Here is a 72,089-nt window from a genome sequence, read left to right on the forward strand (position 1 = left end):
GTGTACAGTTATGTGTATATATATTTTTTTATATATGTATTGGTTTACTAATTGATTTGAGGTCATTTTCTGTAGTGTTAGTATTTAAGGAACTGGGTGTGTATTGTAAGTGTTTCTGAGGAAGTTCACGTATTAAATTTGTGAATGAAAGCGCTAAAACACTTGGCTTCTTTTTGGTCCTTTGGTTGCTTACCAGTTTTCAGGTTATTTAGCTATATATATAGGTTCATAGGTTCATAGGTAGGTACTAGGCTATCAGCCCTAGGGCCTATATAATCCTAGCCAAAAAGGAACCCTGGCTTTCGCCACCCAGAAAATTATCTTCCTGTGCCCCTGTCGAGCAGAGCCACAGAAGTGATCCCCGGGGAGAATTTCCTATCTCTCATCCAACCATCAAAATTTTTCTTGGAGAGTGCTAATGAGGAGCCTTGTTTGCTATAGATAGGTAGTTTGTTCCAGAGTATGGGAAGTATCTGGGACAAGAATCTATCCCTCCAGCATGTTCTGTTTATTGTGGTGACAAGGTTTAGGTCCCTAGAGCGTGTAGCTTGGAGGAATTGGGATTTCTTTAAGTGGAGCATGTCCAACAGCTCTGGGTTTGACATAGCTTTGTATGTTGGGCAGAGATCACCTCTGAGTAAGTGATATGCAACTGAGTAAAGCTGGAGTTTTTTGAGATGGTCTGCGTAGGGCATCTGTTTGAGGCCGGTAATCCTCTTTGTGAGGTATTTCTGCGGCCTTTCTAGTTGTTGTAGATGTCTTGTGAGGTACATACCAAAAGGGGCATTGTACTCTATAATGGGTCTAATGAGTGACGAGTAGAGGGGAACAATGACCTCTTTTTTCCTGGATGAGAAACCTTTAGTGATGAGGTGTGCAACGTAGAAGGATTTCCTGACTACTGTGGCAATGTGATTATCAAAGGAGAGACTACTGTTCTAAGGTCTCATCACATTTTCAGTGTTAAGTAGACTACCATGTATGTGGTAGTTCATGGGTACAGATTTTTTATCAAAAGGGATGACAATGCACTTTTTAGCATTGAGCTTGAGGCTATGGCTTTGACACCAGGCATCTGTCTCAGTGAGGCCCTTTTGTAGGATGTCCACATCGTTAGGAGTTTCAATTAGTTTGCAGTCATCTGCGAACTTCAATAGCCACAGACCTTCTGTGTTAGCCTGTACTTCTGCGAAGTAGATACCAAACAGGAGAGGACCCAGGACTGAACCCCGTGGTACTCCACTTGTCACTGGTCTGAAGTTGGATTTGGAGTCTGCTACTTTCACAGTGTGGGTTCTGTCAGTGAGCCAGTTGGCAACCCATCTTGTGACATAGGGATTTATACCTAGTTTATCTATAATTCCAGAGTGGGGGATGGTGTCAAAAGCCTTGGCGAGATCTAGATAGGCTGTGTGAACCACCATACCCTCATCTACGGCTTTGGTGACCGCTTCAAAGAAGTCTATCAGGTTTAGGAGACATGATCTGCCTTTTACAAACCCGAACTGGGTGGGGTCCAGAGTTTGGAGATTACCAATGTCATTGTTTTTAAGTTCCATGATTATACATTCCATAGCCTTGCAGACCAGGCTTGTCAGGCTAATGGGGCAGTAGTTTCCAGGGTCCGTGGTGGCTCTCCCTATGTGGAGTGGGATAAACGTCGCTGTGTGCCATACAGTGGGCACAAAGCCTGAGGTGAGGCTATGATTGAACAAGGTACTTAGGTGTGGTGCCAGTTCGTTCTGTAGTTCATGTAGAATGCAACCTGGGATGTTGTCAGGATTCATGGATGCTGTGTTCTTGGCTTTGGAGAGTGTGGGTTTTACCTGTGCAGCCGTGATTACAGGAACTTTGCATTCTTCCGGTATAAAGATGGGCCCTTTAGGGGGTGAGAAGTGGGTAAAGTTAGCAATGAACCTATCTGCCAGGATGTTGGCAATATCAGTTGGCTCTGTATATTTAGTGCCATTGTGCTGTAACTCAGAGCAGATCTGAGTGTTGCCATTGAGATTCTTGACATAGCTATATAATGCTTTGTGGTTGTCTTTAGAATCAGTGGTGATTTTGTTTTCATAACTAGCTTTGGAGGATTTTATGAGGGATCTCAGCTTTTTACTGAGGCTGACCAGGGAGTTCTTCCAATCATGGGATTTTACTCTTTTTTGCAACAATTTCTTTCTTCTGTTGTAGAGTTTGTTTATGGCAGGGGACCACCAGATTGGCTTCCTTTTTTTGGAGCATAGCATATTTGTTCTGATAGGGATAGCACGATCCATGCACTTGTGTAAGTGCTTATAAAGTGCATTTGTGTAGGATTCAGCAGTCGTACCTCTATTGTCCATCTGCATGGGTGTCGTGAAGTTTGCCATTTCTGTCTTAAGCGTATAGTTGGCCTTGGAGAATTTTTTTATGGTGGTTTCCCTAATGGGGGGTGGGGGGGTGGGGATGGGATGTGGATGTCTAGGGTGATTAGGCTTGTGGTCAGATCTGACCAACAAGGAATTGACCACTGGTGTGTGCCCGCCACCTATTTTTGTTTAAAAGAAGAAAATAACACAAAAAGTACACATTTTAAATGAAAATAGGTGGGAGGGTTCGCCCTCCCCACCCCACATCCCACCTACCTATATATATCAACTCCAGGGTCGCACGACATTGGGGAGGGGGACAAATCCCAGTTTTATGCCTTGAATACTGGTTTTCAATCAAACAAACTGTCGACCAAATGTCGATCAAATTGTCTGTCGATCAAATGTAGTAGACCCATATATATATATATATATATATATATATATATATATATATATATATATATATATATCAAGAGAGAGAGAGAAAGAGCGAGACAGAGAGATATGGTGTCTAAGTATGTATGCATATTAACAGAGACTCACAAAAAGATCCATTTATAGGCAGATACACTTACATTGAGATATATATATATATATATATATATATATATATATATATATATATATAGTGTGTGTGTGAGTGTGTGTGTGTGTGTGTGTGTGTGTGTGTGTTGTATACATGGAGAGAGACAGAGAGTGAGACACATGGAGAATACAAGGCTGCAGAGGGGAAATCTTTTGGAAGGTTTCAAATTTGCCTTTAATAATACAGTGTGAAATTATAACAAATTATTATCATTTTATGCTAGTTATACTGCGGTGGTGGTGCTGCAGTAGTGTTGTCACCTCACAGTTAGACGTTGCCCGTTCGATTCTCAGTTAGAGCGTCTTCTGTGTGGTGACATGCGTGAATGGGCATTCCTTTGTTGAAGGTTGTGCGTTAGGCCCGGCAAGCCAGCACGTAAAAATCTACTGCCAATCTTTAGCGGACCGGAGTTCTGCTGTGGTGACCCCTAACAGGGAAAAGACAAAAGACACAACATTATTATTTTATGCTAGTTGTTAGTGTTCTAGAAATAAGTACTTCAGTTATTTTTTTTCTGCTGTCAATGTGATTCTCTGATTATGTCTGAACTGTGAAATCATTCTTGCAACAATAAATTGTCATATTGACATATTCTGATAAATACTGTAAATCTGTATTAAATGTATAGTGCTTCCTAGTGCATCTTAAGATAACCATTTTTAATAAATTTGTGGGGAATTCTTCCCTGGCCCCTTGCTGAAAAGGAGTTTGCTCAGTCAGACTTTTACAGCCAACAAATGCAAATAAATAAATAAGTGAATAAAGGTCTTACAGTGCTACCTCACCAAGTTCATCCGTTTAAATTATGTTAATAAAAGTAAAGAGTAGTAAGATGGTAGAAGGTGCTACTTCCACATTTGGTGTCAGGTACCACCCATCCATCGCACCTGCATTACGTGCTCACCAGCATGGTGATAAAAGGTGTTATCTCCATTTGTGGCATAAGATGCCACCTGTCCATCACAACTGTGTTACTCATTCATCAGTATGGTGGTAAGAGGTGCTACCTCCACATCTAGTGTCAGGTGGCACCTGTCTGTCATATCTGTGCTACCCATACATCAGTGTGGTGGTAGGAGGTGCTACCTCCATATTTGGTGTCACGTGCCACCTGTCTGTCACACCTGTGCTCCTCATTCATCAGCATGGTTGTAGGAGGTGATACCGCCACATTTGCTATCAGGTGCCCTCTGTCCAACTCACCTGTGTTACCCATACATCAGTGTGGTGGTAGGGGGTGCTACCTTCACACTGATGTATGGGTAACACATACATCAGTGTGGTGGTAGGAGCTCCTACCTTCACATTTGGTGTCAGGTGCCACCTGTCTGTCATACATTCATTAGCATGGTTGTAGGAGGTGTTACCCTCCAAATTTGGTGTCAGGTGCAACCTGTCCCTCACACCTGTGTTACCCATACATCAGCATGGTGTTAGGAGGTGCTACCTCCACATTTGGTGTCAGGTGCCACCTGTCTGCCATACCTGTGTTACCCATTCATCACCATGGTGGTAGGAGGTGCTACCCTCTACATTTGGTGTCTGGTGCCACCTGTCCATCACACCTGTGTTACCCATACATCAGCATGGTGGTAGGAGGTGCTACCTCCGCATATGGTGTCAGGTGCCACCTGTCTGTCATACCTGTGCTACCCATATATCAGTGTGGTGGTGGCAAGTGCTACTTCCACCTTTGAAGCCAGATACCAAAGTATGGAGTATGGTTATAGGACTCTTGCAGTGCTCTGCAAATGCTGTTTGTCATTTGCTTAATGGATAAAGCCAAAAGCTGACACTTACTATATTTACAATGCATGATATTTGTGTTATATTTGTTATGGTGGCTCATTCCCATATTAAATCACATTAATTCCTGTAAAGAGAAGTGGAAGGGAGTCTTTCCACTTTCTAAAAAATAAGCCGTACAGAAGAGAGAGAGAGAGGAAGAATATCTAAGCTGAAAATATGTGGACAAAAAAGTACTTTCTGTATTTAATCATGGGATGGAGTGGATAGCAAACACCTCATAAAAAAAAATCTAAGTTCACAAAAATCATGACTAGCAATTGATATTATTTGTTTTTTGCTTTTCTTCTCGAACTTTAGCTGCCAGGGCTGTAATCAGGGTTTTATCTCTTTATGTCACTAACACAAGCTAACATTGGGCATGGTAATGTATGTTATTGCTGAAATGAAGTGATCATATTAAAGAAAGCATAGCCTGTCCCAGATATGTGAAAGCATATTTTATTGCAGAAAGTACATTAGAATGCCAGTCCATGTGTAAATAATTATTTTACAGGCTTATTCTAGGCATGGGCAGGCAGAAACCATCATGAAAATGATGGAAATAATGGTGAAGCTTTAAGCCATTTCAAAATCTACAACTGCAACAAACAAAAGTCAGAAATAATAATAGTTTACAATGGTAAGAACAAGTAAATCCCTTTACTTCTGAATTAATAGTTTAAAATAGCATTGTTCTGAGCTTGACAATAAAAAGGAAGATGAGACAGTCACACAATGTAACACGTTAGCAGCTGCCAGATCTCTTAGTTGTTTTTTCCTTTGACAGAATATTGATGCCAGATTATATTGTAGTAAAAAGCAATAAATTTCCCACACTTAATATGATACCAATAAACATGGATAATTAACCAGCATTCTTAATAGGATGCCAATTAATGATGATAATTAAATGCATACTTAGTAGGAAAGTAAATTGGATTTTAAAATTGTATATATTTTCTGCGGATAATATTCTTGTACTCAGCTTAGACAAAACCAAAACAGCAGTTCCAACAGGACTTTACGTCTGTATGGATCTGACTAACTGAAATGTACCTAGTTATAAATTAAAACCAAAGGCCACCTAGCCCTATCCACCTCTTTCAATAGCAACTAAACAAAGGTACTGCATAATAACATTTGATCAAAACTTAGCTTTCTGCATACATGTGCATAATATTACAGATTAGCTCTCTACCAACTAAGACTAGCTAACAAATCCTCAAACTTACTCCAGATGCAGCCAAAAAGCCCTTGCATTACAGCTGATAATTGCAGAGTTGAATACAGCCTAACCTTACTTACATTTAGCTTTGCTGAGAATGTGCACATGCTTGCTTCATGCAAATGTAAATAAGATTTTCCAAACTAATATTCCTAGTTGGCCAAGCGTATGTTGAAAAAAGCCATTGGCTTATCAATAATTGTCAGAACAGCACTGCTACACAATGGTTTATGTACAAACTGCTAATTTGTTCTTATTGTGTACTACTTGTAACCAAATTCCATGTCAGAGTGCTTAACTATTCCATTCACTCATCTGCAGACAATGCAATGCCTCTGGTGAGGTCTCACCTCTCTAAAGTAAATGGAGAAACCTATTTTTCAAAGCTTGGATCTCTCTGCCACATAGTATCAGAAATCTGATAAAATATGAAGCTTCGAAGAAGAATTTGACTTAACTTCAAACTATTGAACAAAAAGGTCTTGCTTTGATAATGTATAGAAATCCAGCTTATGGCAGCAAGTACAAAGTAACACATGCCTCAGTACTGCTTAGCATAGCAGTATGGCAGCAAGTACAAAGTAGCACATGCCTCAGTACTGCTTAGCATAGCAGTATGGCAGCAAGTACAAAGTAGCACATGCCTCAGTACTGCTTAGCACAGCAGTATGGCAGCAAGTACAAAGTAGCACATGCCTCAGTACTGCTTAGCACAGCAGTATGGCAGCAAGTACAAAGTAACACATGCCTCAGTACTGCTTAGCATAGCAGTATGGCAGCAAGTACAAAGTAGTACATGCCTCAGTACTGCTTAGCACAGCAGTATGGCAGCAAGTACAAAGTAACACATGCCTCAGTACTGCTTAGCACAGCAGTATGGCAACAAGTACAAAGTAGCACATGCCTCAGTACTGCTTAGCACAGCAGTATGGCAGCAAGTACAAAGTAACACATGCCTCAGTACTGCTTAGCACAGCAGTATGGCAGCAAGTACAAAGTAGCACATGCCTCAGTACTGCTTAGCACAGCAGTTGAAAACATACCTCTCAACCTCTCAGAGCAAGAAATCTGGACAGAGACCCAAAATCAGGGACAATTTTAAATATTGCTCCTATAAACTTAGAACGTTGATAAAATAACAGGTTTTGCATTAGTATGCATTTTCTGAAGGATATGAAGTCTGAAGCTCAATGTCTGTCATTATCTTCTCACTTGAATCTTTAATGATTTGCACTAATTTGCCAGAAAAAAACACAATTTTATGAAAAATGGACCAAAAATATGAGGCAAAAATCTGGACATTCTGTGAAAATCTGTACAACTGAGAGGTATGGTTGAAAATGTTACCATCTCATCTTACTGTTAAGCATTACTACCCTAGTTTGTGTGCACATATGTTACTTCTAGTGCGAACTTACATAATGTAAACATCTTTGTGTAATGCATTCATTTTAGTAACTAGCATTTGTATTTTAATATTTGAACAAAATTTTAACTGCCTCTGTGGTGCAGGTTGTGGTTGAAGAAGATCAATTCAGTAACCCACCTTCCCAGTTAACAAAGCGAATAAATAAATAAATAATGTTAGCAGATTATACTGTATTGTTCCAGTAATAAGTATCCTGGTGAACTGTGAATAATACAACTGCATCTTTACAGTTACAAGAATCTTAATGACTATGAAAAATGTTGTTTTCAAATTTTGGCATATATTTATTTCCCAAAATTTGTACAATTTTTTCCATGTAATAATTTCCCAGTATCATAAGCTTGTATAGCTATATTATATATATCAATACAGAAAACTGTTCTTAGTGCATGGAATAAAAGTTCATATATCTTTTGTTTTCTTAAACACTGTTTCAAGTTCATGCTACCCATGGTCAGTTTATATTATTTCACAGCTTTTCTCTTTCATTAATGTATTTTTTTAAAATATGTTACTTCAAAGAGATTTCCTCCAGTTACATGTCAATGACCCGGTTTACATTATATGCAATAACTGCCTCCCTGGTACACATAGCTGTAATTGAACTAGAGCAGATTAAATATTATACCATGACCCCCCCAAAACGTGCACGCTGATTGGCCAGCGTGCACATTGTAAATCGAGTTATACTAATGGAAAAAGGTCCGGTCGCCCGGACTTTTTTCCATTAGTATAACTCAATTTTTGAAACACTGTCTCGCTATGTTAAATGGGTTTAACATAGCGAGACAGCTTTAAAATAAGCAACGGAGATCTCCGTTGCTTATTTTAAAGCTGTCTCGCTATGCTAAACCCATTTAACATAGCGAGACAGGTTTTAAAAAAAAAGCAATGGAGAAAGCAAGATCTCCGTTGCTTTTTTACTGTTCGCTATGTTAAATGGGTTTAACATGGCGAGACAGTTTAAAATAAGCAACGGACATCTCCGTTGCTTATTTTAAACTGTCTCGCTATGTTAAACCCATTTAACATAGCAAACAGTAAAAAAGCAACGGAGATCTTGCTTTCTCCGTTGCTTTTGCTCAACTCTGATGTAGCGCAGGTGCGCAGTACATCAGAACTGCCGCGGATGCCAGACATCTGCGGAAGGGCAGTAAACAGGCATTATACTATGCCATTATTTAAGAAAAGTAATAGTTTCTTTTCTTAAATAATGTCATGGTATAATAGCAATAACCCACTTCTGGGTGTGGGTAATGCTGTATTTACCCACGGTTGGCTTTGTTTGGTCCCTCGGGCTTCACCCTCAGGACCAAACCACGCCAACCGTGGGTAAATCCAGCATTACGCACACCCAGGCATGGGTTATTGCTATAATATATACCAAGTCAGGCAGAACATGAGCTTGTTTAGCTGGCCAACAACACGGAAAAGGTGAGCAACACATGACGTTAGAGCTGAATAACCTCTGCCTCAGTCATACACTCAGATCCCACAAGTCCTTCTGGATTTCATTACAATATAGTACACAAGGTTATCTGCATCAAATTGAGAAAGCTATATATTCATCTAATTAATTGGCAAACCTGATAAGGTTAATCATTGTCTCATCCTTTCCAAACTTGAACCTCCTTATTTTTGTACTAAGTGCAGTTTGAGCAGTTCTGTAACATGAAGATTGTTTATATACAGCACTTGCACTGCAAATGAAAATCACATAGGATTTTATATATATATATATATATATATATATATATATATATATATATATATATATATATATATATATATATATAAAATAGCTATAATGGAAGCTAGAGGCTGGAGTAATGTAAGATTAACACTCTCCTGGAATGTATGTTTGATCTTATTCCCTCCTTGCATGTTCATTTGATTTGATGGATTTTGACATTAGGATCAATACTGACCATTTGAGGGTACAACTTTTGCTTTGTTTTTAGTTCCTGATGTTATTATAGCTGTAATGCAAACTGATGATTGGCTACATGCCAATGAATATTAGGGCACATGTTATTTATGATTCTGCAATAAGCAATCGATAATCTAATATTATGTTTGCACTGTACATGAATGCATAGGTTGACAATGTCAAACTTCCATATTTCTAAAAAGAAAGTAATGAACATTATTTACAAGATGACAATATGAGTACTGGACATGCTCAGTAATGGAAGTACCATGCAGAGATTGATAAGACTAATGCTTCAGCTTACACTTTGTTGCATTGTCCTCCATGTTGTTCTCTGAGATGCACAAAATACAAAGAGGAGAAAGAGAAAAAGAAAAAGATACAGTATCAGAAGACACCACTTGTATGCGTAAAACAAATGCCTAGCATTGCAACAGTTTTTATAGGTTGGCATGCACAGTATAAAACTGGAAAATATAGTCTACACTTCTACTTATTTACAAACAGAGTAGTTTTATCTTATTTCATGGTACAGTAATTTTCTGAAGACAGCCAACTATAAACAGATGCTTCAAAGTTCAAATTACACTATAAAATACTTATCACTGCAACTTTTAGAAATCTTTTAATTTTCTACACGATTCTATCTGGAGATACACCTTTGAATTCATAAATGACATTTCTAAAATAATGTTTACTTCTTTCAAAAAAAGTGTAAGGCATTACTAAGATATGTATTTAGATCACTTTAAGACAGGCAGATGAAACTGAGCACTTTCAAAACTGTGAACTGGGATTAAACAAGAGTAACACTACTTCTAGACATGTTAAGCAAGTAAAGATATATTGTAAAAATTAAGGTGTCCTTTATACTGCACAATTACTGTAAATAGAATATAGAATGCAGTGCTGAAAGTTTGTACAAAAAGCAGTACTAAATTATTGGGGGGGGGGGAAGTGTTGTAGCATTCCCATCACAGATGACTCTTTACGTCTGCAATAAGCTCCTTGTCATGATCCCTGCATGTTAACTGACTTATGTAACAGTGTCAATAAAACACCTTGCTGTAGCCATCAAATTACTTTTAGTATGATTCATAACTGTTTCAGGTATTCTGATTTCCTGAAGACAATCATATAAACAAATAATCTGAAACCTCTTCCTGATTTCAGTGCATATATATAAATATAGACTATGTATATCTGAATGACAATTAGTATAGCCATAATAAACACTGAACATTAAACTTCAATAGAACTGCCAAGTAAGCTTATTTAGCTCTAGCAGTTGATTTAACGTCTGTTTTAAAGCAATTTAAAGAAAGCAAATTCCTCCTCATGAGATGTACCTCTACAGACACTTACGTTTATTTATTTATTCCATTGCAAAGAAATTTAAGTTTGCATACACTTTCACATATCATTTTCAACTATAAGGCCTTTGAAGTTCGGATTTTAGTTTCAGCTAAGTAGGCAGACATTTCCATGACATAGTATCCACAAAGTAAGGTTCTCCCAGATTATGCCACTATCTACAAAGTAAGATTCTCCCAGATTATACCATTATCCATAAAGTAAGGTTCTCCCCGACTATGCCACAATCCATAAAATAAGCTTCTCCTACATTATGCTATGATCCACAATGTAAGGTTCTCCCAGATTATGTCATGACCCACAAAATAAGGTTCTTCCAGATTATGCCACAATCCACAAAGTAAGGTTCTCCCAGATTATGCCACCTTTTCAAGTACATGATAATATACATCCTTACTACAGTTAGCAGTAAATAAAACAATTATTCTTGTGATTAAGGGGATCTTACCAGAGATCTGCACCCCATGACTTAGCTCAAAGTGGTTAACATTATACCGAGTACCCAAACCATTCAGTTGAATCTTTTTACTTTATACCATTCATTCAGCCTTGTACATTATATAATAATAATATATGTCACCAGGGAGCTGGTATAAATTCAGGACAGCTCCATCAGCATCTATTAGATATATCTTGTTTAGCCTCTCTAAATTAAAGAAGGTAAAGTGCAATGTCATCAATGCAAATTCTGTCATTTTTGGAGATGATGTGCAATAGACTAGAGATTTTAGGGGTGTATCTTGACCACACTAAGGTATCTCAGTGGAAGATACCTCTGTTACATACCTCCAAAATGATATGTGTCCCTCATTGTGATCTCATAATACCCTACAGCACACAGACAGGAATATGAAACCTCTGTCTCGCTACATAAAGCCTGTAGCTATATTTTCTTTAAACTGATGGGCTGACTTAGTTTCGGCAGTTCACTACATGCTGTAAATAGGAATCATTCTTTTACAGAGACAGTTAAGATTTTTTCCAGCCCATTCCACAATAGGAATGCTACGCTTCCCCTCCTCCCATATCTTTAATCAAATTTAATTTTATCATTTGTTAAGTGGGTACGAATGCTGGTTGATGAACCTCTTTCAAGCACAATCCAGGCCACAAAGGTAAGGGTAAATTTAGACTATGTATATTTGAATAACAATTGGTATAGCCAATTAACCAGCATGTTTCTTTTTTTTAGTTGTTTGTTACAATTTGTGCAAGACTTTTTCATACACTATTTGTATTTGCTACAAGAAGACACTGATTTGTAATTACACCTAGCTACTTTTCATACTTCTCCTGAATTACCATTCTAGGGAGAGTAGAAAACCTTTGGGATTGTTTACATATATAATTGTAGTAAATAAATGACATTTGAAAAAAACAAGAAAGCATTTGTGATGTTGTAAAGACAACTGGAAAGTTGCTGCAGAAGAGCAAAACATTTTGCCAGTTCCTTCTGTAATATCTTAGAACAGGAATTTATATCATTAATATTGCATCCTCTACATACAATGTTATTTTGACCAGAGGAATAAGTGACCCCTTTACAACATGCCAATAACCCTAATAGTAATCCGTGGTGGTACAGCGGTAGTGTTGTTGCCTCACAGCAAGAGGTTCTCCCTTTTGATTCTAGGCTGGAGTGTGGGGAGTGCCTTCTGTGTGGAGTCTGCATGTCCTCCCCACGATTGGATGGGCATTCAAAAGTCATGCGTAAATGGGCGTGCCTTCACTGAAGGTTGGACATCGAGCTGGCACCTCGGCGTTCGTGAAAATCTACTGCCAGTCATTAGCGGACCGGAGTTCTGCTGTGGCAACCCCTAGCTGGGAAAAGCCGAAAGACAAACAAACAAGGTAGCCTAGTTGCCTTAGGTGCAGACAGCTGTGGGTTCTACTCCTACAACTGCTGATATTACAAGGCCTCTTTTAAGGGGGTGTGGGTCCTTCCTTTTAATGATACATCTAGTAACTATGAACCCTTTGCTAGTTGTACAGCCATTCCTTATGTTGAGAGTTTGGTATAATGGTTAGGGTGTTTGCCTTAGAATCCTAAGATGCAGTGTTTGATTCTCACATGGGTTAATTAGCTAGACTTGAAAAAAATTCAAAGCAGAAATTCCTTAAGATTCCAAAAGCAGAATAAGTTAGTTCTTACATTTATTTAATTGAATTGCACTTCTTTACCATTATAATTGTGTTATGCAGCTAATTTACTAGATTTTGCACTGTTATAAAGCCTTTTGTATTGTTTCACTGCATTTATGTACTGTTTTATACTGTTGTTACTGTATTTTTCATTGCTAGATACTGCTTCATTATTCTAATTGCTGTCTGCGCTTTTCTGTACATTTTTTGTCAGGTTTCTGTGTTCTTGTCAGGTATCATATAACTGATTTGTTTGCAGTTAAAAGCATTCTATAGCATCTCCTTGCTCCTTTATCTGCTTAAAACTTTCATTTAGTGGTGACAGCTAGTAGCTGTAATAGTGTGCATTAGTGTAATTGCACTTTTACTGAATTACTAAACTGTAAACTGCTTTTTCATACGGAGGCTTGTATTTTCTGTTTCTGAGTGCTCTTTCTATACTTTTCTGTGCATTTATTGTGAGGTTACTGTGTTCTACTCAGGGAGCATATTCTAGATAGAGGCCTGCTGTTGTCCAGGCCTAGTAGTTTTGTTTGTTGAGTTTCCTGTGTTTCTGGCAGCCATCTTCTGTTGATACTGTCTTGTCTCTTTTGTTGAGAGTAATAGAGTTTCATGAACTTCTCTAGCACAGGTGATTGGTGTAAGAGCAGGGGCTAATAGGATTTGGTAGTAATATGAGCCTTTAGATTTTTCCATCCTTTCTGGTACATAAAGCCTGTGTCTGCAAGGGGCTGTGCTTGTATTTACCAGGCTGTGGAATGGTGATTCATCACTGGGACAAAGCAGAATTTCCTTAAAGATTCCAAGAGCAGAATAAGTTACTTCTTACATTTATTTCATTGAATTGAACTTCTTTAATTTTATAATTGTGCTATACAGCTAATCTACTACATTTTGCACTGTTATAAATCTTTTTTTACTGTTTCACTGCATTTATGTACTGTTTTATACTGTTTTAACTGTATTTTTCATTGCTAGATACTGTTCCATTACTCTAACTGCATTTTACTGAATTACTTGAATGTAAACTGCTTTTTCATACTGAGGGTTGTATTTTCTGTTTATGAGTGCTCTATCTGTGCTTTTCTATACATTTTTTGTGAAGTTTCTGTGTTCTAGTCAGGTATCATATAACTGATATGTTTGCAGTTATAAGCATTCTTTAGAGTCTCCTTGCTCCTTTATCTGCATAACACTTTCATTTAGTGGTTTAGTGGCTACAGCTAGTAGCTGTAATAGTTTCCCGGCTACCCTCCCTATTGGTGTCTTGTTCTTACACTTGGTGGCTTTGCAGTAGTCCACCCATACTATAAATTTGATCTGGGACACTCCTCCCAGTCTAGTATCATTAGCTCATTCTACCTACTACAGAGAGAACATTTGAGAAGGCCAACCCACTTAGGTTCTTAACCTTGAATTATCTTCTGTTCCTGCTTTCTCCCTTTCCACTTTACTAAAAAAAAAAAAAAAAAAATTTTTTGCTAGAATCTCCTTGTGTTCTGACTGAGTGTGCTTCTCAGCTTACACGTATATTTTCTGGCACTTTTTAACTGTTCATAGTTTAATAAATCAATAATTGAATTCAGTTCAGTATACAGTTTGAATAAATTGCATTTATTTAAACTGTATTTGCTCTAATATTGCTAGACACTCAAGTGTGCTAGCTTGCACTGCACTTGAATTATTTTTAATGCTGTTTTAGCTGCCTTTCTGTAAAAAAAAAAATTCTAAACTTGTTTCTTGACTTTCATGCCTCTCCTGTAACTAGTCTAGAACTGTTTGTAAGCTTCTGAGCCCCCCAAACCATTCTGTGTTAGAGGGAAGCCTTCAAGCTTATCAGTGGGAGTGGTAAGCACTAGGTAGCCTATCTACCACAAAATGAGTGGTTTCTAGCCCAGAAATTGTAGTCAATGGTCATTTGGGCAGTTTTTACATCTCTCTCAACTTTCCTGGTTTAACAGCCCGTGTTTGAGCTTGTTTCCTGCTTTTCCTGTAACTAGTCTAGTCCAGATATAGAGTTGCTGTAACCAAGACTGTAAGCTTCTGAGCCCCCCCCCCAAACCTTTCTGTGTTAGAGGGAAGCCTTCTAGCTTATCAATGGGAGTGGTAAGCACTAAGTAGCCTATCTACCACAAGAGGAGTTGTTTCTGGCCCAGATATTGTAGTTATTGGCCGTTTGGGCAGTTTTTCCATCTCTTTCAATGTTTCTGGTTTAAAAGCCTGTGTTTAAGCTTGTTTCTCGCTTTTCCTGTAACTAGTCTAGTCCAGATACAGATTTGCTGTATCCAGGATTGTAAGCTTCTGAGCCCCCCCAAGCCTTTCTGTGTTGGAGGGAAGCCTTTTAGCTTATCAGTGGGAGTGGCAAGCACTAGCTATCCTATCTACCACAAGAGGAGTGGTTTCTGGCCCAGAAATTGTCATTTATTGGCCGTTTGGGCCATTTTTCTATCTCTTTCAACTTTCTGGTTTAAAAGCCTGTGTTTGTGCTTGTTTCCCACCTTTCCTGTAACCAGTCTAGTCCAGATACTTTACTTGTTTGTAAGCATCTGAGCAGTGCCAAAGTCTGCTCTTCAATTTTTCTCTTAGGTCTACTAGTTCTCTCCTCTCCTGCACTTTTACTGGCTTATTAGTCTAGAACTTTGCCAGACTTCTTAGCAATTATTGTAGCACACAAAAGTGCTATCAATACTAAATGTTCTACAAGGAAACAAATCCAGTACTTATTATTAATTCCCACCCCTCCAGGCATATCTAAAGGTCAGTTAACCTGGTGAACTTGGGCATCCTGAGGCAATGTAGCAACTGCTTCATGTACACCGACAACCCTCTCCTCTTACCTTCCAACACTCAGACTTGCGAGAGATGCACTAATATATCCAAATTTGAAGCCACGCACTCTCCATCCAAGACTGGAATAGCTGGTCAAGAGGAGAAGATCAACACTTGCACCACACCACATGGAACACATAGATCTCCAGAACACACACACACCAGCACTGCCTTCACATAAAAACATATACCACACATCCACTTTCACAGAGGCTCTCAATAAAAATCTACTCAAACAGCAGAGACTTCCAAGGCAGAAACACACTCAACCACCACAACACAACACTAATCACAAGACACATAACTCTCTTAAAATGTGTGCCACTCAACCAAAGCCCCTAAGGCAAAGCAGCATGCCCAACACACTATTCATAGGTGACTCAATAGTGAGGCACACTGATATCCCACTCACTAGGTTGAATAAGGAGAAAGTAACAGTCAGCTGCCTGTCAGGTGCCAGGATCCACCACATAATGAACGCACTCAGATCCCTCAACAACAGGTAGAAATATGACTCAGTCATTGTACATGTGGGTGTGAATGACCTCAGATGTACCTCCCTGGACTACATGAAAAGAGACATGGAGGAGCACTCGGATTATGTAGCCCAGGCAGGTATGATCCTAGCCCTGAGCAGCATCCTACCATCACCCAGAATGATACCACAGTACAAGCAGAAAATGATTGATTTCAACAATTGGCTAAGTTTCCGGTGTCATTCTATGGGGGTCCAGTATCTGTCTGCCTGGGATGACATGATTGACAGACCTTGATGCTTTGCCAGAGATGGCCTGCATCTGTCACCCCTGGTCTTCCGGATACTGGCCAAGGGTCTTGACACCCCTATAATGCCTTCTTTAGGTGGTGTTCCAAAGATCAAATTACCACCGTAACAGCTACAAACAAATGCAATCTGAGGGTCATGCTGCTCAACGCTATAAGTCTAAATCTCAAAATGCACTCGCACGAAGCACTCCTTAAAATGGAGAACATCAACATTTGTGCTGTAACAGAGACATCCCTACACTACCAGGCTATAACTCTTTCCATAGCTTTCAGCCTCAGAACTTGGACTGAAGCTCCAAAGGTGGTGTTTTTTCCATATTCATAAAGGATATGCACACCTCCAGACTGGTAGCCCAACACAACACATCAGAGATGCTTCAGGTGCAGCTAACATTGGGTAAGACAATGATCCAGGATGCAGCCTGCTATAGGTCCCCAACCATGTCCCAAGACTCACACTCCACATTACTAAGCACCCTGGAGAATATTAGGGTCCAACCTAACACTCTCATACTAGGCAACTTCAACTACCCCTCCATTAACAGGGAAAACTACTCATGTACCTCCAATGCCCTGCACCAGCTTGTTCTTACCCCCACTAAGGGTAGCAACATCCTTGATCTGGTCATTACTAACATGGTTGACCATTGCTCTACACCAATAATCAGCTCCTCCCTGGTTAGATCCGACCACAAACTAATTACCTTGGAAATCTACATCCCTCCCCCCTCTTGCAAAGGTAACCACCATGAAAAACTTCTCCAAAGTTAACATTGGGCTTCTAAAAACAGAGGTGCCTATTCACGGCACCCATGCAAATGGAGAATAGTTGCATGACTGCCGAATCATACACCAATGCACTGTATGAACCTGTACACAAATGCATGCATCTCACCACAGCCAATAGAACCAAGGCGCTCTCCTCCACAAAATGGAAGCCAATTTGGTGGTCCCCTGCCATAAACAAATTCTACAACAGAAGGAGGAATCTGATGTGGAATAAGGTGAAGTCCCAAGACTGGAAAAACTCCCTTATCAGCCTCAACAAACAGTTGAGATCCCTCATCAAATCCTCTAAAGCTAGCTATGAAAACAGAATTGCAGCAGATAGTAAAGACAACCACAAGGCCTTCTATAGTTATGTAAAGAATCTCCACGGCAATACCCAGATTTGCTCTGAGCTACTGCACAATGGTACCTCCTATACCTAGCCAACAGATATTGCCAATGTACTGGCCAACAGATTCAGTGCCAACTTTATCCCTCTCCGCCCCCCCAAGGACCAATCACATTACCAGTACATGGCCAGGCACCCAGTATTACTGCTGCACAGGTTAAAACAGCACTGTCCGAGGCCAGGAATACAGCTTCTATGAGATTTGAGAATATCCCTGGCTTTATTCTACATGAACTACAAAGTGAACTGGCATCTCACCTGTGTGCCCTGTTTAATCACAGCCTCACCTCAGGCTTTGTCCCTACCAAATGGTGCACTGCTACAATCATCTCTCTCCACAAAGGAGGAGCAACTACAAACCCTGGGAACTATCGCCCCATTAGCCTGACGAGTCTGATATGCAAAGCTATGGAACGCATCATCATGGACATAATAAACAAGGATATAGGGAATTTCCAAACTCTGGATCCCACACAGTTTGATTTTGTGAAGGGTAGATCATGCCTGCTCAACTTGGTTGACTTCTTTGAGTCATTCTGCAGAGCTGTGGATGAAGGCAAGCTGGTTCATACAGCCTACCATGATCTGGCCAAGGCCTTTGATACTATTCCCCACTCAGGAATCATAGAAAAACTCACTAAGCTTGGCATCTACCCCATATATCACTAGGTGGGTTGCTAACTGGCTCAAAGATAGAACCCACAGTGTGAAAGTAGCTGACTCCAAGTCAGACTTCTGACTAGTCACAAGTGGAGTCCCACAGGGTTTGGTCCTGGGTCCTCTCCTGTTTGGTATCTACTTCTCTGAAGTCCAGGCCAACAAGAAGGGACTCTGGATGACAAAGTTTGCAGACGATTGCAAGTTGGGAGCTATTATTAACTCCCCAAGTGATGTTGACTTCCTACAGAATGGCCTCACTGAGACCAGTGACTGGTGTCAGATCCATGGCCTTAAGCTCAGTGCCAAAAAAATGTGTTGTCATCCCCTTTGGGAAAAACCTGGTTCCCATGAATTACCACATTGATGGTAATCCACTGAACACAGAAGGCATTATAAGACATCTGGGAACACAGGCTGACAGTAACCTCCCATTTGATCACCACATTGCCACTGTGGTCAGAAAGTCTATGTGGCACATCTCATTACTAAGGGTTTTGCATCCAGGAAGAAAGAGGTCATTGTCTTCCTCTACTATTCCCTCATTAGGTCAATCATCAAGTACAAATGCCCCATTTGGCATGTACCTCACTAGACACCTGAAACAACTGGAGAGGCCGCAAAAGTACCTCACAAAGAGGATCCTAGGCCTTAAACACTTGTCCTATATAGACAGACTCAAAAACTCCAACGATTCTGTCTCATATCGCATACTTAGAGGCACTCTCTGCTTGACTTACAAAGCCATGTCTGACCCAGCTCTGTTACAAATGCTACAGCTAAAGATATCCCAATCCCTTCACACCACACACCCCAGAGACCTTAACCTCATTACCACAATCAACAGAACGTACTGAAGGGACAGGTTCATAACCCAGAGACTGCCCATGTTATGGAATAGACTTCCCGTACATGTCAAGCAGAGCACCTCACTGACCCTCTTCAAGAGAAATCTTGATGAGTGGATGAGAAATAGAAAATTCACCCCAGGGATAACTTCAGTGGCTCTTCTCGACAGAGGCACTGGGAACTAAGGTCGGGTGGCACGATGCCAGGGTAATCCTATGGCTAGGCTTGTACAGGCCCCAGGCCATCAGCCTAGTATACACCTATGAACCTATAACCCGCAAAGGCAATTAGCCTAGTACTAACCTATGAATACATTTACAACCTCCTTGATATTACATCTCTAAAGTAAGTAGCTTTGTTGATGTTTATCACCCGATAGCCTCAGTCACCACCTTATGCATAAACTTTATCATAAAGTAAAATTTCTTCTTAAAATTACAGATAACTAAAAGAAAATTCACATATGTCTAGAAAGAGATCTTTTAAACATACGGCCCCGTGATAGGCTTCTTTAACTCTGAGTTGACTATATAAAAAAAAAAATTCTATGTATACTATCTTTACCTACAATCTTTACTATCATTCTTTACTACAGACTTGAACAGCATGTATAAATTCACATATCCAAACTGCAGCACATTTCTAAGGCAAAATATGTAAACTAAGCATGTGCAATATAACAAGCACATTGTTCTATAGTTTTATTGCAATAACTAATCTGGGTATAATGTCAATGTAATTTAAAAGTAAAATGCCTACCAAGAAATCTGATCTCTCCTTGAGATATGCATATTGTCTGTGTTTGAGCTCATCTCGTATATATTCATATTGCTTGCGATTCTCTGACTTTAGCTACAATACATATGTGTTGTCTGTTTCAGAATTCACCCTGAAAACATGCATATGGTCTGCTCTGTTCTATTCCTTTCAAGAGTATATATCACACTGGAGCAACTACAATCTGATAAAATTGTGACTATAAATTTAAGAATATTGTTTACCTGGAAACTAAAATCCTGTTCTACATGTGTGTATCTTTCTACTTTTATGTTAGTCTACATGCAACTATAAAATCAATTAAACTCTATGTTTATTTGGAAAGTAGTACATATATTATTGAAACAGCAATTTCTTCTGTTTTAGTGGGTTTTTGTACTCTATTTTCTATGTGGAGGTTTATTCCCTGAGCCTCCTCTTGAAAATATACAATGCTCAGCCAGGCTATCAAGGTAATGAAAGGGTAAATTAATAAATAATAAAGTCAAGGCTGATTGCTAATAAATAATAAAAATAGGTGCACTTTAAAATTTAGCCTTGGGGAACCTTGTCTTAAAGAGTCTATTCCTTAGAAAACAGTTAATTTTGAGCTGACAGGAGGAATGGCTTCTTTTTTATTCACATAACTGAATTTAGATGGAATTCAGCATATCACAAGAGGTCAAGGTCATAGGATTGATGCTAGCTTTGCCTTTACTTTTAAGAGTTTTGCTTCAGTTATTATTGTTGAGTTGAAGAATGCAGGAAGTTAAGACATTTCACTGCTAATGTGTTCACTGATATTTTGCTGTGTTTTTTTCACTGTGTGAGACATTATTCTGTTATTTAAGGACCACATAATTCTACTGACATCTTACCCAATCTACCTGCAGAATAAAATAATACAAGATTTGCATAATGCAGAATAAGCATATTGACATAACAAAGCAAGAATACTCTATTGTAACTTTAAAACTAACTTCTATCCATATTTTAGTTATTTCCAAGATGAAGGTTGTCCTTGGATTAAATGTACTATTTGGTTCATACAATGCAGCTGTGGTCATTCTTAACTGAAAATAATTTTTTAGCTGAAATGAAATGTACTAATTTGTCATTAATTTTGTTAACATATTTAGATTGAAAGCATGATGGCAGACTTTAGGCAGGGCCCTATTATTTGCAGGCTTCATTAGTTTAGTTAGAGGAAATGAATTAACAAATATAGATGAAAGATGAAATTAATGAAGTATTGAGATGGCTTAAAAGGAACAGCAGAAAACTTTAGAAGGCTGAAGCCAGGACTCCTTTCAGAGTATGGATGGTAGATTGCAAGCTTAATGTTAGGAGAAAAAAATGTTAACTTCCTTTTATGTCAGAGCTTTAACAAATGTTTTAATATGTCTTTTCTGCACAATATATTAAACTATTTCACAATATTTGTTATTTTTATACCAAACATTGTAGAGACATGCACTTCAATGCATTTCACCACTATTTAATAAAGCAAGCTTCAATGAAGTCTTTTTTGGCTGAATTGTCAGCAGGCTAATGACCACTAATAAAACATTGCATTCTTTCACAGGAAAATGTGTTGTTTCTATTATTTTAATACTAAGTTAATACTTACACACCTGAGAACAGTGCAAGAGCTGTTCAATTTGTCTGAAGCAGGAACTGCACAGTCTACTATATTTGCACCTATGAGGTAAAATGCAGCCCTGACTGGATATGCAAGACCTAATCCTCTTGAGTTCTGATACTATGATTACAGTGAATTACAGCAGATGTCAAAATTAATGGTTATACGTTTCAAGTGTTTATGCAGTAGGTTTACCGCTATAGAGTGCTAACACTGATGGCTGCACCTCATCCATCCCACTACTTAGAATCTCTAAATAAGGGAGCCCTGTATCTGAGCAAGGGAGCATTCCAAGATATCACAACCACAGACATTCCACCCTTTCACACTTTCAATTTTACAATTTCTTGGATTGCAATTATAATTCTTGGAAATTTGACAGGTACACAGAAAATGCACCCTACATGATTAATAGCTCAATACAATGTGTATGTTTTTTGTATTAGGTTTCTTAACCAAGAAGATGCATAGTAACTGCAAACCTATTCACAGAATATAGGCCAGGTGATACAGCTATTTAGAATGATGAGAGATGCAACAGTAGAATTAGGGGGTGGGTGGGAAGGGAAGGGAAATTATGATGATGAAAGGAGAGTTCTTTTATATACCAGGAAGACAGTGGGAAATTTTAACATCTAATGTGGAGATGGAACATTATTTACCAGAGAATTTCAATGAAGTAGGTTTAGTCTGGTATATTATGTAATCAAACATAAAAAGATGAAAAGGTTGTTAGATGGGAAAAGTAATTTTATGACTGAGTCATAACACAGTGATCAAAAATCTTGGAACCACTCAACTGTGGATAACAGCTGAGATTAAAACGCTGAAATACATGTTTGCAGAGGAAGGTAGGTTGAATGACAGGCAGTAAGTGATGGGATGACAGTATAAGAAAAGGAGGGATCAAATAGGGGTGTAAATAAGCTACAGGGGTCATGTAATGTGACCTATGTGAGTTTGGTTGAAGAGGTTTTCCCTGAGCTTTTCTCTAAAGACTGTGTACTTTTGGATGTCTGTTAGACTGTAATGGAGTCCCATAACAGAGTTGAGTGGATGGAAAATGCATGTTTAGTGCAATGAAGTTTAGTTTTTGTAATTAGTAGGGTGGGTTCAGATCGAAAGACACCTTTAAGATAATATGTGGGAGGTCTGGTGAAGAATTTATGAGTGAGATGAAAAGATGTCTCAGGAGAAATGGCTTTGTGAATTAATGATATTAGTAGGAGGTTGTCTCCCAAATATATTGGGAGGCATTTGGCTTTTGCAAGAGTTAGAGAGAGATTTTTAGGTTTACCATCATAAAATGCTGTACCAATGGCAACCTTCTCCTGTTTCATCAAAAGACAGGGGTAGACTGACACTGACTGCTGCTAGCAATGCCAACAAAAGGACGATCACTGGCACATGACTTCACAATGTCCATTTGTAATTCCAGTCCAGGAAAAGGATGCAATAATATTAGATAGGCAGTCACAAGCTCTCTATCAGAAAACCCTTTTTGGTCTGATTATTTGAAATAATTTCTAATATATTCAACATAAACATGATTCCTTTCTGCATCAGAATAATAATAGTAGCGATATTATTACTCATTTTGTCTCACTTGAAAACATCTCTAAATTACATATACTTTACAGGCAGAGCATGCCTACAAAAGAACTTGACTAAATTCACCATTTGAGCATAGGAAAATTATATGCTGATAAATACGTCAATAAGTATATGAGATTTGGGAGACATAAATTGAAAAGGTGAATGTTTAATACAGCACACAGTGATTGAAACAGTGGATTCATTTAAGGACCTGGGTATATTACTAGATACATCTTTGAGTTTTTCTAATCATATAAAACAATCAATGATGGTTATAGAACTACAGGTTATATAAAAATATTTACAAAGTCTAGGAAATCAGAAATGATGAAGTTATTGCTTGTTAGTTATATTAGACTCCAACTTGAGTATGGAATAACAATATGAAAACCTTAAAAGAAAACAAGCATGAATAAACTAGACACAGTACAGTGGAAATATAACAGCACCCATGGATGTGTAGATTTAAGTTATTATGAAAGATTAAAATATCTGAATTTGTACAGTGTCTCATATAGGTATTTAATAGGATACCTTATTCAGGTATATAGGAAATTTAGAGACAATTACCTCTGGGAATCTTTGGGGTTATTAAAAAAGTATAGAGAATCATCAGACAACCTGTATAGAAGATTCTGTAGGAATGAGAAGTGTACTAATTGGGTCGCTAAGAGACTAGCTGATACATGGAATAAACTACCAAATTAAATTAAAGCAAGTGCTAGTTTAGATATTTTTAAGAATGGCCTGGACATTTTTAAAGGGAACAGATGTTTTGTTATATTGGCACGCTAGAAGGGCATTAATACCCATGCTTGAAATATTTGTATGTGTGTATGTACTTAGATATACCAACTCTTGAGATCGCCCTATCTTGGGAAGGAAGGAAACCTTCACGGTAAACCAACCGCTTTCTTTAGTGTCCAATCCCCAGAACTGTACTTATTATAAATGATTGATGATTTCAGTGCCTTTCACTACATTAGCAATTATAAGCCTGGCACCCATGATATGGCATAGGACTGATAATGTAGTGAGGGCTTCTCAGGCTAATATTAACCAAACAGTGGAATGGTTTATTCTGTAAGGTATAGTACAAGTAAACAGACTTCTGTTTTAATGGTTTGGGATTACTGAGAAGAAGCGGACAATGAAAGGAGAAACTTTATGAACATCTAAGCTGTAAATGACTAGATGAGTTGTAAGGAAACAGAGCAGTGTATTGAAGAGCAGCTACAATATGAGCATAACTTTTCCTCATCTTAGTATGTACTTTCCTTTTTATGAAATGACACATTCACTGCGACATTTAAACAAGCCATAACTTAGAGGTCTTTTCCCCTTTATATGGGCTTTTTATATTATTCAGCTTTCTTAGTGCACATCATGTCGGTTTGCATGAAATTTCAAAACACTTTGTCTAGAAATTTCATTCCCTGGGTCTTAAAATTTTACTTTTCATTACATATAAGGTCATCAGCCTAGGCAAAGTCCATATAGCAAGGTATTTACAGCCTGATTGTCTTCTGCTTCCAATAAGCCTTGAAACTGCTGGGTCTCAGGAGGCTAGAAGTGTAGTCAAATCTTTGCTGCATGAAATGCCATAGAAACTACTTCTCTGTTCTTACAGCTGAGGCAGTAGTTCAGAAAAACTAGTATCTCTTTCTATTTAAATAAATATTCACTGTTTCACAAAAAACAATTGATTTAACATTTTTGAATAAGGGCAATCCCCTTGTATTCCCCCAAAGCGGCGGCTACTCTTCACATAACACTATAGGTGAAACAAAATGGATCCTGTCTGTTTTAGAAAATGATAGTGAACATAAATAAAAATGAGTTGCTGACAAAAATTTATGACTTCTTTATCCAGAGTTTCTTACATTATTTAGCAGTTGAAAATATCCACATTCAAAGGAAATGGGTGAATGACCTTATGGAAAAGGAAGGAGAACAATCTCATATTGTGAGTGTGCAGAGTGCATTGTGGGAGGTAGAAAAAAAAAATCACATTAGTATGGCAGTTCCATGCAGGTCATTTTAGGCTATAACAAATTTTACGATAATAATAATAATAATGATAGCATCTGAGAGCCATACGAGGACATGAGTACTAAATATAGGTTTAAAATATGAAAAAATATGTGATTTTATTTTCAGATTCTGACTATAGTGATACATTAAAAGGACATTTTGGGAAGGATATGGAGGAAAAAAGGAAAAAGAGCAGGCGGCAAAGATCATTTGGTTAAGATGTAGATTAAGGGAAGCATTAGATGGAAAAGAAAGCACATAAACAACACCAAGCAAAACGCCAACCAGAAGTGTAAGAAAGAAGGAGGGAATGGCTAGAAAAATGGCAAATAAAATTAAGGATTTAAAAAAAGGGTGCTTTCTGGTACGTCAATGAAAAGTTGAGGGCTAAGTCGGATACAGGTATGGAGTATGTCAGGAAAAAGAAAAAGAAAAGGAAATGTGGAGTTCCTATTTTTTTTTTTTTTTTTTACTTTTTACCAAAGAGAAGATGAAGAACATTATGGCCTGGGAGAAAGCAACATGGCCAGGTGGCTAAAGTAAAATTTTAGATGAGTTTCAGTTCATGGTTCATAAGTGCTTAAGGGATTCTCAGAACTGCTTAGTAAGTTATTGGCATAGGTGTTTGTTATGTTGTTTGAATAATGTGTTGTCCCTACATACTAAAGAAGAGCAGAGATTACAGTGGAGGGGAAAGAGCAGACCAGAGCATTATAGTTCTGTCAGTTAGCAGCAGTCACAGTGATAGAAAGGACTCTGAACAGTACGTTGGTAAGTTACCTGGTTGAGACTGATTGCAGACTATTAACCAGAAAGGGTTTACAGACAAAACATTATGTCAGGCATATTGCTGTCTTTATGACTGAATGACTAAGGCAGGCAGATAATAGGTAATCAGAGGATGTTGTTTTTTTCGAGACTAGTAAAGCATTTGACATTTTTTCACACAGAAATTTATCATTCAACTTAAGCGGGATGGAGCTGGTCCATTGCTAGAAAGGTGGGTAAACAGACTGGTGATTGGATGGAAGCAAAGGGGATGGATGTAGAGTTGTCAAAGGTGAAACTGTTGTCTAGCCGGGTACCACAGGAGCCTGCTTAGTGTATATGCACTGGATAAAGGATGTGAGTTTGAAAATAGGATGAAAATGGCTGAAACGTAGCATCCTCTACCCTCCTATCTATTTTCTTTTCTAACCTTAGTTACAGCACATCTTGGTCATACAGCCTACAGTGATTGTTCTTGTGTACTATTTTTAATATGTACCTAATTATTTTATACATTTACTTCTTAATCATTTTTATATCTTTATAAACTTGTAGCAACTTTAAATGTGTTTATAGTTGTCAACAGCTATGTATCTTATGTGCACAATTTTTGCTTGCTGAATTTCCTTATTCTGTACTTTTATGAATCCGTGTAAACTGTGTTGGATCAATATCGTTTGGAGCTTTTCTCCTCGGGTCTCCACTGAAAATGGGCTCCTGGCTTAGCTAGACCAGCCCATTTAACAAATGACAAATAAATAATAATTGATGATATCAAGACTGGAGTGTAATATGGGGTGATCACAGTCGGGTGGATAGATAACTCACATTTAATATTTACTGTAAATAACTGCAAAGGGTGCTTTTCCCAGGCATCTTATGAATTATAGGGAGGGAGGAAGGTTAGGTGTGGGTGGGGTGGAAAGAGATCTGAATATTCCAAACCTTATTGAAATGCATGACAAAGATCACACTGAAAGAAGGGTGCAAGGGTCTTGGAGATACGAGATTAGAGTGCATTGGGAACCATTTTTTTATGGATAAGAATGTGATGCTTCTATTCTCCTGGGCTTTGGTGAGATAATAGTGAGGTTATTAAGAGTGAGGTAGATAGGTCTTTTGGAAGAAGTACAATGTAGGCAATTAGACTGGCCAGAATAACAGAAATATGGTTTAATAAGGTGAGTCTGTATAGAAAGGGGATGGACACACTTCAGGATGCAGGGAAAAAGAGACATATGATTTAAATATCTTCAATTCCATGTGAAGGTTTGTGTGTTGAGATAATAAGAAAGGAGCTAGTGGAGAGGGAAGTTCAAGTGCTGCTAGGCTGGAAAGTAGCATCTTCATAGATAAGGTAGTATATAGATGGAATATTATACAACGGAACGAAGTGCAGAAAAAGACAGCAGCTGGCTTCAATGTGCATGATGAGATGTTGGAAAAAGACAGAAGTGGCTACATGCAACAACGATGTAATATCCTTTGCCTGCTAATCTGTACATTGACAAGTAACTATGCAATATTATTTTCAGCTGCACACTTCAGAGTACTAGTATAGGCCTAGCCAGCTGTTAATTTCATTTACTTTAGCAGGTAATAACCTAGTCAGTTAAATATTACCACCCCACCAACCAGATGTTTGCCTGAGAGTGTATGGATCCTCTAATGGCCATGAAATATTAGTATGTTTTGAGAGAGACATGTGACTGGTACAAGTAGCACTTCCTGTAGATGTTGACGTCATAGGAAGTGACTGGTTCAAGGCATGAAGCCAGAAGTCACTTATTTGGGGGTGCTCTTAAATGCTCAGTTTCCTACTTTGTTACTTGGAATGGTATTTCAAAGGATTTTCATATGGCGTAGCAGTTAGCACTTGCATTCAACCATAGGTTAAAAAAGAAAAAGACAGAAAAGGTTTAGATTTAACAAACTGCCAGAGTAAAATCGGATGGAGGCAACTTCTGCCATGACTAGCTGGTATTTGTTTTTCATGTAGATACATAGTTTCATAGCTAAGTACTAGGCTAGATGCCCTTGCAGGACATTTTAAGCCTGACCAATTTCCTTTTTAGTGCTCAAAATAACCTGTCACATTTGGTTATAGCTTGGACCTACCCATCCCATATTCAATATTTATATATTACCCCTAATGAGAATAATTGGGATCATACCATAGATAATTTGAGGCGACCCATGCATATGATAAACCATTTAGGAGCAGCCTTTGTTCATTGGTAGTAGAGGGGCAGTCTTGTAGTAAATTTTCTGTTTTTCATCCATAAGTATAAGTTGCGCTTGAATATGGGCAGGGAGGAGCTTTGTTTTATGTAGATGGAGAGTCTGCTACAGAGCAGCAGTATCCTCTGAGAAATATACCTGTCCCTCCAAATAATTCTGCTGATGTTGCAGAAGAGGTTTAGATCTCTAGACTCAGCATTTCTGATCATACCTCTCAACCTCATGGTGCAAGAAATGTGGACAAAGCCTGACAAAATGGGGGGGGGGGCAAAATAGGGACAGATTTTAAATATTGCTCTTACAAACTTAGAAAGTTGCTACAATAACAGGGTTGTGTTAACATCAATTTTTCCTGAAGAATTTAGAGTCTGAAACTCAAATGTATGTCATTATTTAGTGACTTCAGTGCTCAGATCTTCCTATTGATTTGCCAAAAAAAAATCCAAATTTTATGAGGACTAGATCAAAAATATGAGACAAAAATCTGGACATTTTGTGAAACTCTTGACAGTTGAGAGGTATGTTTCTGATGCCACTGAACTTGATGATGTGCAGTAAATCCATCAGTAATGGGTCAGATGATGCCTTGTATGCCAGACACAGGTCACCTCTTAGCAGTCTACAGGATACTTATTATAGTGACAGAGCTTTTAGTTGGTCCATGTAGGACATGCTGTTTAGGCCTAGTATGTTATTAGTAAGGTATCTCTGTGGGTTTTCCAGATGCTGCATGAGTCTGGACAGATACATGCTACAGGGACATTATATTCAAAGATTGGTCTAATGAGGGCTAAGTAAAGGGATTCAATGACATCCCTAGATCTAGACACAGTCCCTTTGTTTATAAGCTGTGCAATATAGAAGGACTTTCTTACAACAATGGACACATAATTGTTCAAAAGTTAGGTCACTGTCCACATAAGTTCCCAAATCCAGAATAAATGGATTAACTTTTAGGGGTGTATTGTCAATGTGGTAGTTTTCCTGGGTATATGACTTCCCAAAGGACAGAATAATGCATTTTGTGGCATTTAGTTTCAGTCCATGATTTTGGCACTAGTTATTTATTTGTGATTAACCTTCCAACAGGACTTCTAAATCTTTTGTGATTCAATGAATGCTTCTAGCATGCAGTCATCTCTAAACCTACACAGCCAGAGGCCTTTGGTATTTGCTTTGACTTCATAAATGTAGATGCTAAACAACAGAGGTCCCAGCACAGAACTCTGGGGGACTCCACTGGTGACTGATCTCTTTGCAAAGTAATTTCCCCTGTTTTGATTGCCTGCATCCTATCTGTGCCAGTTCCAGCAGGTGACATAGGTTTTTTCCCCAATTTATTTAACTTTTCTACTATGCCTGACTGAGGAATTGTGTCAAAAGCTTTGGTCAACTCAAGGTATATGGTGTTTACCATTTGCCCTCATACATTGCTTTGCTGATCTTTTCAAAAAAATCCACCAGGTTGAATAAGCATGACCTGCCCTTTATGAGTCCAAACTGAGATGGGTCCAGTGTTTGGAGGTACCCTATGTCATGCCTAATTAGTTCTATAATAAGTATTTCTATGGCTTTATATATGAGGCTGGTCAGATTTATGGGTATGTAATTGCTTGGGTCTGTAGAAGGTTGTTCCTTATGCAGTGGAATAACTGTAGTGGTTTTCCATTCACTTGGTACAAAATCTGAATGGAGGCTGAGATTGGAAAGTGTCTTTAAGGGTGTGGCTAAATCATTTTCCAAGCTATTTAAGACATATCCAGGGATACTGTCAGGACCCATTGATGCAGTATTTTTAGCTTTTGATATCACTTTTAGGACTTGGTTTTATGTCATGGCTGGAGGCAAACTATAGACATAGACATAGTCATAGACAAGAACACAAGAAATGGGTATACTGAGTACCAGCTAGTACCTTTGCAAAGAGACTAGTCACCAGTGGAGTCCCCCAGAGTTCTGTGCTGGGATCTCTGTTATTTGGCATCTACATTTATGAAGTCAAAGCAAATACCAAAGGCCAAGATTGTGCTAGACAGTCAAGAGGAGAAGGTTAACACCTGCAATGCACCTCAAGCAACTCATAGCCCTTCAAAACCCACATCATCAACACCCACACATAGCAACACTAAACCCACATATGCGGAGGCTCTTAACATTAACCTGCCCAAGCAACAAGGACCTCCGAAGCCAAAATGCAAACAAACACCAGTCACAACCAAAGTTTCACATAGCTCACAACACCAGTGTGCCACCCAACAACAGCCCCTAAGGCAAGGCAATGTACCCAACACTTTAGTCATAGGTGACTCTATAGTCAGGCACACTGATGTCCCACTCACCAGGCTGAATAAGGAGAAAATTACAGTCAGCTGCCTGTCGGGTGCCAGGATCCGCCACATAACACATACACTCAAGTCACTCCACAAGTACAAATACGACTCTGTCATTGTCCATGCTGGAGTGAATGACTTGAGACGTACCTCCCTGGACTACATGAAAAGAGACATGGAAGAGCTCTTGGATCATGTGACCCAGGCAGGTATGACCCTAGAACTGAGTAGCATCCTGCCTTCACCCAGAATGTTACCACAGTATAAGGACAAAATGATTGACTTCAACAATTGGCTAAGCTTCTGGTGTCATTCAAAGGAGATCCAGTATTTTGTCTGCCTGGGAAGACATGATCGACAAACCACGATGCTTTGCCAGAGATGGCCTGCACCTGTCACCCCTGGGATTCAGGTTACTGGCTAAAGCTCTTGCCACCCCTATAGTGCCTTTTTTAGGCAAGGTTCAAAGGATAAAACCACCACCATAACAGATACAAGCATGCAAAATATGAAGGTAATGCTACTCGATGCTAGAAGTCTAAACCTCAAAATGCACTCTCTCAAGGCACTCCTAAAAATGGAGAACATCGATATCTGTGCAGTAACTGAGACCTGGTTCAAGGCTCCAGAGAGCACTCCTGCAATACCAGGCTACAATTCTTACCACACTATTCGGCCACAAAACCAAGACCGAAACACTAAAGGTGGAGGAATGTCCATATTCACCAAGGATATTCACACCTCCAGGCTAGTTGCCCAACACAATGCATCTGAAATTCTCTAGGTGCAACTAACACTAGGTAAGACTGCAATCCAAATTATAACTTGCTACAGATCCCCCACCATGCCCCAAGATTCTCACTACACCTTTCTAAACATACTGGAAAATATTAAGATACAACCAAACACCCTAATACTGGGTGATTTCAACTACCCTGCCATTAATTGGGAAAACTACTCGGGTACCAACTCCTTTTCCCAATGGTTCTTGGAATTCATAAATTTCAACACCCTGGATCAACTAATCCATTGCCCCACCAGGGGATCCAATATCCTAGACCTGGTCATTACCAGCATGAGAGATAGATGCTCCACACCAGTGGTCACCACCTCATTGGTCAGGTCTGACCATAAGCAAATCACCCTTGACATCCACATCCCACCCCCACCCCCCAGTAAGGACACCTCCTTAAAAAACTTCTCCAAAGCCAACTTCATGCTACTGAAGTCAGAAGTGACAAACTTCACAACACCCACGCAGACGGGATCTGGAAGTTCGACTGCAGAATCCTACACTAAGGCACTGTACGAGCACATCCACTAATGCATGAATCGTGCCATCCCAAATAGAACCAAAATGCTCTTCTCCAAAAAAAGGAAGCCAATCTGGTGGTCCCCTGCTATAAACAAACTATACAACAGAAGGAAGAAACTGTTGCAGAAAAGAGTAAAATCCCAGGATGCAAAAAACTCCCTCACCAGCCTCAGTAAGAAGCTGAGATCCCTCATAAAATCCTCAAAAGCTAGTTGCAAAAATAAAATTGCCACAAATTCCAAAGACAACCACAAGGCATTCTATAGTTATGTCAAGAATCTAAATGGCAATGCTCAGATCTGCTCTAAGCTACAACAGAATGGCATTACATATACTGATCCCAAGGATATTGCCAATATCCTGGCAGATCGATTTAGTGCCAACTTCACCCCCCCCCTCACCCCCTAAAGGGCCCATCTCAATACCAAAAGATTGCCAAATTCTGATAATCATGGCCACACAGGCAGAAACCGCACTCTCCAAAGTTAAGAATACAGCATCCATGGGACCAGATGACATCCCGGGCTGTGTACTACATGAACTACAAAATGAATTGGCACCTGACCTAAGTGTCATGTTTAATCATAGCCTCACCTCAGGCTTTGTGCCCACTGAGTGGCACACAGCTACAGTTATCCCGCTCCACAAGGGAGGATCCGCCTTGGATCCCGGGAACTACCATCCCATCAGTCTGACAAGCCTGATCTGCAAGGGCATGAACGCATTATCATGGAACTTATAAACAAAGACATTGGCAACCTTCAAACACTGGACACCACCCAATTTGGGTTTGTGAAGGGCCGATCTTGTCTCCTGAATCTGATTGACTTCTTCGAATCAGTCTCCGGAGCTGTGGACAAGGATAAGGCAGTCCACACAGCCAATCTGGACCTCGCTAAGGCCTTCGACACCATCCCCCACTCAGGAATCATAGATAAACTTACTAAGCTGGGCATAAATCCCTACGTTACTCAATGGGTTGACAACTGGCTTACTGACAGAACCCAGACTGTAAAAGTAGCCGACTCCAAATCCAGCTCCAGACAAGTGACAAGTGGAGTACCTCAGGGTTCAGTCCTGGGACCACTCTTGTTTGGCATCTACTTCTCTGAAGTACAGGCCAACACTAAGGGACTCTGGCTAACAAAGTTTGCAGATGACTGCAAACTGGGAACCATTATTGAATCCCCAAATGATGTGGATATTCTACAAAAGGGCCTTACAGAAACAGATGCCTGGTGCCAGAGCCATGGGCTCAAGCTTAATGCCAAGAAATGTATAGTTATCCCCTTTGGAAAAAAGCATGTACCCATGAATTACCACATAGGTGGCAGGAAATTAAACATCAAAAGTGTGATGAGAGACTTAGGGACACAGGTGGACAGTGGTCTCACTTTCGATAACCACATCACCACAACAGTCAGGAACTCCTTCTGTGTGGCACACCTCATCATTAAGGGCTTTTCATCCAGAAAAAAGGAGGTCATTGTCCTACTGTACTCATCCCTCATTAGACCCAATATAGAGTATAATGCCCCATTTGGTATGTACCTCACAAGACATCTGCAACAGCTGGAAAGGCCACAGAAATACCTCACTAAAAGAATCACAGGCCTAAAGCAGATGCCATATGCTGACCATCTAAAAAAACTCCAGCTATACTCTGTGGCATATCGCCTACTCAGAGGTGATCTCTGCTTAACATACAAGGCCATGTCAAACCCTGAGCTGTTGGACATGCTCCACTTAAAGAAATCCCAATCCCTCAGAGCCACACGATCCAGGGATCTAAACCTTATCATCACAATGAACAAAACATGCTGGAAGGATAGGTTCCTGACCCAGAGACTCCCCATACTCTGGAATAGACTGCCCATACATGTCAAGCAGAGCGCCTCATTGGCCCTCTTCAAAAGGAACCTTGATGATTGGATGGCAGATAGGAAATTCACCCCGGGGATCATGTAAGTCACCTTGCTAGACAGGGGCCCAGAGAAGTAAGTATTGTGGGATGAAATATCCAGGGAATTGTTATGGCTAGGCTTGCATAGGCTTTAGAGTCGATAGCCTAGTACCAGCCTATGAACCTATGAACCTATACTGAGTACCAGTTGGTACATGTATAGGGTATACTGAGTACCAATTAGTGCAAGAATAGGGCATACTGAGTACCAATTAGTACATGTATAGGGTATGCTGAGTACCAATTAGTACATGTATAGGGTATACTGAGTACCAATTAGTACATGTACAGGGCATACTGAGTACCAATTAGTACATGTACAGGGTATTCTGAGTACCAATTAGTACATGTATAGGGTATATGGAGTACCAATTAGTACATGTATATTGAATGCACCAGTCAGTAATGGTGAAAAAATTATGCTTACTTTAATAAGCTTTGATGTGCATATTTGCTTGGGTAGACAAATAACCCTTTATATTATTTCTTCCTATAATGATTTCAGTGTATATGTGCATTTAGAGCTATGCAGATGCTATCAGCAAGAATACTGTATACTAGGCAAGAATTATTTTTTTCTTTTATTATATGTGTATTGCAAACTAGATTAATCGGATAAACAATGCTGTAACGTAATAATGTACAAATACTATTTTACTGATTAAAAACAAGACTACAGCCCACTTAAACAATGTTTGATATAATCATAACAGTCTTTCTGTCTTGAGTTTCTTGCATTACAAATTCATATAATGAAACCGTAGCAACCTCATCAACTGGTCTGTCCAAATCACAAAAAGAAATGAGATGCAGTAACAGATGTACTTTAAGAAACGGGCCATATTCACTTCTGTTTACACTGACATTTATGAGATTATTGCATTTCAGCATGGAGGCAATGCAAGAAACAGCACACACGTTAACCACTTCAAAAAAGAGCCAAAACACTACATATTAAACTTATGGTCCTGCCGCTACCAAGACCCTAATTAACTTCTTTCCTTCCCCTTTAACTTTCAGTCCCTTTACAGCTTTTACTCTTATGATTCTAATGACACCTAATCATCTTTGTGCAGCTATAATCCATTTATAATGTATATATTAATAGTTATTCAGTTGTAAGTACAACTGTATTTAAGTACTCTCTCATATGGAACAGTGTTACTATGCTTGCAATAACATCTGCATATACTTATTCGCTCTTATTTCCAATATTCTTTTACACCTACATTGTAGCAGATTCTCTCTGCCTCCATAACTACTTCCTCTGCTATATGCGTCACCAGATTTTCTTTCTTTTTTCTTCTTTATTGAATTGTTAAACTCACTTGTAAACTCATTATTGTTTGCATCTAATCTTAAAAGGTAGGTTCATTACTGTTTTTATTTACACTGGAGCTTTTCTCCTCGGTTGTCCACTGAAAATGGGCTTTTGGCTCAGTTGGACCAATCCAGTTAAATGGCAAATAAATAAAATAAGTAATATATAATACTTAGACACATATTGGAATGTAGCTATGTTCTAGGCAGACACTTTAGAATTAATCAGCTTTTCTTTATGTCAGCTACAGCTAGAGCAAGAAAGTCAAAGGTAGTAAAAAATTCTTGAGAAAATAAGAATTTTTAATGATATATTAAACTTTTGTTAGCACCTATGGCCTGTGACCATTACCACTGAGTGACACTGTGCAGTATCTTTTGTGAGGGGCTTAACAGTCAGAAGTGCTAGCATGTAACACAAACTATTATGTTTGTATCATCTTTAATTATATGCTGTCAAGATAATCACAGAGTTTTTTTTTTTATTTCATTCAGCTGTGCTGGAAAAGCTTTTGCAAATATTAATAAGAACTGCATTGTACTGCTGCAGGTGAGCAAAAAAAGGTGATTAAAATTATTCAACCAACAACTCATGTAATGGCATTTTAATGCCCAAGACCTCCTGTAGCTGTACTTGTACAGAAGATAATGTCTTGTTAGCTGTAGAATTCATTGAATCGTAGAAAAATAATGACTGCTATTTAAATGTTATGACTTATTCCAGTGCTGACAAGTTTCCATTCTTTTATAGTTAAAGACAAAACCTGGAAATGACTCATTCTACTGAAAACTTTTTATAAGCTCCTAGTTGTACCCTTTAAACATCCTGCAAACAATATTTTCCGTGACCAGCTCAAGCAGAGAGATGCTGAGATGTTTAACTGGACTGAAGAAATGCTACCCATGCTTCAGGTATACATGGTGCTTTCATTATTCAGTTTATGTTATAATAAGACTATAATACATTTATAAAATGTTAAATTAAACTCCTTATGACACAATGCAAGAAGTTAACAGCATTTTTATAGTGAAATATGCTATATGCATCCTGATACAGTCTTAGGCATCCCTCCAGCACTGCATACCCAAAATGTCAAGATATAAGACCTTCTAAAATTAATGTCTGAAAACATACAGTACATGTTCAGGTAATATCTCTTGGAAAATAATGTTCTGCAATGAACTATAAAGAAATGTATTCTCCCCAAACAATACAAATCATACTTAATGTGACTTGTCCTATTGAGTGTCATGATGGTATCAACCTCAGCTGGATAGATCTGACTTCCCTATCCTCAGTGATGGCCTAAAGTGTATCCTTTGAAACCCTAGTTCTTCTCACGCAGGGTAAAAAAAATGTCTATTACAGATTCATAAACCTAAAAAATTAGTTGGTCAGAATCTCTATAGCTATTCTCATGCCACCCAAATGGAACAAGCTTCCCATGGGCCTCAGACATATTACTAATGTTTAGGAATTCAAAAAAATGCTCAAACAGCACCTAAACAGCAGCTGGTTATGTCTCTGTGACCATCCCATCTGAACCCTCTTCCATCTCTACATTCTCCCTACTCACTCTCCCTTCCTCCGCCCAACTACCTCCCTTTATTCAAATTTTCTGTTCAAATAGTCCCAACATGACTATTATTGTTTCCTTCTACTTCTTCTTGACTCACTCTCAGTCTATTTTCTAATTTACATTATGTTATCATGTTAATTTTTTCTTGTATTGTTGTAATGTGGAGCTTTTCTCCCCAGGCTGTTGCCCAGTCAGACTATCCTGGTTAACAAATGTCAAATAAATAATAAATAAACATACCCTGGTTCTGCCCTTGGGCATCTTCTCAGTGGGATATTTCTCTACATTTCCAATGGCAGCATCATCACATGGAGCATAAACTACCTCATCTGACTGCGCACAACATGATAGAGCAGTGCCTGCAGTGTGTGTGCTACTCACAGATGTCAGAGCTCCACACACTGTTACAGAGAGTAAGCTTAGCCTCCAGGATCATTTGTATCTGATATCTCATCCCTTTCACTCATTAATCACAACTCATCACCATAGGTCTGTAAAACACCTCAGCTCCATTCATTTCATGGAAAATCTCCAATTTCTTCTACCAGTGATTTTGAATAAGATCTCAAAATACTTAAAAATCTTCAAACTGAACTAAATGCTCTCCCTAATGAGTAGAGGTAAACCTATTTATTTATTTATTTTTTTGGAGAGAACCATGGAGTCTAATTTAATGGTACTGATTTTCATGCAAGCCACCTGATAGCTAGTAGTGAGTTACTCTGGTGCATGCTTAAGATCACAGTCATATGAAGTAATTTGGACACCATCTATAAAACAAAGATGCCATCCCTTTCACGTTTCCAGAGTGGATACTCTTCATATCAGACCTTGGCTCCACTTTGATATCCTGTCAGTGAAAATCACAAACAGGCAGGGAAGCAAAATACATCCATGGTGGAGTCCTGTGCACACCTTGAATGAATTTGACTTAATGTTAATAATGCAGACATAACTGTCACTTGCATAATATAAAGAATGAATACCACAGAGCCCTGATTCCTACAATGCATACTGTTTTAACACTTTGTACAATATATTTCAGGGTATACACAATATATAGTCTTCTTAAAGTACACAAAACACATGTAGACAACATTAGAAAACTCCCATGACACCTCTACTACCTGTGAAAAGAAATAATTGCTCTGATGGTCCATATACTCATATAATCATAATTGTATTTATATGAAATGAATCAGTGACGTGTCTGGTAGATGAAGGCTGCTTTCCAGAACACTAGCATATCCTTTTCCAGGGCGGTTGAGGAAGCATGTATTTACGTAAGTGGAACAAACCATATTGTCCTCCTTTTTCAAAATGGGGGCCACTTTCCACACACCACTGAATTTGCATGCTAACTGCACAACTTTAAATATGTCTGGTTTATTCAGCATTTGTGGCTGCAGAAGGTCTGCTCCCACAGCCTTGCAACAGTGGGACTGCTTAAATAACAGTGACTTCATCTACTAAAGTGGATCCAATTCCAGCATCTACCTTTTCCATAGAGTGCATGCCCACTAGATTTATCAATTTATTAAAGTGTTACTTCCACTACTTGATAATAGTTAGGGTCAGTGTCAGTATTTATCCACCGATACTGAGAACAACCTTTGAATAATTTTGCCTACCATTCCAAGTGACCAGAGTTTTTCTCAGAACTTGTTTAAGGCCATATAAAAGTGACATCCCATCAACTCGCCAAATTCCTTCAACATGTGTTCTTTGTCTTCACGACTGCTATGGGTGCTGCCTTCATGGCTAGTTGGTACCTATCATTTACATCTACAGGTCTGCCTTACAGAATTACTGGGAAGGTCTCATTTTTAATCTTGTAGCTTGTCTTAGTACTAATATTCGCTAGCATTTCATATGTTTATTATTTTACCAAGTGTCAATTGCTTTTTGGCCAATACTCGGCATTACTAGTTCAACTGTTGACATCCAAAGATGATCAATTCAAATTCCACATTCCTCTGTCCACCTAGAAACATCCACTAGGTATTTCTATGACATCTGCACTTCATGTTTGGGCTTCCCAGATCTGTCCATCTGCTATGCCAGCCATTTGACTGAACACATCACCAAATGGTGATTATTTGGCATTACAGCACCTGTCTTGAGTTATGTCCAGACTGTGTGGTCTCAGGTTTGATGACAAGATATTCTGGTACAAAATATATTTATGAGGATCTGTGGGTTCAAGCATAATGTTTGTTAAGCACAATTCATGACAAGAACAGAAGTCCTGAAATAATTCATCACTTGACATCAGATCAGCAAAGCACCTCAGCTTGATCTCACATTTTCAGGTCTCTCTATTACTGTCTGTGTAAGGGTTTAAGTTAAGTAGAACTAGAGAGCTCATAGGGGAACACATCATGCACCACATTGCTAGTATGCACAAAAGAAGAATAACTGAAGTAAATGTAAGGTGCATTTGCACAACCATCTTCTTTCTGTAGCATTCAGAAGACAATCTGATAAAGAAGATTTGGGATAGACAGGAAGAAAATAAGAGGAAATGAGGGCAAATGGCAAAGAGGAGGATGGATTGTGTGATAGGAGATCTGTGACAACCAGGTATGAGTGTCAAAGAAGGCAGGAGTGTAGTAATGAATTGAGAGAGATGGTGACAGTTAACATGACACCCCAACCCCATGTAGAAAAATGGGAAAAAGGGGGTTAATGATGATAATGAACATGCAGGTATATTGAAGTAACACCCTTATTTCCTGGTAAAAAACTCAAACTGACAATTATCCAGTTGAAGGCATGACACTATCCCAACACTCATCTTGCATGTCTAATGATGTCAGTTCCAGACTAGTAGAAAGACAGCCCTCTGTGTTAGAAGATTGATTCTGTAATCAGTCTTATGTGTAGAGCTACAACCAGCTAAACCTAGTTGGTACTTTTAAACCTCCAGCACAAACTTAGTCTTTCTTCCCAGTATTGATATGATACCCTAAGTCTCAAGAGCCAGTTTCTGTTGTCAGGGTCTAGTTCAGTTTAATCCATTCTTCCTCTAGCTTGATTAGTATTACTCTCAAACATCTTCATCTTTCAAGTGGTGACACTGTATATTAGTTCCTAGTACCATTTTAAGCTTTGACAAGAAAGACTAAGTGAGTCACCTGGTCAGCAGATGCTTGCTGATAAGCACCAGTGCCAAGCCTGGATTTGGTCAGGTTTCAGACAATTTAGTCTGATTCTTTAACAGAACTGTCATGTCAGTGTGTGGGGTCAGTCAATCTGTATCGCCAATAATCTGACGAATCCTTTCAGATAAATTTACCAAGGGTTAGTGTCAAAGGAAAAAACTTCAAAGACCAATACACGTAAGGTTCAGATAAGGCACATTTAATAACTTGCTGCAAGGAGACAAAAACATGCAAATACAGGATTTTGCCTAACTACTAACAGGAAGTATGCTATTCTTATACTGTTCTACAAGACATTGCCTTCTATGGTTGACGTAATCAAACACAACTTTCAGTATTGTTCTACAGCAGATGTTACTCAGATTTTCTGCTGACATGACTGGATTTATGAAAAACATTTTGAGAAAAACAACCTCGCCTTGGTTGGCTCTAGCCCGTTACAAGCTTCTATTGTGTAGTTCTAATACATGTGTTACATTTCAAGGTACTTTTCCAGCTTAGGCACAAGCAAATGCTGATTGCAGTTCATATTTTCAAGCAGTCTTTGTTCTGATTATCTATAGCTTCTGCAGCTGCATATTTTCTCACAGCACAAGCGGAACTCCTTGTCTAAGTCTCATAACATTTATACAAGTGATACATCTATTCATTATTTTCCTGACACAAGCAGAAATTATCTGCTTCCCTGTAAATTTCTAAAGCATAAGCAAGGATTATAGCTGTGCATATTTCATGACAATACAAGGTTAGAAAGCTTCCGCAATTTGTACAGATTTTATGCAGTGTGAAATAGAATAAATGTGTTAACCCTTTTCAAGCCTTAAATGCACTAAGCATACTACTAATACACACACTAATACATCTTTTTCTGACATTTCCCCCCTTTTAATACTTTTATTCTACTTTCAAAATAAGCATAAACAGCTTTTTTTCTTCTCCTAACCTCTTCCCACTTAGGATTTGCAGTTAACAGAGTCATTCAATTTAAACTTGTGAAAGCATTTTCAGTCTTTTAGCAGTTCTTCAAACTCAGTAATTTGATATAAGGTTTCAGAAACTGACATGTCTATAAAGTCTTTAATCAGTCTTTTCATGCAGGGGATGCCACAGCAAACACATACTCCCAGTAGGATCATTCATACACAAATGGCAATCAGGATGTTCATTAGGATAGTACCCCACCCCCCCAAACCATTTCTGGAAAAAGTCCATCAGTGGATTTGGTCCTGGTTTGGTCATGGCCGACACTTGCTGAATTACCTCAAGGTGATTGTCTATCTCGTATTTATGGTCAGGAATATATGAACAGCACTCCTCCTGGATTAAAGTGCAAGTACCACCTCTTGCCGCTAGGGTGAAGTCGAGAGCCATGCGGTTTTGAAGCACTACAGTTCTCATGGCATTCAATTCATCAGTCATCAATTCGAGAGCGGAAAAAGTTGCATTACTCATTACTTCGAGAAGTTTAGACAGTTTTCCTCAGCTCCCAGATCGATTTCACTGCTCCATACGCTGGTAATATGCCTGCCCATGATATAACACTATCACTCACGTCCATGTGTGTCAGTCCATTGCCTATAGAATGATGGTTTTTCCAACGCGCATCAATTTGCCCCACTGGGTTTACAGGTTTCTTGACGACTTCTCGGACATTCTGAATTTTTCCTCGCGGCAAAACTGCATTGTGTCGTATGGCCGGGACCAGGTAGCCCAAAAAACAACTGCCGGACCAATTCTCAGGTAACCACTTATATGCCTTTCTGCCACATACAAAATAACAGTCCTCTACTTTAGTAGTAACTTTGCTATGAATATACACTTGTCCTGCATGAAACATTTTTCTATCAATTATAGACAGTTGTTTATAGAAAACAGAATTATGTTTTACTTCATCAACTGTTTTGTGCATCAATTCAAGAAATGAATCATAGTTTGTATTACAATAAGAACCTGCATTGTTAGCTTTAGTGTAACATTTATAAGGAACAGTCACATTGCAATTGCTCCAACCCACCTGAACAGTATCATTTTTATAAAAACACACAGTTCCCTTTTGTGGAATAGACAAGTGCAATGCTATTTTATCTTGTGATGTAATGGTTGAGGTATCATAAATCAAGTTTTCCCAGGTCTCATTGACCCCTTAATAACCCCCCGTATGCTGTCGGCAAAGCTGTGCAAATCCAGCAATTCGAAACATTGAAAGTCTCAGCATACACATATTTAATTGCCTGGTAAGTGTTGAAGTTTGGGTGCCAGTCTATGAGTAACGCTTCATGTTTATTCAGTTCAGTTTGTGTGGCTGAAAAAAGGAATGGCCACAATAAAAAGATTATTGTCACTAATACAGTTAACAGGATGATTATGCAATACTTCTGAGGAAATAGTTGTCCTACATTCCTGTTTTTTCTGGATTCTATCATTTTTACTCTTAACATGTGACAAGATTTTTGTCCAGTTCAAAATTCTTAACTAGTTTGCAGTGCGTCAGGTGGATCCACGAGGCATGCTCTGCGATCTTGACTGCAGTGGGTGTCGACAGAAGCACTTGATATGAACCTTCCCACTTTGGTGACGTCCAATTCTTCTTTTTTATTGTCTTCACCCAGATCCAGGTTCCTGGAGCCACTGCCACTTCTGATGGTCTGGTTTGTTCTTTATCTGAAACAGAATTTGACTGCAACAGATGTTTAGAATTCAACAAAGTTCTCATGTACTCTGCTAGTGTACAGTCGGCTTCCTGGTCTTTGGGCATGAGAGGTTTCCACTGAGGTATATAATAAGCCTTTCCAAATAGTTTTTCAAAAGGAGTCAATCCTTTTGCATTCGGAACAGTTCTCATGCTCAACAGTGCCAGGGGCAGACAGTACACCCAATTACTCTTTGTTTCTGCTATTAACTTTCTTAGCTTACTCTTTAAAATCCCATTATGCCTCTCAACTAACCCTGCAGATTGTGGATGATATGCACGATTTTTTAAAGAAATACCAAAATGTTTACTTAACTGCTGTATGGTTTGGTTTACAAAGTGTCTACCGTTGTCACTGTAGATCCTTTCCGGAATGCTGAATCTAGGGATGATTTCTTTAACAAGGATTTTTGCTACGGTAGCCGCATCTGGATTTTTAATCGGAAAGGCTTCCACCCATCTGGAAAACATATCTATAATGACAAGACAATACTTCTTATTTTCACATTTGTTCAGTTCTATGAAATCCATACAGATAGTATGAAATGGATACGGTGGTGTAGGGAAACTCCCTTGCTTGGGCTTTAACGCCCCTTGTGCATGATGTTTGTTACAAACATGGCACATTCAACAACATTTTTTAGAGTAGTTTAAGAATCCATATGTCGTGAACACTCGGTTCACCAGCTGTACCATCCCCCCTGTTAAGACATGGCATTGCCCATGGCTCAACAAAGCTGCATATCTAAACAAATTAGATGGTAATATCAGTTTCCCTTCTTTAGAGATATACAGCCCCTTTTCGAGAATTGCTCCTCGCCTTACCCATCTTTGTTTTTCAGCCTGCGTAGTAAGTGTTTGCATTGTCTTTAACATTTCTAAGTCTAAAATCTCAGAGGGTTGTAATTCCTCATTTAAAAGAAATACTTCTGAAGCTGCCTGTTTTGCAGCTGTATCCGCTCTCGCATTACCTTTTGAAATCCTATCCTGTTGTTTGGTATGAGCTGTGCATTTACAAATAGCTACTTTCTGAGGTAACTGAATAGGTTCTAAAAGATCTAAAATAAACTGTGCATGATTGATTGGTTTGCCAGTAGATGTTATCATTCCTCGATTTTTCCACTGTTGCACAAAAACATGTACAGTAGAAAAAGCGTACTGGCTGTCAGTAAAAATGTTCACACATTTATCCTTTGCTAAGGTACATGCCCATGTCAAGGTAATCAATTTTGCTGCCTGTGCAGATAAATTGTGTGGTAAAGGTTTCACTTCTATAATCTCAGTATCAGAAACTACTGCATATCCTACTAGGTTCTGTCCTGCAGGACCCCCTTTGCACGAGCCATCCACGTAGTATGTCACATCGGCATCATCCAAGGGGACATCCGTGAGATCTTTTCTAGGCAGTGTCTTTTGCTCAATCACCTGCAGGCAGCTGTGTGGTGTGCCATCTGCAGGGGTTGGGAGCAAGGTAGAAGGGTTTAAAGTCATGCATCATTCAATTGTCATATGAGGTTGGCTCAAATATAGTCATACAGGAAAGATGCCTAGTAGGGGAAAGATATGCTACCTTCTCTTGCAGTAAAATAATTGCAACTGCATGAATCACTCTCTATGCGAGATGGTGGAACAAAACTACTGAGGCCGAAGCCTGTACTGCCATTGCAGCTGCAACTACTGCTTGTACACAGTGGGGTAAAGACCATGCCACTGGGTCTAGTTGTGATGAATAATAAGCAATAGGGCGTTGCTTGTCCCCATGCTGCTGTGTTAACACTGATGTCATGTAACCTTGCTTACAATCTACAGTTTAGAAAAAACATTTATGATAGTTTGGTAATCCTAAAACTAATGAGGACGCTATTAACTGTTCCAGTTTGCAGAAAGCAGATTCTACTTCTGGTGTGCATTGTAACAAATCATGTGCTGCCATAGGCTTTTTATATATCAGGTTAGTCAGCGGTGCAGATTCCAGGGCATAGTTTGGAATCCAGCTCCGGCAAAAATTAGTCGTACCCAGGAAGGACATCATTTCCTTCTTGGTAGTGGGTTTTGGTGCTTGCAAAATTGCTACTTTTCTGTCCTCATCTAATGTCCTACCCGCTTTGGATATTACATATCCTAGGTATTTAACTTGTTTTTTCCAAAGCTGCAGTTTATTTTTGTTTACTTTATGTCCTTCAGTGGCTAAAAATTGTAATAGCGCTATGGTATCTTCTTTGCAATCTTGCTGGGTGGGGGCCGCCAGCAGGATATCATCAACATAAAGTAAAATCTGACTGCCTCTTGGTGGGGTAAATCTCGCCAAGTTGCTTGCCATTTCTTGTGAGAATATTGTCGGACTTTCACAATATCCCTGTGGTAGTTGTGTATATATATATACCTTTTCCCCTGAAATGTGAATGCAAACCAATATTGGCTGTCAGGGTGTATCGGTATCGAAAAGAACGCATTGCTGATATCTACCACAGAAAAATATTTCTGCTGAGGTTTCAAATCATTCAACAGGGTGTGTGGGTCTGGCACTGTAGGTGCCCTTGGTATTACTGCATCATTTACAGCTTATAAATCTTGGACCATACGCCATTCTCCATTCACTTTCTTAACAGGAAATAAGGGTGTGTTACATGGTGAATCAGAAGATTCCACCAGCACCACTTCCTTAAGTAAAGCTGTTATAATAGGTTTGATTCCTACCTCTGCATCTTTTTTTAGGGGATACTGTCTTTTCTGTGGTCTAAATGATGACTTTGGCGTGATAGTAACTGGTACCGCTGTACGAATAAGTCCTACATCTGACTTTCCTGTTGACCAAAGAGTTTCTGGTATATTCTGTAAGGCATTCTCTTCCTCCTTTAATAAGAGTGCTAATCAGCTGTCCTTGCTAGATTGCAAGTACACGGCTGGGTGGGTCTGAGTTATCCAATTCAGCTTCTGTATTTGTATTCCCTGTTCTGACAGTTCTAATTCTGTCTGTTTTTCCCATCTCATGACTTTTTCTCCTAAGTCTACCCATTTTACATTCTTGTCCTTAGTTAAGCTAACATGTGGTAATCAATTAGATTTATAGAGTGCAAAGAACTCCTGGGGCAATGAACAGCTGGCTACACTGTTCCCTTCCATGTCCCAGTACAGATTACATAATATCAATCTGTTTGCATGATTTCCAAACAATTTTTGCTCATATTCCTCATCAGGTCCTGGTGTATTACAATAATACAGTGTACAGTGCAACAAATGTTATTTATCAGTGTCAAGGGAGAGGAACTTGCTGATGGCTACGTTCATCAATTCTTTGGTCACAGTCCCTGGACCAGTCGTAACCAAGTCTTGACTGTACCAATAGAACATTTCACCCTCCAATTGCACTGCAAAGGTATCAATTTGTCGCTGTGCTTCCATACCCTGCATGGTCAGAACTACTGCTATACCAAATAGCTGCATAAGGTCTCTGCCCAAGAGGTTTACTGGGCATTTTGTAGAAACAACAATTTTGCTTTTCTGGGTCAATCTTGAAACAGGATCAGTTATTGCAGTATTATAGGAGAGGGGCTCCCGATACAGCTGTCCATTAGCTGCTTTCACTAGTTTGTAATCAGGTGACTCTGTATTCTCTGGCAGTTTGGAGGGATGTATCAGGGTCCGTGATGCTCCTGAGTCACACAAGAATTTGACCTCCCTCCCTTCTACCAGTAGTGTAACTTCTGGTTTTGTGTCTGCTATATAGAGCCCTAAGTTCAATAAAGCTAAATCCAATATTTCATTTTCTTCACTATCCGTAACTTCCTGCACTTCCCTTATTTCTTCTGTCACATCCTCTACTCCTTCTATCACATTCTCATTTGTCCTTTCTCTGCTATCATCTTCTAGTGATTCTTGACTATCATATAGTCAGTCCTCATCCTCCTTGTCTTCCGTGGTTGGTTTCTTGTTTTTCTTGCAATCCCTTGCCAAGTGTCCCTTTTTACTGCATTTAAAACATTCACCCCTTTTCTTTTGCCCTTCAAAGTCCTCTGATCGCTGATCAGATTGTTTGTTTTCCTGGGCATTTCTCTTCCCCTTTTTCCCAGACTGTACTACATAGACTTCTGCTCCATCTTCTACAGAAAATACTTGGGCTTTCTTTTTCTTTTTATTAAAATGCCTTTCGGCATGCCTAGCATATTCAAGTAATGACTGTAACCTGCTTGTACGATGATCTACCATGTGCTTTGTAATAAAACTGCTTATGGGTGCAATGCTGCCTTTCAAAAATGCATTCTTTAACTGCTGCTCATATGGGGAATCTTGTGTCTGATCTTCAAGAACCTGCATTCCACAATGGTTATTAAAACATTCTAACAGTCTGGCATACTATCTGTCAATAGTTTCACCTTCTTTTTGGATGCATTGATTAATGCAAGTCCAGTCTGCCCTAGGCTTCCATTTCTCAGAGATGCGGTCTGTAAGACCCTTTACTCAGTTGTCTAGTTCTGCGCTGCTATGTGGGAGGGGTCTGTGTGCAGCGTCATGGGGATTCCAGTTGCCACTAATCATGTGCCAATCTGGTCCCACAATTTGTCTGACTACCTTTTCTACCTCTTCTCCATTTAAATTATAACTTAGCCTCATTCCTTGTAAATCTTCTAAGAACTTTCTAAAATTAACATTTGGATGGGGAATTCCCTCAGTGGCTTTCTGGATGTCTTCCTGAGTCCAGGGTCTATACACTAGAATAGTTGGGTCCTGACCTTCTTGCCCTGCCTGAAGATTAGGTACTTCTATGAGTGGGCATATTTCTTCTTCACTCATAGATCGTGAATTCCTACCCATTTGATATAATTCAGTGTCCCCTTTTGAGTTACCTGCCCGTGTTCGAGACCTGGTCTCGATGGGATCTCTAATAAACGGTTTTGCTTTTGTAGTGTCTCTGTTTACAGTGGCAGCGGGATATAGTGGGGGTGGACTAACTCGTTCACTTGCTTCATACTCTGGTAAGGGGGGCGGAGGGGCCGATGCTATTACTAAGTTATTGTCCTCCTTATCTAAAAACATTGCTTTTGAATTATTGTTCTTTTGTTCCCTACGGTTTACTTCCTCAATCCACCTGTGTGCCTGAGGAATTCCTAATTGGCGCTGCTTTTTTACCCGACCTTTGGAATCGGTTTTAAGCTGTTTGACAAGTTTGATAAGCGAGGATTTTTCCAATTTACTGTTAAATTCATACTTATTAACCCACTTTGAGTAGTATTTAATATTATCAGCACCCTGTGACTGCATGTATCTTGCGTCTTCGGTTAACGGCAGATTTAGGGGTCTTTTTGTGCAATTATTACCCATTTTGTTCTATCCTTTTCAATCATTACGTAACTCCTTATTTTTAATGTGGTACCAGGGATTTTGTTATAGTCTCTTCAGAATGACTGCCTACCTTCTCTGTTTCCCTGATCTATGACAAGACAGTAATCTTTTCTGTCCCTGACTTGTAAAAATACAGTCCTGACAAAAATAATACAAATCTAGTCCCTTATCTAAAACAGAAAAAAAAGATTCACCTTACCTGAGCCTTCGTGATTGATCACCTGGTTCATAAAAACCCGTCCTTCAGTCAGAGATCAGAAAGTGGCTAGCCTCTTTTGTATGACAATTCAGTCGGAGGGCTTTTCAAATAAGAAGAACCAATGTGGTTTCTTCCCCGTACGGTTTCAAGCCACCTGGCCTGTCTGATCCAAGGCGAAGTGAGGGTTTCCGGTCCGAAGGACCAATCTGTCAAAGGAAAAAACTTCAAGGACCAATACATGTAAGGTTCAGATAAGGCATATTTAATAACTTGCTGCAAGGAGACAAAAACATGCAAATATTGGATTTTGCCTAACTACTAACAGGAAGTATGCTATTCTTATACTGTTCTACAAGACATTGCCTTCTATGGTTGATGTAATCAAACACAACTTTCAGCATTGTTCTACAGCAGATGTTACTCAGATTTTCTGATGACATGACTGGATTTATGAAAAACATTTTGAGGAAAAACAACCTGGCCTTGGTGGGCTCTAGCCCGTTACAAGCTTCTATTGTGTAGTTCTAATACATGTGTTACATTTCAAGGTACTTTTCTAGCTTAGGCACAAGCAAATGCTGATTGCAGTTCATATTTTCAAGCAGTCTTTGTTCTGATTATCTATAGCTTCTCCAGCTGCATATTTTTTCACAGCACAAGCGGAACTCCTTGTCTAAGTCTCATAACATTTATACAAGTGATACATCTATTCATTATTTTTCTGGCACAAGCAGAAATTATCTGCTTCCCTGTAAATTTCCAAAGCATAAGCAAAGATTATAGCTGCGCATATTTCATGACAATACAAGGTTAGAGAGCTTCTGCAATTTGTACAGATTTTATGCAGTGTGAAATAGAATAAATGTGTTAACCCTTTTCAAGCCTTAAATGCACTAAGCATATTACTAATACACATTTTTCTGACAGCCTACTAGAAGCACAATTCTAGAGACAATACTATATGAATTTAAGGAACACAAGACCGTACAAGCCCCTTTACCACACTATAGTCATGATCCCAGTTTTGGACAGGTAGAATATGTTGCTATAAATTGTGTTTGAAAGATCCTTATCTTGGTATAAGTCATACTACAGATCAAACTTTATGAAAACTTTCTATAGTATACAAATGAAAAGGCCTCATTTCTATCTAGTACAGAAACTACTCCATAGAAAAAATTCTTTCTGAATTGTTTCTTTGAAAGTCATATGGCTAAATGAGCTCAAAGACACTTTACCCCAGATTTAATAAACTCTGTGTAGGAATAGTGCAAGCCCTATACAGAGTGTATCATGGCTGTGTCTGCAGCTCCCCCACAGCAGCAAGCCTTGCATATTGATGAAGGTGCTCTACTGAGGGAGAGGTGTATACATGGTTACTGAATCAGTGCTAGGGGGTGTGTTACAGTCTCCGCAGAAGTGTAACACACCCCCTGGACTGTCAAAGTGATATATGGCACTAAAAGATGCAATTAAAGTGTCCTCAGACACTGATTCATAATTATTTTTATGTATGTCAGGCAGGGGGTGTGTTACAGTGTCCATAATACACCCCCTACACTTTCAAAGTGCCATACAGCACTACAATGTTACATAAAGTGTGACTTGGCCAGTATGAAAATGTAGTAGCGGGGTCTGTTAGAATGTCCGTAACACACTTCCTTTCTGCCAAAGTGCTGTATGACATGGAAATTAAATGTGCAAATGTGAGTTTTCCTTTTATGTTTATTTATTTATTTTTGTCAAGTTGAAGCATAGCTGAGTGGGTTTGCGCAGAGAGGCAAGTTGCTCAGCAGTGCTTAAACATAATGAAAAGCTATATAGAAATGAATAACTGAAATCTTTACAGCCAAGTTAGCTGAATGGTTAGAGTCACAGATTGATGTGCAGTAGGTGCACAGTTCGAATACCTGGACAAACCATTAAGCTTTTACATCAGAAAGCAGATCAATTTATATTTCTATTTTTTTATTGATGTAGTTATTGATATTTGTCAACCAGGTTAGTGCAGCTGGTCCAGAATCCCAGTCTCAGTGAAGATGTGAGGTAAAAACCCTTAGTTAAACATAAGTGTCCAATACAGTTCAGTCACACACCAAGGTAATGTAATTAAAGTACAGAGGGTGGGATCATGTAAAGTAAAATTCATACACATAATAATAAAGTATCAATAATGAGTAATTAATGTCAATATATATTTTTGTTATTATTTAAAAATCGTGTTTATCCATAGCTAAATTCTGCTAAGCACAACTAAGCCAAGCTAAGCAATGCCTAAGCAGGACCTGTCTTAGCAACACTTAGCAATGCTAACTCCGCTTAGCTGGTTTGAGCATTGCTAAGCAGTCCCATTCTAAGCAGTCCTCAGCTCAGCTAAGTGGATTTGTGCACCGCAAAGCACATGTACGCATTTTCCACTTTAAGCACTGCCCAAGTAAGCTTAGTGGGTTTGTGAAAGCTTAACATTTTTAAAAATAGTCCAGTGGTGAGAAAGGGCAAGAAAATAGCCTTATTTAAGCTGCCTAGGTGGCAATACAGTCAGCACCTGTTGGAGTTTAATCATTGCAAAAGCTATGGCTGGAGTCGGAGAGTGAGTGCACATTTGGGTGCAGCACCGGGTCGTGTTGGAGTCCAAGGTCATGGCCTGGCTCGTTGTTAAGGACCATGACAACAGACTACTGCAGAGCCACTACTACGGCTCTGAAAACAAGTCTGAGGCCTGGGACCGTCTGGCATGTGACCTCGCCAATGCCACTGGAATCCCCCACACTGGTGAGCAGGTGAGTCATCATTGTGATGACCTGAAGTGGAGGAAGGGAGCACTCTTGGCCCAGTGGATCCAAGATGCTTGAGACGGGAATGCCCCAGGAGTTTGTAAGTATAGGAACCATTGCTTTACAAAAATCTAGCATGAATATGTGATGCACAGGTACACATAATGGTGTGTTTCCCTTTCCACAGCTGCAGAGGAGAGGACTTGCAACTTGGAGGCCCATGTGGGGCACCTAGTGAGAATGCACTGAGAGTGTGGTGAGTACAAATATATCTTGCAATATATAGTAATATTAATAAGAAAAAGTACAGTAGTACCTGCCAGTAGGTATATTCTGTTCTGACTATACTGCAATAACAGTAATAATGTGTAGGAATGACATGTGTATACAGTAATAATACTAATGGTCTAATAATAAAGTACACTGGCATTCTAAATGTGAAGGGAATAAATGGCAGCCATTCATGATCTACAGGAAATACTGTACAACTGCAGTCAGAATTGTGAAGGTAAAAGTATTAGTATTGCATAGGTTCTGTAATAACAGCACACCGTCAATGCATGCATTATTTAAACTAGAGCACAATAAAGTTTGTCAAATGTATACCAATGACTGTGTCATGTCACTCTCAATAAAGCTGTCTTCTGGCAATTGTTGTGTGCATTGTGTTATGTTGTTGAATATGTCCAAGTCAACAGGTGTTGCAAAGCAAATATGGGTATAACACCATGAAGTGACTGAAGTTTGGCTGCAAAACAAATGTTATGCTGATGTGGAGCTGTAGTACAAACTAGAATGCAATTTGATAGATGTTATGCACTAACATGTGAACCTTGAATAGCAATGTGCAAGGTATTATAGTGTTTTTCCATCAGGATTGTCTGCTGTTAACCTTTGCCTTTCAGCTCTATGCATTCCTTAATGTAGGTATGCTGATGCAAGCAAGTATGACACAGTAGTAGCTGTAGACTGCAAATATAACATCTGCAAATGTATATGGGTCAGGTAGACATCCCAGCACCCTGATATGGTCTGTACAGATCACACGTATACCCATCCACTAGGGGTTAACTGTCTACACCTGCATTCCAAGTATTGAAACACACTTCACCTACTATCCCTGCCATGCATGAATCTCATGCATGTATGTTCAGCTGTCACTGCAGTCTCCTGTGATGCTCTACCAATATTACCAGGTCAGACTTTGTCAGCAGATGGGCTCTAGGCACATATCACTCAAAGAAGCACACAGCAGTGGCCCAGTAGCTCAGTGTGTTAAGCAATACATATGTTGTTATTGTTCCACACACAGACCAGGGTTTGAATTTAGGGTCAGATAGTGAGATTTATTTACAGTAACAGACAAGTAATACTGACTATTCATAGAAACAGCAATGTACTGAGAACATATATTCCCCACACAGGACATACAGGTATAAAATGTCTGTAGTAGCTGTATGAAGGGTATACTAATGTCTACCATGCCTACGAATGACAGCAGGATAGGTATATACTCCATGCACTGTGCACGATACATGTCTCTCAAGTGTCACACTGTCACAGATATTGATCACTGTTGCCAATAACCTTGGACACAGATATAAAGCCAGTTGAAGTATGCCAGTAGCACACTCACAGAACATAAGTGTTCGCTTCTATTGAATGCTCGTTCTCTTGGGGTGGTTTCCGTTTCTTCCACCCAAAGCTGTAATTCTGCCCTCTGCTCTGCATGTGCGGTAACTTGAAGGGGGCCAGGAAATTTAAAAAAACATTATCAGATGATGTAGAATTGAATTCTTTATGTCTCGCTCCTGCAGAAACATGCGACTGAGATGGAATATTAACAGTTGCAACACTGGCATTCAAAACCCCAGAAACCGAGCTGGAAGCCGATGTGTCAGCTATACTAACAGGTGACAAAACAGGCTGCTGACTAGAAATAGATGATTGTTGCAGCTGTTCAGCCCCAGGTATAGGCAGATGTAGCTGTTCAGCCCTGGAGGGTCGGATTTGATCAGTAGGCACATCAGACATCCGTTTGGATCCACGAGAACACAAAAATATTACCCTTCTTAAAATCTGCCAAGTCTCTGGCTAATTTCCTTTTCTTAATCATCTGTTGCCTATCATCATATGCTAAAATGTTCAGTAACACATTATCAATTTCAGCCAAATACAGAGAATCATTATACTTGGTAAACAGTTCAGTTTGCAGATTCTCTAGCTTCACAGTCAATTCTTTTTCATGCGGAGCAAAAAACTCATTGAGGAGCCTCACATAATTAAAACTTAATTCAACATTAAGTAGTTGCCTTTGCTTCAATAAACTAGGGTACGTATTCCCATAAGTGAGCATGTGGAGGACCCGCAGGCCCCTAGGTATGACTTTATGATGAAGGCAGACCTCCATATGGAGGCACTGTCATTGCAAACATTTCAGCTTGTACAAGTCATTCTCAAATTCTTTGAGTAAATTCTTAAACATACCCCAATCATCAGGCTCAGCATTTGATACCTCCTCAGAGAAAACACAACCCAAAAGTAGGTTAGTCTCTAATACTTAAAGTTGTTTAAAGTGTTGCTGATGGGTTATTGCATTACCAGGTCGATAGCCAGTATCCCATCAATTAATCAACAAACTTATGTTGCCCATACCCATCCCTGTGAGGTGTGAGGCTCCATTGTCCACATCATGCACAGCTGTTGGTGTGCAATAAATAGAGAGCTATGGTTCTTTCCTACACCTGTCCTGCACATCCCTATCTGCCTCACATATTGTTTTCCCCCCTGCTTGCCCCAATTTCAGCACTTTCCTATCATCTCTTTTTTCTTTTTTTTTTTTGGGAAATAGAGCAGATTTAAATGGGGATAAGCAGCAATAAGAAGAGGTAATTGTTGCTTAGCATTGCAGCACATCACTCAAATCCATGCAAACCCACTTAAAACTGCATTAATCACTCTATCTGATTTAGATGCTGTTCTGCCCAGCAATAGAATAACCAGCCCTGGCAAGTCTTGTACCCAGGACCCTCTGCACTACAGTCAAAGCAACTCACCACTAGGCCAACTCTGTTTTTTCTAAATATATCATGCAGTACAGTGATGTAACATTAGGGAAAAAGACACCCCACCAAGTACTGTACCCAGGACCTTCTGAACTACAGTCAGAGCATCACACAACTAGGCCAAGTCAGCTCTGGGGAATTATTGTTTTTTTTCTGAATATATCATGCAGTACAGTGATGTCACAGGGAAAAAAGACACCTCCGCCAACTATTGGCCCCAGGACCCTCTGAACTACAGTTCACTGCAATACACCAGTAGGCCAACTTAACTCTGGGGAATTGCTGGTATTGTTACGAAGATATCCTGATTACCAATGACACTACTTTGACATATAATGTGATAATTGACAGGACACTTGGGCCTGTGATGCAGACACTGAACCAGTACACAGCCAAAGACATGTTGATGGATTGACAGGAGGCCTACCATATCAGGTACAGCTGACAACTGCAAAGACTGTTGCAGAATGTCCACAGTCGTGTCACCTACATATGGCATGGTTGTCATCAAGGCTATTCTGTGTGCTGATGTAATGCAAGGCAGTGCTGCTTGATTTTTACAAAAGCATGACAGACAGGTCAGTGTCACATGTTATAGCCATCCAAACACATATGTTCATGCCAATCCTGTGTAACACACTGTATGCATGCACATATGTCTTGCAACTTCACCTCCCATAATAATTACTCTGTAGCTCTGTCTGCAACATTCCCAGCATGTCTGGCATCTGGACACCCACAGTTCAGGCCCACAATCCAGTCTGTTGCATGATAACTATATACTTGGCAATACAACCTACAAATAACTGAGCCCTGAATTGTCCAACAGACCTGGTGGCTGCTGCCACAGTCACTACCACCCACAGTAGCATGTCAAAGGCCTGGAGGGTGGGACACTTGTCACAAATATCAATTAGTGTCCTAAACCTCCCCTACTACTCTCTGGATGGTACTACTACTTAACATATGTACCAGAGGCACATGTCTCACCTGGACTGCAATGGGTACCCTCACCCTGGCCATGCTGTGACACAAGAGCTGACACTGCTTCACTGACATATAGAGTTCCCCTCACTGACATATACAGCTTGCTGTCCCCCAATGTCTTCACAACCCCCAGTATGACTCCTGCCCAGAATGCAGGAGCTGTGGCCTACTACATATGCGGCTGTATGTTCAGCTACCTGCTACAGACCTACCATACCTCCCAAACATCTAGAACAGGGTATCCACACAACACCCATACATAAAGGGTTGGGATGGGAGTTCAGGTGACAGGGAAATGTATCACAGTCTCTACCTACAAACATACAAAGCTAATGCACCAGCATCTAATACAGCAGTATGCACATTCAGATAAAAAGGATGTATGACACTCACATCTGTCTGTCTGCTTACTGAGTCCAACACACATTGTTAAACAGTAGCCTGACACAGAATCACAAACTCTGTTAACAATGGCCAAACATAACATGTAAAACTGTGGGCATAACACATCAATCCAAACAGTGAACAGTATGTCTATATACCCTCTGTGGTGCTGTAGCCCTCACACCTTGATAATGTCCTCCTCACAGACCAGGAAAAGGGCCAAGGCCTACATGAAGGCCTTAATTATAGGACTGTGTTCCTATGCCATTGGCTAATGGCAATGCAACCAACTGTTCTGGATTCAATTAGCTAGTGGGAGTCACTGACTGGTGCACAGGCAATCATATGTTCAGAGTATTACCTACAAAAAGCAAGCTGCTGCCTATGATAAACAGGTCTGACACTTTTTTCATGAAGACAGACTGCAATTATGTAGGAGACTACAACTGGATTTCTTCTCATAAAAGAGTACAGCAATATACCAGATATGTCACAGAAGTAAGCATGTAATGGAATGCAGATGGGGGGGATGCAGTCAGTATAGGAATTTACACAGTAGGTCTCAGCCACAATTCTTGGACTGGCATTTTGCTGTTAGTCTGCTGTCCAGCACCTATGGCAATCTCTTATGGCTCTGTCTGCAGTGACATAGCTCACAGGTCTGGCCTCTGACTCACCCCAGCAATGGTCAGCTCACATATGACTGTTACGGGATTGCCTGTTGTAAAATACTGACAGTAAGTACTGGTGGATACAGCTGGCATATCACATCATGTACTGTCAGTGAGCCCGTCTCAGTCTGTGAATGTCATACAGACTTAGTTCAAAAATAGTCCAGGAATCCCTGACAGTTCCTGATGTACTATGGCTAGGTCACTGTGTACTTCACACCTGTATCTCATTGCCTGACACTTATGGCTAGCATTACTGGTGACCCCCCTGAAGCACAACAGCAGGTTATAGACACTAGTAGTGGTGGGGATACTGGCTCTGACTCAGCAGCAGTGCATACATATTGAGCATATAATGTAAGGGAATGAATACAGTACCAGATATTAATGTACCATTACTGTGTTCCCAGGGGTCTGGCATGTCATAGACACATTTGCCAAACTCTGGGGACAACCATGACGTATTGTCCAACCGGGGTCTGGAAATCCACATTTGTCTGGCAGGGGGTCTACATCTATCAGGCACATGTATACATTCTGCAAACATCTGGGTACTGCAGATATCAGACACCTACAAGGAGGACATCCTACATCACATATGCACTACTCTCAGTCATTTTGTAGCACAGATGTTGCTGGAATGTCCACATGCACTTGTACTGCAACTCACCTATTTGTCGGATGTAGGCTTGATGACATGGTACTGTAACATTGTCCATAGGGGACACCAAACAGTCGATGGTTATGATGGGTATGGACACATAACAACACAGTCTGTCACAGCACTAAGTCCATATCTGGTATTCCTGGTACCATATGTTAGCCCATGTGTATGCAAGGCAGCACCTGATGACCCAGTCCAACAGAGACACAGGTGGTATCCCAAGGGTGTATGTTCAGTTAACCATCCATACACCAGGTTACGTCTGCAAAGGTGTAAATAGCTACCCTGCCTGATGTGGACAGGGTGCCCATTCCACTGCAGATTGATTATGTGGGACACACATCTGAACTGCCAACATGCCCAGTTCATGTCACATGCCAGGTTGAGGGGTGTGTGTGTGTGTGTGTGTGTGTGTGTGTGTGTGTGTGTGTGCTAACAGAGTGGAACATGAGTTGCACTCATGCAGCAGTCCCAGCAATGTGGAGTCTGTGATTGTCTTGCATGCCACTGAGGTAACCCCTGAGGAGTATGTATGAAACTGGGTATGGGGTTGCCTTTATAGCCTACTGGTGAATGGTAGATATTTGATACTCTGGTATCCCCTGGTGGGAACCTCTGTGATGTCCCCAGATGCTGCATGTGCTTTGTGATGTGAATGACATACAGGGAATTATACACAATAATGTGCCTCATTGGGGGGAATATGGAGATGTGTATACCCCATGGTCCTTGATGACATACCCTTATGTATGACATGGGCCATGTACAAGGTTTACCTTAAAATGAGAGCAATGTTGTGTTGAAATGTCATGTTGCCAAAGACCTGTGTCCACAGCTCCATTATGACTTATTGCATGCCTAGGATGATGTTAGTACTGTGATACTATGTGGGAAAGTCACTCTCCCCAAAGGGGTTGACACTGCATGTCCTGCTACGCAGCTTGAGGCCATGTGTCTGGCAACAGTCATATATCTGTGTGAGACCCTGCTAGGCAGATGTCAACACCACTAGGGCATCCAGTGATGGCACACAGCATACAGTCATCTGCAGACATGGTCGGACATAGGCTAATGGTGGTTACATGCACCTCAGAAGTGTACATCACACACAACAGAGGCCCAAACATGGAACAACAGGTTACACACCTAGTTATGGGTCAACCGCTTGAGATGGATTCCCTCATGTGGAATAGGTGGGTTGTGTCAGCGCACAGGTGTGGTAACATATGGTGTGATCCATACTTGGGTGTGTTATATCTATAATGGCCACATGGGTTATACTGTCACAGAATTTGTCCTTGTTAAGGTAGGCAGTTTGCAGTGTCACCCCCCTGTCTATGGCTTTGGTGACTGTGTCATAGAGGTCAACCAAGTGTAACAAACATGAACCCTCGCTTGACAAAGCCTAAGTGTGTGTGACAGATTGCGTGCAGGTCGCCAATGTGCTTGTTATTGGGGTTTACTATAAACTGTGCTATGGCCTTGCAGAACAGCCTAGTTAGGCTTCTTGGTCTATCATGTGACTGAGTGAGGGATGCCCCTCCTTTGTCTAAAGGGGTGACAGTGATCATCCATCAAATGGCTGGGACATAGGCCATAGTCAGTCCTCCTTTGAATATGATTCCTTATGGTGTTTTAAGGTTATACTTGGGGTCATGTAGGATGCATCCTGTGATGTGATAGGCTCGCATGGCAGCTGTATACCATGACTTTCACATGGCAGTGGTGACCTCTTACCTACATATAGGAGATGGGGGAGGTACTGTGGCTATTCTGATGTACTGATAGGGAAGACAGGGGGTGAGGCCTACATCGACTCTGTCAGGCATCCAGTATGCTATACCAACAGCACTGGTTAGCTGGTGTCCTTGAGCACCTGAAGGGAGCAACTGCAGGTGCTTCCTGTGCTGTGCAGACATATATGCAGTGTGAGAGATGACTGTCTGTAGTGGATGTAGACAATATAAGCTCTGTGTTTGTGTGCAGGTTTGCAGGATTGATCTCATTCTCATGTGCAAACTAAGGAGACATTGCTCGAAATGGGGCACCTGCCCCTACTTTTTCTCAGACAGCAGTATGTCATCCCTGTTATGGACAGTATGTATTTCAGATGCCTACCAGACAAGTGTACATATCCTAGCAGAGGATTATGCCTGTTGGATATGCCTGACTATATTCATCTGTACAAATGCTCATATAACACTTGCGTGCATGTGTGGATATTGGTGCCAGTCCTTAACGAGGGGTTGGGGGCTGTGAGGCTGTGTATACACCCCAGGAGGATGTATTCCATGTTGGAGGTGTATGTATGGCTGACCCTTGCTAGATGGGTATTGTGGAAGATGGTGACTGCAAACGTGACAGCATAATGTTTGCTTTGCCATGGAGGATGACATTGTAGGGTTGCTGCAGTGGTAACCCATGTTTGTAATGTCAATTGCAATACACCTTCACCTCATGGGGGGTAGCCCCTGTCCACTCCCAGGTATTTGTACATCCACTGTTGATGGCTCTCTGTCCATTTGTGTGCTGGCATGGGTACGTATTACAATGTATGTCAGGGTCATTCAACTGACCCAGGATCAGGGTACAGACCCAACTCTTAATATAGTTGATGAGGTACATATAGGCCAAATGGGCTTCCTGGCCACATGTGGTGGCCGGTAGATAGCTGTTATTTGAATAGGTGTGTGCTTGCAATGGTGAACTGCCCCTGCACTGTCCCTTGTGTATCTTACTGTCTGTACAGCATGGAGGTGTGTATGTCTCATATACACAGAAACCCCATGTCCTATGGCATTACTGGCTACACTTTGGCTTCTGAATATATAATAGGATGGTTGGCCAGGTAGGCTGGGGTGCTATCTGCAGCTTTGAACCATGGTCTGTGTGACTGCACAGGTGTCTGCAGTTCCCAGGATTAGGACTGCTTGCAATGAGGGCAAAGTCATGTTTACACCTCTAGCATTTACCAGCATGGTCTTCAATGTGTGCTGCACTGACACTTGTATTTTAGTAGTGATAACTTAACCACTTTTAATAATGGCATCACTATGGTGCTGGCGAGAACCAGAGCCAGATGTATGAAGACCAGTGAAGGCAGATGGAAGCCATCTCTCGCAGAGCATCATGGTCTGCTTAACATATCATCCCAGACTCACAGGTACTGCAACCCCTGGAATATCACAGGATAAATGTGCACAGGCTGGGGGCAACCATTCCCTGATTGTATTGTGGCATCAGTCTGGGTGTCAGCATAATGCAGTGTAAGGCTAGGGACATACCTTCCTGGGACACATAACCAGTGTGCTCATGCATGTCTCACTGCATATAGTCCAGGGATGTACATGTCAGGTCAGGCACACCGACATGTACTGTGACAGACCCATGACAGTACCTGTTGGTGAGAGACAGCAGTGTGTATGCAATATGGCGGAATCTGTCACGTGACATACAAGTAACTGACCATCCACATACACAGCCAGGTCAGAGGCACACCAGTGTGTCTCCACTGGAGTCCCCTATGTGTAACATGTTTGACATGGCTAATGCCTGCATAACTGTGGCACACAGGTATGTGGCCATGTGTGGTATGTGCTGTGTACGGCTGTGGCATTCATGTGTAGCTTTGCCACGGAGACTCACTTTGTTTGTGGATGTGTATATTGAGGACCACTGCATATGTTTGTGTGTGTTGTGTAGGAGAGGGTGGTGTGTGAGGTGTACTGATTGTGTTGACAACCTGTTTGGGGAAAGATATGCAGCCTTGACAGGGACAGAGCATAGACTGCAGGTTCCTACTGTCATTGCATTTCTCACACAGTGTGCTCCTTGGTGGGGTTTGTAGATGGCTGTCCATCTGTGCACATGAGGCAGGTGCTACACAGTGCCAGGACACTCATATCAACCACACTGGCTGGGGAAACTGTAGGACATTGTCCAGCCATATAGCCCAGAATCCAAGGGAGGAAAGCCAGAGAGAGACCTGAGGGGTGGGCCTACAGACCATGTGATTACTAATACAGTAGGGGGCTGACACCACAGCAGACCATGTAGACAGGCTATGAAGAAGCAGTAATAGGTGCAACAGGTACATGCAATTCTTGATGCTCTGAGACTTCATCACTGGGTGCTATTATCAAGGAGTTTCCACAACCAGCAACAAAGCACTCCTCTGTAGGCAGACCTGGTAGCAACAGTGAATGATGTGGGCCTCTGGGACAGGAGCTACATACAGGTCTGACATCATGTTACTGATCTCATACACCATGCATGGCAAATGGCTGCGGCTGTGGCCAGGGACCATGCTGGCACACAGGGAGGGACTGCTACACAACCACCACTCTCAGCCACAGAGGAGTTCCTGGCACACCTGGGTTCAGCCACCAGCTCCTAGGAAACCATCAGTACATATGTTGTGGAGGTGAGTGGCACAGATTCCACAGCCAAGGAGCATCCAGGTAAGTCTCCAGTGGTCATCACATTTATACTGTAACATTCATAGTTGCAGCCTCTACATACCTGTATGCATATGTGAGGTCAATCTGCATTTGTGGGTGGGGTTTTGTAATGCAAGCATGTGCACACATATTGTGAATGTCAGCAATTCGGGTACTATCACAGCTTGTATTGTACATGTTGATAAATGCACATATCATCTTGCACCAATGCCACATGTGTGTGTGCTGACAATATCTCTCCCCCACAAATCCATAGGTACCTCTGGTGTGGCTGGGGAACATCATCCTGTAGCCGGTGAGTATGGTACTGTCATGTAATGGCTCACCTATACCCTAGGCATGTTAAGGACTGCCAGTTTTCCATGCACATGACTGTTAAGCTTATCCATGATGCAAAATGTGCATGTTCATTTGTGGTGGGGTTCATTGCAGTGCATCATATTGCTAATCACAGTAGCATATTTGCAGGAGCTGTAACATATTAGCACATAGTTTTTTATAGGTGGAGCCAGTCTGCTATACAGGAGTGCATTACTACTGTGTAAACAGGTGCACTGTGTGTTGGGTGAAGGTCCATCCCATACTCTGACTTGTCACGTATCTCACAGGTGTACAGTATTTGCAACATTAACTGCACACAGCTGCACTGCATGTTGTTCAAGGCCTGTTCAGAGTGTGTCTGTTGTGATCTGATTGTGTGTTGTGCATGGCATTAGTCAGAAGGTATGGTATGTATAATGCCTTTGTGACACCTCACCTGTATGGGTGTGTGTGTGTGTGTGTGTGTGTGTGTGTGTGTGTGTGTGTGTGTGTGTGTGTGTGTGTCTGTGTGTGTGTGTGGATCAGCAAACATTATAGTGCAGGTTTTCATGTAGTCATATTGTCTTCCCCTCACAGGTGACCATGGGGGTTGAAGTGTGTCACCCTTACAACCTGATGTCAGTGTCTCTTGGACTCTGATACTGATGGTGGCCATTGTGAATACAGGTGGTGTTGTTGGGGGCTGAATCTGTCCCATTGCTTGACATCCCACTTCCACCTCCAATGTCCCCGCACACTGTTGGTATGCCCACAAATACCCAGTCCCCATCAGCCACAGATATTGGGCAGTCAGCAGATGGTGGCATTGAACAATGGAATATGGCAACTATGGCAACTTTGACTGCAGACACTGGCCATAGCCAGGGAGCTGGTGAGGTCCCACACAGGCAGATTGTCAGGGGTGCTCTAAGGAGGACTGCTGCCTATCCAGCACCTGTCAGAGGTGTCACAGCATGTGTTACCCAATGCATGTTTTGGTCCATCATGGAGGCACAGGCATGTTGTGAATGGTACACCAGATGGATGCTCAGGGTCATGGATGCCACACTGCCTGGCATGCATGACACCCTCCTTGGCATTGGTGATGCCTTATGTCATTTCGCTGCTGTAGTGGATAGACAGTGGCATGAGACATTGTCAGTCCTTAACTGTGCAATGTCTGTGCTTGAACATGTGGTTGGAGTAGGGCATTGGACACATGGACGTAGGTCGGCAAAATCAGCTGAGAGCCCATGTGGCCATGCACAGTCACACTCCCATAGTGGCAGTACCACCAGCACTACTAAAGGGAGGGTGCTGTCCACACCACAATGTGACAGGCTATGGCCATTTGGTCCTGGGTGGTCCCGTGAGGGACACAGACCCAGCAGACACTGGTCACCATCAGGAAGTAGTGCTGCATCTGGCCTTGGGCATGGTGTGCCAGTGCCACTCCTGGCAGAACCAGTTCCTGTGTTCATGGCCAGAGATGGTGAACTGTACATTCTGTCATGTACAGTCCAGGGCTGTCCAACATACCCTCATGTAGAGCTAGCAGATGATTTGACTGTGTGCATGCATACACTCACACATCACTATCACATGCAGGTCACCTACAGACGCACACAGCTTCTCTCCATGGCCCAGCTGACCAGCACCCCTCCAGACACACACACATGATGTCAACTGTATGGCACAGCCTAGGCCTTTAACAACCCCACACCACACCCTGTGCATGTGATGATACCTGTGTCACATCCCTGTTATCCATACCATCAATGCAGGGACATTCTAATATATGTCTGATGCACAGGGTGAATATAATACTGGTAATGGCAGTTTGTAGTGTAGTATTGTTAAGGCCTGTAATGTATTGTCTGCTGGCAATTGTCATGTGTACACATCAAAGTGTATGTACCTTTGTGCCATGATGCTTTATTGCTGTTAGTACTGCTGACTGTTTCCATTCCAGGTGTCTGTGTGTCTATGTCGTGGTGGGCTGATGCCACTACGGGATCTGAGGATGACAGAGTGGCAACACAGTGACCATTTCATCACCAAGGTATGGCTGTATATGTGCATGTATACCTAAGTGCAAATGCATGGAACAGTGTGTGAGGGACAATGGGGGTAGACAGCATACCTTGCATGCATACTCCTAGAAGCAGCATGCTACTGCTGATACATGTCACCTGGGATTTCTGTAGGATCACAGGTTCATAGGTACAGAGGAGGTTACTACAGTACTGGCCCTGGGTACCTTACAAGTTTATCCAGTACTCTATCCCCAACAGAATCATCTATCAGCACATGTTGCCCCTGCCATTGCTTGACAAACTTTGGACCCATGGGACAGATGTTTTTTTTTTTTTTTGACATCCACTCAACTTTGATGCAGTTGATGAGGGTGTGCAGGATACTATGTTTGACATTTTTGGGGAGTGCATTCCTGAGACAGGGCAGCCACTGGGAGACAAACCTGTCCCTCCAGCTGTTTTTTTTTTTTTTTTTTTTTGCTGTGTCATATGTGATTCAAGCCTGTCATGCTGGTAATATGCACAGAGTTATACTGACATATATGGGGCAGCTGTTGAAGGGCTGAGCACAACATTTCCATCTAGGCATGCCGCAGCCCACCTGTGGACAACTTGTCCAATACTGAGTGGGGCAGTACTGATTCAAGGCTGTCTGCATGGAACAGGTGTTGAAGGCCATGGATAACCTTTGTGGGTGTTAACATAGCCTTTCCATTTGGTGCAGATGTCTGCATAGCTAGATACCAGATCAGCCATGCTGCTAATGTATTGTTGTACTGACTGAGAACTATACAGAGGTAATGTCCACCTTTTGTCTGGATGCAGTCCCTTTGCGTATGTGGTGAATCGCGTCCAAGCCTTTTCTGACCACTGTCACTACTTGATCCATGAATGCAACAGTGTTATCAACCTGAGTAGCCAGGTCTGTCAACGCAGTTTGTGCATTTATGGAGTTGCCGTTGATGTGGAATATAGTGGGTCCATGACCTCACCATATGGTATGATGGTACTGTTTTCTGCATTCAGCTGGAGGCCAGGACCTAACCACCATTCCATACCTGCTGTATGATCCCATTGCAGTGTGTTAACATCAGTTTGTGAGTCAATGACAGACAGCTCACTACTCACAGTTTAGGTAGTACCTACATATGTGGGAGGTGGCAGTTAGCATTCATGCCTTCATACATGTGGGTCATTGTGGGTGGAAGCTACTCACAGGACACATGTTGTACACACATAGGCAACACAGAGTAGGGTTGCCACCTTATCAAATGTGGAATGTGGGGCACGTCTTGTAGTATTGTGACACTTGGCAGGACATACCATAACCCATGGCAAGTGCACCAGACAGGACTTCCCTTTGTTTGCCAGTATGACTGTTTCTTTGTGTCACATCACCATAGGTTATACTATTTCTCATACCAGTAAGGTGCTTCTGATGTGAAATAATTGCTTTATGCAGGTAGTAGACAACCTTAGAAAATGCTTGTTGTCCTATGCTCTAAGGACCTCTGTATTGTTTATGTCGTTGTCACAGGTCACACCTGGCTAAACATGGACTGTAACCTGCTGGTGGAACAGCTGGTGGCCATAACTCTCATCTCTACAGATGTCTTCAGAATGTCCTGATGTTTGCCACATATTTTTGTTTCATTTGGCATAACATTGTGGTTTTCTGGAAAAATATTGTGAAATCATTAAAGACTGACGTTGCACAATACTGACAGATATTTTCCTGTCAGACTTCATACCTTCAGAAAACGCATAAGAATGCACAACCTATTGCTATCTACTTTGTATGTTTGTCAGAGCAATATTTAAAGATTGACCATAATATTTGGGCTTTGTCCCACTTTTCTGTATACCTTTCTCCAGATATCTTTCTGTAAGGGGTTGAGAGGTATTTTTGTGGCCCTAACACAGGGACACTGTTGCAAGGGTATATACATGCGTACACACACACACCCAGTCATTAACTGCCCTTGTTGATAGTAGATCCCCTACCTGGCTAGTTATATATAAGATAGCGCAATATACATAGCACATGAACCAAGGAGCCTAGAAAGATTTGCAGTGTCTGCCACTACTATTCAGGTGGTTGACACTTGCATGTGCTGTAAGGATTGCCACTAGGGGGTTAACAGGCACTTAAAATGGTATAACCGTTTCACACACACCTGCTGCAGGGGGACATGCATTCCAACAGTCATGCAGAGAGAGTTGCCAGTTTTGGACTTAAAACGCCTATCTATCTAGTTATGTACAGTATAGCCCACTCTCCATATTATATGTGTCACGGTATTGTGTTTGAAATGTGTCACTCTGTAAATAAGGTGCATGACATATGTAGGCCATGAATAGGTTGGTGATGGTGGAGTTAATAGGGTGATACAGGCACACAAAATGTTATAGGCATTACACAAATACAGGCAAGACAGCCACACTGCTACAGAGGATATGCATACACAGACATATACAATCACAAAGTTATTAGTATTGAGATTACACCCGCTATCTATCTAGTTGTATGTAGTATAGTGCTATGTCCTTATTGCATATGCCATGGAGCTTATATGCCTGGGGCATAACTCTGAACCTGTTAGAATACATGTGGAAAAGCCTTTAATAATGGGGGGATACAGGCCCAAAAATAGGGACAGTTTTTACATACTTCTCTTATAAATGTAAATAACTGATAGAGTAACAGGTTTCGTAATACCAATACTTTTGCGAAGGGAATGAAGTCTGACACTCAGATGTCTGCCATTATTGTCTGACTTCGGCTGTTAATGCTTTGGCAATGATTGGCCAGGAAACCATACTTTTATGACACACAGATGAAATATATGAGGCAATCATCTGGACATTCTGCAAAACTGCATGCAGTTGAGAGGTATGGCCTGCAGAGTGTAAAACAGTGCATTTAAGGTTGATGACCTCAACAGGCCCTGTCAATTAATGCAATGGTGGGAGTCAGCAGGGTGGAACAGGCCTAAAAAATGTATAACCAACACACACACACACACACACACACACACACACACACACACACACACACACACACACACACACACACACACAGTTGGCAGTCTTGATATTAGAGCCCTACCTAACTAGTTGTATGCACTGTAGTGCTATGTACTTATCAAGTCTGCTACAGAGCTTAGATGCCTGTAGAGTGTCCAATGCTGTATCTAAGGTGGATGACATCAACAGGCCCTGTCAATTAATGCAATGCGGGGAGTCAGCAGGGTGGAAGAGTCTTCAAAATGGTATAACCAACCCACACACATCCCCACACCCAATATGCTTTGTGCATGCACACACACACACACACACACACACACACACACACACACACACACACACACACACACACACACACACACATGGCAGTCTTGAGGTTAGAACCTATCTAGTTGTATGTACTATAGTGTAACACACTTATTGCGTGCACTACACAGGTTATATGCTTGAAGTGTCCAATGATGTATCTAAGGTGGATGACATCAACAGGCCCTGTAAAGTAGGACAAAGGGGGGTTAACAGGGTGGAACAGGCCTCAAAATGTATTGGCATTGCAAACACATAGGCCAGAAATAAACAACTCCACAAGGGAATATACTTACACACACACACACACACACACACACACACACACACACACACACACACACACACACACACACACACATAGTTGGCATTGTTGGAATTGAACCACTACCTATCTAACTGTGTACACTATAGCAGTATGTACTTATTGCATGCACCATGGAAATTACACATGTAGACAGTGTCTGGCAGTGCTGTTGGGGTGGATGACATCAGTAGCTTCTGATAGGGAGACCATTATTGTGGAGGACAGTAGTCACAAGACCAAAATATGGGTGGCCATTACACAGACATAGGCCTGTTGGGTGTGTGTAGTCTGCTGTACGTGTAATACACACACACACACACACACACACACACACACACACACACACACACACACACACACACACACACACACTGATGTGAGAGTACAACCCCTCCCACCTACTATTACACAATGGGCCTCACCATACTATTTGCACATACCACTAGTCCAAATCGGTCTATGTGTGGCTGTTTGCAGTACATTACTGTATGCCTTTCAGAGTCTCTCTCTGTCTCTCACTCTGACTCTCTCTCTCTTTCTCACCCTCCACCCGTGTCTCTGCCTCTCTGTAACTGATATATCTGTATATGTTACCTATATATCTGTATGTATATCACAGTCAACAGATCCAGATAAATATTATATGTACCACATACAGATAGATGGGGGTAAACATGTCTGATGGGTGTGGGGATAGACAGTTAAGGTGTACATAGCTGTCTGTATGCAGAAGGGATATATGTACATCACAGTTCTGTAGTCAGATGTGGGTTCAGACATGGGCTGACAGAAGCTAAGTGTAGGAGCATGCCCAGTATGACCAGCAATAGTAAGAGCGGGACTCCAGTCCAGACCTACCTGTACTCCAGCCCATGATTTTGTGTGCTGCAGCCGATTAGCTGATGAGCCCTGTAAACAGTCCAGCACCTCATTGATAGACTGGCTAAGGGAACACCTGGCTATGTACTATCCTTATTAACTGAGTCATATCTAGGGTGGGTACAGACTGCACTGGACTGAGCACAGTTTTGCATAATACATGAGGTACATTTTGCACAGCACTGTGATGTCCTGGTATGTCAGTGGCATATCAGTAAAGATTAATGTGAGGAACCACTGACAGACATTTGTCTACTGACTGCATACAATGCAGAGAAGCCATGCTACTGCATGACGTGTGGCCAGTGGTTCCTCCTTCCACTTATATGTGGCCCTTTGTCCCGCTCTACTCTAGTCACAAGTTTTGTCCACAGTTGTAGTCGTAGTTATGGTGTGACTTGAGTAGAAGTCATAACACCACACACAGGGTTATGGACTACACACCTCTGATTGTACCCGTTTAGCAGGTTGGCCAGCATTGTGCCCCATACATCTGCTCTGGTGCTCAGACAGTTCGTGTTGCACTGTTCTTCCTAAGGCTACATGTTGGCCATACCTGTCTAACTGTTATAAGCCGACATCTTGACAGGGCCATATATCAGTCAGACAGAGGCCAGACATGGGGATATCAGCTTAATATTGCTCTTCCAATGTAGACAGTTGTTAGACTGGTTTTGTATTAGCTTGCATTTTCTTTTGGGTATAAGGTTTGCATCTTAACCATCTGTCATTGACCTGTATTGTTTAGCCAATAGTTTGCCAGGAAAATGCAATGTTATGATAAACAGAACAGATATATGAGGCATACGTGTGGGCATTCTGAGAAACCCTGACATTCATGGGGTATGGATGGTGCCCACTGACTTGTTGTGAGTACTGACACAGTTACATGTCAGCCTTTGTATCCAGGCACTACACTGACTTATCACAACTGGCTGTTCTAATAGGCACCATCTAGGTTACTCTAGATGTGGACTATCCATATCTGTTGCCCACTGTCCCTCCATTGTCCAGCTTTCCTGCAGTAACAAATATTGATGTCTGGACAGCCTGTAGAACTCCTACCATAGGTGTAGCTGACATGCAAAGTAGCCACAGCCAGTCTCAAACCATGGACCCTGTCACCCACAGTAATGTACTTAGCTCAGTGAGCCACAACAGCCACCAGTCAGTGTTGTCTAATACCTGACATTATTCACCACACACATACCTAGCACATTGACCACTGCATATTGTGGAAATGGAACATGTTAGTAAGTTGATTGTGACAGTCCTGGGAATTTCTGGCATTCTGCTATTACCTTACAAACATAACTTTTACTCCAGTTTTATGGGAACACGGGTGTGTCAGGGGTAGGGGACTATACCTTTGAACTGTACAGATTTTCACCAAATGTCCAGATGTTTGCCTCACATTTTGGGTTCAGTTTTCATAAAATTGTGGTTGTCTGGAAAATTACTGTGAAATAATTAAAGACTGAAGTTAGAAAGTAATAACAGACATTTGAGTTTCAGACTTCTTACCTTTTAGATAATTCATGCTACTGCTAAACCTGTTATTCTATCAACTTTCTATGTAAGAGCAATATTTAACACTTGTCCCTATTGTTGGACCTTTGACCCACATTTCTTTATGGCTTTGTACAGATTTCTTGCTGTAAGAGGTTGAGCGGTATGTATGGGACTCCAACATTTACATCCATGTATCTGTCTTATGACCCAGCTCTTTGTAAGTCCCTCATATAGTGCAGTGGATTTTGCTGGCTTCAGAACCACTGCATATTGTGGGGCAGTCAGTATTTGGCAGAGAGTTTCTGCTGTCTCACATGGCTGTCTGCTATCCCAGTAGCCCACTCCATTCCCTTGCATACCTGCAGCAATGCCATACATATGTTACCACAGTCTACTACCCCATTCATTTGTTGTTAAGAAGAGTAACTTACCTTGTGCCAGCAGCAGAGAGGACAGTGCTTCAGGGCTTACTCTGTCAGACGCATGGAGTACATGGCCTATACATGGTAAGGTATAGGTAGTGTGATGTGGTTGGCATCCATTTTACTGTGTGTATATAAGTCAGAGTGAGGTGTCAGTCCTTAGGTCCTCAGGTTGTCAGTGTATGTGCTATCTGTTGCCTCTCTGCGAAGGCCAGGGGGTACTGGGCATGCCTACATCTGCCTACAGGGACAGGCTCAGGGGGTTCCTCCTCTGAGTCCCCCTGTGCTTGTAGGGACATTGTCAATGGTGGGGGGCTGTGTCTCCCTTCTCTGTGATGTTCCTGCCACATCAGTTTCTACAGGATCATATTGTGTAGCATGGCACATATGATGAACATGTGTGCACATGTGGCTGGAGAGTACTGCAGGGCTCCACCTGATATGTCAAGGCAGCAGAACTGTGACTTGAACATCCCAAACATATGCTCTATGATGTTCCTAGTTTGTGTGTTTGTCTCATTATGGAACTCTTCAGTTGGTGTGCGTGCATTTCTGATGGGTGTCATCCTCCATGATTCCAGTGCATAACCAGCATCCCGCACTAGATGGCGGTACAGGATGTCCCCCCTGTCAAATGCCTAGTACAGCTGTGATGCATGCCAGATGTGGGAGTCGTGATAACTGCCAGGGCTTTCAGCACACATATTGATGATAATGCCCTAGGCATTGCACACGACCTGGCAGTTGAAGAAGTGATAACCCTTGCAGTTGACGAAGACTGTACCATCCTCAATGGGTGGTGCTTTGATGTGCACGAGTGCAGTCTATGGCACCCAGTACCTCTGGGTAGTGTGCCACACGGTGGAAGAGATGTATTTTGCTGGTCCTCTGCTCACAGGCATGTATTAGCTTAACATCCAGGAATTGGTGGGGTACCCTGGATGCGGATGCCTGTGAGATCCCTACAATGTCCCCAGTAGGTCTTTGGAAAGTACCTGTAGCTAGTATTTTTAAGGCTACACATACTTTTGTTTCCACTGGGATGGGTTCCCCTCTGTTGGCTCTGGGTCTGAGGTGAGGGTGGCAAAGCTTGGTGAGTTCCTGTAGTATGTCCCTGTCGACCCTGTAGCGCTCTACTATCTCCAGCTCATGTAGCCCCTGAAAGGTTACCTGGGTCTGAACACTCTTCTCCTCCTCAGCCTGGACCTTTTGTCAGCATCATCATCATCATCACCACTGAACTCAGCCTGTAGTGCATGCAGATATAGCAGAACAGCAGCAACACCTATCATTTTGCATGTTAAAATTCCCAAGTGTGTACTCCAGTGGTGCAGAGTATGTGGGAAAATCAGATTGAAGGGTGTCTGCATACTTTATACAGGTGTGCTGCAGATGCAGCCTGTGTGACTGACTGACTATGATACATTACACCTGCCAAGTATATTATTGAGAGGTTTGAGTGGCCCAGTGTCATTGGAACTGGGCTTATCAGTCAATTATGCTTGATTGGCTTTCCCAGGCTATCCCGCTCCCCCTTTTTTTTTAATTTCTTCCACTGCTAAGCCCCGTAGTGCTCTGGGCAAAACTGTGGAGCTAGTGTAAACATTTCTGAGCAGAAAGGGCCCTCTCCTGTACACAGTCATGCTTAGCTTTTCATTAACCAGCTAAAACATGCGTCCCGGGGCTAAGCACAGCTTAGCAGCCTCAGACACCCCCCCCCACTTAACTGTGCTTAGCTGAATGCAAACAGGTTTAGCTGAGCTCCAATCAGCTTAAAGAAGGTGTGACATACCCCATTTTGATGTTAGCTATCTGTTCTGCCTACACCAACATAGTTCTAGCCCTGCCACGGTTAGTACCGACAGAACACACTGGTCCTTTTTGCTATTCAATAAACCTGGCTCATTTACATACACCTAATTGTGTATACCCTGGATACAGCACTACACCAAGCCCTATTTCCTTAGCTACCACTATAACCTGTTATTGTATGACTTTGTATGCTGGGTACTATAATACAATTACTTTGCGTACCTTAAATTTCATATTTTACACATTTTTTTTATTAATAGCATGTTTGCACACAGCTGCGTGCAACTTAAATGTTGCATATGTATTAAAAAAAAGATTAATTTTGATATGTTGCATTACTTTTTTGTCTCAATGGGCATATATTTGGCATTTGCATGGCTACTGTCACATACACAAGTTTTTTTTTGGGCTGTTACAGCCCCT

Source organism: Protopterus annectens, chromosome 5.part1 (assembly GCF_019279795.1).
Source record: "Protopterus annectens isolate FY-2018-M chromosome 5.part1, PAN1.0, whole genome shotgun sequence".
NCBI lineage: Eukaryota > Metazoa > Chordata > Ceratodontiformes > Protopteridae > Protopterus > Protopterus annectens.